General features: G+C 41.4%; 1 long non-coding RNA gene across 1 annotated transcript; it reads left to right on the top strand.

Annotated features, from left to right (window-relative positions):
- Nucleotides 1-19,283: 19,283 nt before the first annotated feature.
- LOC149873842 (uncharacterized) lies at nucleotides 19,284-54,949 on the top strand. The gene is made up of 3 exons (XR_016440054.1): nucleotides 19,284-19,326; nucleotides 54,321-54,445; nucleotides 54,841-54,949. It is a non-coding gene; the product is annotated as an uncharacterized LOC149873842 (long non-coding RNA).
- Nucleotides 54,950-72,089: the final 17,140 nt, after the last annotated feature.

Consider the following 72,089-nt stretch of genomic DNA (forward strand, 5'->3'; position numbering starts at 1 on the left):
CCCATTTTCATTCCATCAAGGTTTATCTTGGCCTGAATTTATGATGCTCACTGGTTTGGGAAATAAAAGGCTTAGCACTACATTGTGTTAGGTTAAAAAAAAGTTAAAGGTCTGTGGTTCAATTCAATTGCATAGGAGGGCATTTTGTATTTTTGTGCTACTGAAACTATATGGCTTTAAGACCTACTTCAGTATTCCCAGGGCTTGTGCATTGCTCATTAGGGATGGACTTAGCAGAGGACATAACTATGTACTGAAGTTCAGACCATGCCTAGCTATGGTGCGCACTCCTATTGCTGGTTGGTGAACATGATTAATCCAACAGACTACCTGGAAAATGTCACCTACACAGTGCTACCTTTACATGGGTAGCTGTGATCCTTATTGGCCCTCATCACTGTTTTGTCTGAAATCCTCAGAATATTCTATTGGAGTCATCCTCACAAAGTGCTTCTGAGGTAGGGAGGTTTTATTTAGGTTGGGAACTGAGGCACAGAGATGCTTAGGGCCAGCTTTTTTAAGAAATGTAGATGCTAAATACCTTGGGAAATTTGGCCTTCCGGGCATCTGCATTATCAGAGAACCATGCCACAGAGCAGTCTAGCTCATATCTCTTTCATGCACTGTGCAACAATAAAGGGATTCCACTTGAACCACAACCTGGGTCTTTATTTAAGCACACTGTATTCTTTGCTCATGCTTAAAGCCACATGGTATACATGTTTGGAGCTCTTGCAAAATTCTCCAACTACATGGAGCTCCCTGGTGTCACCCTCCAAACTGTCCCTTGCACAACTCCTATTCCAACTTGCAGATTGTGGCAGCAACCATGCCACACACCCTGAAACACAGAAGCCTCTACCAAGACAGCTCACTGGTGCATCTGGAGCACTGCCTTAAGGCAGTTACATGACCTCTGTTTCCAGGTGTAGTATGCAGTGTAGAAATGCTGTACTTCACCATGGCATTGTCCTTTGATGGTGTAGATAAGCCATGAGTTGCTTGCCCCAAATGATCCATAAAGTCTGTGGCAAACCAGGGACTGAACAAGATCCCCTCTGGTCCCAGGTTAGTCACATAATTCAAGAACTAAGTGCCACATAGCACAGCCCATAGATAATAGCACTGAACTGACAAAACAAATCCAGATGAATACAACATTTGGCAGGGTTGGCTTTGGTTACATGTTTGACAGTCTGGGGGGTGGGTAGGGACTGTCACTGCTCTAGCTGCATAATTTGAACAAAGGGCTAGGATACTGAAAGACATGTAACTGTGTTAGATGAACCACTCAGTAGTATTTAGTGAAACACCATTCAAAAATACCAGTCTCTAAACACAGGATCTAAATCTGCCCTGTTTTAGATTAGAGTAACACCCAAGTCCTGTTAATAATGTGGTTCATGCATCTACTACAGTCAAACGGCAACAAAAACAATAGGACTCCTGCCTTGCTTAGATCAAGATTGTTCAGAAGTTCCAGTAGGATCAGTGCCTCAATACAGAGTTAGACACTATGGTTCAGGTAGCTCTAAAATACTGTCATGTGAAAACTCAGAAGAAAAGAAAAATGAGCAGATAAAATAATTGGACTCTAGACCCCAGAAAACTGTATCTGGAAAATAATTTGTCCCCTCCATTCTGAGTTCTGATGTATACATACACAGGTCCTTTCTGACCCAGATTTACGCAGGCTTCAAAGGAGCATTTATAAGGGAACACTATAAAATCCAACTGGATCCTGAACCAGTACATATATATTGAATAGAGCACTTCCAAGGAGCGTAATTGTAAATTAACGCCTATGGCTCAGAAACAAAACAAACCAGAAAAACATTATAGTAGGTGAGATTTTAATGTATTACTCAAGGCTGGCAACATAATAGCCCACTAGAGGTCATTTTTTTCCACAGTGGGGTTAACACCATGCACCTATAAATTTCAATCCATACATCCTGTATTTTTTTTTACGATTAAAAATAGTGATGGGGTAACCTTCCACTTCACATGACCTTAGCCACCTTTCCACCTTTTCATCTTTCATCTGGGTGCCTTCCTCTCCTTCCTCCAAAGCAGCCTTCAGATTGTATGCTCAATAGGGCAGAGTAAGAGGACAACATTCTCAACTGGTACAAGCTGGCATAGCTCCACTGGAGGCAGACACTCTTTAAAGCTTCATAGCAATCAATGAATGTAGCTGAACACATAGGACTATGGAAGTATGTGGCTTGGCCGTGGAAAAGCTTGACACTGCTTCAGAGAGGCAGATGGGTACCTGAGATGAAGGAAAAGGCAAAGAACTAAATGTGAGCATATTGGCCACTGGAAATAAAGAACCAAAGGGAAAAGAGAACTGTAGAGAGTACAGTGGCTTGATGTGAACTAAAGCTTTCAGTCCTGGAGAGATGGGAGCAACCTCAGGGTAACTTTAGTAAACCAGGCTCAGTAGGGGAATGTACAACACACAGCACATAGTGCCTTAAACACAGGCTCACACATTACTGTACAGAGTACATTCAACAAGCTGCTTGGGGTCTGCTGGGTCCTGTCTCATTACTGCAGCAATCCAGTATTCTCTGAGTCTTACCCACTAATAAAAAGTAGTGCTGTAATGAACACAGTGAATCAGGCCCCATTTATTTTCCATATACCTTGGGATGTCTACATATGCTATTACTGTGCATGAATAAATTCTGAAACTTATTATTTCAGAGTTTCTTGCTCCCACATGCACTGTTTGAATGTGCACCCAGGAGCAATTAACTCTGGAGCAATAAGCTCCAGAGTTTATTCATGCACAGCACATGGAGCCAGGCTGGAGCAGCCCCAGGTGGCAGGTGGCCCCAGGGGTCAGCCTGCCAGCCCAGGGATGATCCCTCCGAAAACATATTGTGGAGGGGCTGGCTGGGGCACAAGGGAGCTTCAGTGTGGGGGCTAGATGGCAGGCAACCCCTGCACTGAAGCATCCTCATGCCCTAGCCAGCACCTCCAGCATCCACACATGTACTGCTGCAGAGTTTTTTACTATCCTGCTGCAGAGTAAATTAGTTTACTCCAACCTAATAGGGGCACAGGTGTAGGCACCAAGATGTTTACTGAGCAGCTAATTGGTTAACTGCACGTAAACATGTAGACAAACCCCTTACTAGCTAACTTTGTTTTGTATGAATGGCAGAACAATATCCACCTCTCTTTCTGAAGCACTTAACTCATTAGTTAATAAATAATAATTACTCTCTTAATACTTTTCGAAGTACTTCTCAGAGGTAGTCAGCACTGTTCACTGAAATCATTACCAGTTCTTTTGCAAAGTTGTTTGAGCTCTTATGTTTGTATAATACCTTGCACAATTGAGCCTTGATCTATCATTAGGTCTTAAATGATTCTTTAATACAAAGTAAGTTCCAACCTATTATCAGATGTGGACACATTTTCTATTGTAGATACAGCCATGAGCTATCAGCAGCATGGCCCTTTAGTAGCGATGATGTATGTGTCCAAGTTGTTTAGTAATGTTATAGCATCAACACAAAGTGTTTCTTATAGCACAGAACTAAGACACTGGCAGTTTTCAGTGTATAGCTAGTGCTGTACAAAACTCAGCAGTTTTGGTTTCCAAGCTTCACTCTGGAGTTTCCTTGGGTTTGAAAAAACCTAAATCACCCAAAGGAAAACTGATCCCAAGCTGCTAATAAACCCCAAACCATAAGCAGGGACCCTCTTTCCCAGGCATCTTCTTTCTCCTTTTTTTAGGGCTTTGTGCTTTGCTGGCTGCTTATCTTTCTCACATAGTACATTGCATGGAATATATCAACCTCTAGAATGAATTACTAATACATGAAGCAATCAGAGATTCAATCAACAGTAGCAGCTTTCCAAAGATGGTGCTTAATGTAGTGGGGTAAAGGGAAGGAAAAAGCCCCTTGATGATAGTGGTGAAGAAATGAGAATAGCTGGGTATGTCTACACATGCATTTATGCCACCTTAAATTTACAGTGCAATAAATTACTGCACTTTAAGTGGGAATAGGCCTGTGTCTATATGTGCAGGTGTTAAAGCGCATTGACACTGTGTATGGGCTGATTTGGGACTAGCGTTAGTCCCAAGTCAGTTCACACCCACAATGTTACTGCACCGTAAGGCATCTACATGTGCATTACTGTGCAGTAACTAATTGGGCGTAAATCTGATACCTGCATCATGCAGATATCAAATTTACGCTCAAGTTGGCATAAGTCACCGTATTTACTGTGCAGTACGGGCATGCACGTGTAGATGTATGCCCATGCTACACAGTAATTTTGGTTACCACACGGTAAATGTGCACATGTAGATGCACCCGCTGGTGGCTCCTAAAGGGCCTTAGTTCTGGAAGCTGTTACCTCCACTGCAGCATATAAAAATCCTGAGTCCAGACTTATGTAGTCTTGAGAGTGTAATAAGAAATATTGATCCCTTTTTTAAACAAAAATAGCTTCTCAAGGTAAGTTGTAAAGCTTTTCTCTGCTAACATGACTCTGAGAAACTTACTTTAAAAATAAATAAAGCTGAGAATTGCAGATAAATCACATGACTCCAGCAGCTGAGGCTTCAACAAGAAATGCTGGCTATTCTAAGAGGTATCAGTAATGTAGAAAGGGACCAGGCATCTACCAACCATGGAAACTGAAGTGTGGGTATGTCAAAGGGCAACAAAATATACAGGTAGAGCTTGACAGTACCCAGGTGGGCGACAGGAAGTGGGGGGAACATAGGGCCCCATTTTCAATCTTCCCTTTGTTTTTGTTTCATGACCTATGATTTGCATGGCTCAGTGGAGTGAGCAAAGGTCAGATGTCCAGCATGTGTGCGTCTGCCTGTGTCTCTGCTGTGTTGACCATTCTAAAATCATTTCAGCCAAAAATCTATGGCATAGTTCATCTGTGTGTGACTCATAGTGTCTATCCCATCCCACTTATTTAAGGACCCTCTAATCATGAGAAAATCAATGCTGTCTTTTTCAAAGAAAGCTGCACTTCATAACAGCAGCAGAGCTAACCACAAGCCTAACCAGTTCCTGATGCCGTGCTCTTTGAAAGTCAGGAACCCTGCAACCGCTCCTATCTGTCAGAAGGGGGCAGCAGCAGGCAACAGGTCTGGAACTGATGTCTGATCTCCTCTAGGTCTCTGTCCTTGAGCCAAAGTCATCCCACAGGGATATTTACACTTGGCTCTGGAGTCTTCATCTACCACACTCAGAGAGTTTTCAGTAACCTGAGATTCCAGGTCTTTGCCCGCTGGGTTTTTTTTTTTAATTTTACTTTTAACCAAGACATTTAATTAAGCAATACTAGGTTCAGAGCTTAAACGTGACTAAGGCCTACGATGCCCTGGGAAATGATGGAACATGAGATCAAGGCAGATACATTCTTACATATTTTGTCAGAAAAATCTGAGGCTGTGTGTGTGTGTGTGTGTGTGTGTGTGCATGCATGTGCATGCATGCACGCGAGTGCGTGTGTGTGTTTGCTGCTGCTGCTGCTGATTGTAACTCAGAGGGAAAAGCACTGGCAAGAACGGCTGCAGTGAAAAATGAATTTCATTTCTCTCTCTTTATGTATATAATAGCAAACAGAAGGAAATAATTGATTAGTGATGGAAAACCTGAATTAAAAATAAATTGGATCTTGACAAATTTTAGTCTGTTTGAGGGGTGCGTGTGCACACACACACACGCATACACACACATTCAGATATGTGGGTTCCAAATAGTTGTGTCCTCCACCCCTTTCCGCAAGCCTCAGATTCTTCTCATAAGGCCAAATCCATTGAAGTCACTGAAAAGACTCCTACTGACCTCAGTGGGCTTTGAGTCAGGTTTACAGATTTATGAGATTGCAGTGAAAGCGGTGAAACTGAAAAAGGAGGTTTTGAAGGGGCCAAGATTGGGGTGGCAGTGGGGACTTAGGACCAAAAGCTGGGATAGCCTCTGACAATGGTATTGGATACTCAGCATACTTAATGGAGATCTCCTTCCTATAAGTTTCCCTGCCAGCCACACAGTAACCTAAGGAGGGGTGGGTGACCAGGCCACCAGTCTCAGAGGCCCACAAAAAAGGGGTTCAAGAACAGCAGCTGCAGCTGCTACTGCCACTGGTGTAACTGGTTTAGCCACTGCCACCTCTACCACCCAAGCCACAGATCCTGTCTATTAAACGCCTGCTGCTGCATCCCGTTACTAATAAAGCAGGAATTCTTGATGCCCCCAGGAAGAGATGGTAGACCTTGTGGTAGGAAATGGGCAGTCAGATTCCAAAGAAGTGGGATTTGGGAGCCTGGGAGAGACGAAATGAAATCCACAGGAAAGAGCTGTTGCGTGAACACTGTAATATGTGGGAGTGAGATTCTCAGCAGGTGTTAATTGGCATTCTGCCACTGGAGTCAATGGAGCTCTACTGACATATACAGCTACATTGATTTATGCCTGCTGAGGCTATTCCCTTTGGATGTGGATGTCAAAATATTACCTAAATATCAAAGCTTCAGAATCCAGATAATTTTCCAGTTTGGGATATTATAAAATTTCTCCATCCCTGATGGACAGTTCAGCCAGAAATTAAGGGCTTGTGAAAGTAAACTATTAATGCCACGCTCAGGAGGAAACAGACTGGGAAAGGAGATTAAAAACCGGAGCCAAATACACCAATTTAAACTGAAACAGAAGGAAGTAGCTGATATGTGCCAGACAGGTGCTTGTGGGGACCTGCATTGTTAACTCAGAATTCATGAATAGTTCTATGATCCTGGTCTCAGTGCTCTCAGATCAGTTGAGATCTTCACAATCTATCGTTCTGCAGAGGGCATTAAATCTGGTTCAGACACGGGGCTAAATTCAGAAACACTTCCTAAAGCAGTATACGTTAAATTCCGATTTCCTTGTTCTCACTCCTACATGGGGAGAGCAAAGGTGAGGAAGTGACTGAGCGTACAGGTGTTCAAATCAGTCTGTGGAAATCTATCTGAACCTTTTATGTAGCTCTTCTGAATTTAACCTGTTTTCTCTAGCAAAAGACCTGGCCATAAGCCAGTTCACTGGAGTATAAATTGATAGAGGTCCACTAGACCTTAGTAACATCAGTTTGCATCAGCTCAAGATTTGGTGTCAAATCTACAGAGATGCTTGCGCAATACAAAACACCAGGCATAAGTTCTGAGATTTTTTTTTTAGTATAATTAATTGCATTTATTGTACAGCACTGGATCTCAGACGTGGCAGAAACCAAGATGAACATTCTGCAGCTTACCCTCATTTAAAGATCACAGTTATGTGAGAGATCAGAAAAAGTGTGCATATTCCCATAATTCAGTTTATAATTGTACCACAGTTTATAATTATACCTAGTTTGCACTCAGCTCTAGGATTTTGCCGTCATGAAAAGGCAGGTCACAAAAAGTAACCTTTCTGCTTCAGGTTCCGAAATCTCCCATTTCCTCTGTGAGTAATTCACAGAGACAGATCTGATGCCTCAGCTTCCTTCTGCAGCCGACAGAAATGCAATAAAAAAACCCACAATACTTTATTTTGTAAGGCATAACCATGAAAAACAAACTCCTCCACTATGTCAACTGTCTCTATATAAGCTGGACAACCTGTGTTTATTTTTTGCAAAATAACTATAATTTTTCCCACTCTGCCCTTTCAGCAAAGCTTTTCCAGGTTTCAGCATGAAGGAGTCTGTAAAAATATTGCTAGCAAAGATTTCTGGATGTTTAATGTATGAATCTCATTTATTAGATAATTTTTGCTATGAAGAGCTTCTGTGCTTAAAAAAGGTTGAGTTCTACCAGTTCAATGGACTCAATAGAGACTTCTATTTTTTTCTCCAGATCTGTTCATTGATATCCTTGAAACTTTTCTAGTAGGATATTAATATGGTAACAGGTAGAAGCCTCAGCATGCTACATATTGTAAGTATAGGTAATAAGACTCTCTATCCTAAAGAGGTTACATTCCAAGTAAAGAGAGTGATGGGAGGAATATTAACATGAAGTAATTTCCCTGAAGCTATCTAGCAGTGGTAATAAAACCCAGATTTCCTGACTTTTCATTTATTGACCTTTCCATTCAGGCACACTGCCATTGAGGACATGCCTTGGTTAGCTACCTTTTAAGGCATACAGGGTCACCCTAAGGGATCACCTTCAGCTAGGCCAAGCAAATGAACTACACCTTCCACTCTACATTAGGCTGCTGTACAGAAGAAGAGCCCTTCTAAGAATCCATCCAGTGCTGGTCTCCCTTTCTATGCTTGGTTCTGATAAGAAGCAGCAGAGAAAAGAAGTACAATATAGAATGGTTGGTAAGACTTCCTTTGGTTGCAACTTTCAGCCAAGATGGGTTCAGAACATGCTTTGAGGAAAACCCTGGGGGTTCAGACTAGGGGAAAGCTCAACTTCAGCTTCTTATGCTGGGGAAAACTTCCAAAGCTTCCTAGACTGATGCCAGAGGGTGATCTAAATGCACTGTAATGTGGATAGTCAGCATGTATAGACCAATGGATGGACCTGTGAGCATATCTTAATATAGACATTCCTGTCATGATCAGCCCTAGAGCTTCTCCACCTCTGCCTCTTGTCTAGGGGGAGAAGCAGAGTAGAAGTGTTTAAGTTTACCAGCCGGGTAATGCTAAATAAAGGCTGGGGTAATATTGTTACCTCTCAATTCTGTGTTCTTGGGGAACCCTGGCACAGTATACAGCCTGTCTGACTCACAAAGGACTCACTCCCTCCCCACCTCTGCCTGAACAAGAACTGATTAGAGGAAGGATTTACAAAAGACAATGAAAATCCATCAAGGGAGTTACCACTAGGACCATTGTGACAAGAGATTGGGACATGCTGAGTTTTGAGGCACTTGAGGGTCTCAGCTGAATGTGCTAATCGGGCCCAACCTGCTCAGACATACTGTATTAGTGTGTGTGTGTGTATGTGTGACTAATTGTATTTATTATTGTCCTGCTGAAATATGGGATGAACTAAGTTCAAGGCATATGGGCGTGTTAGCCTGTCAATGCTGAATAACCCAGCCTTGCTCAGGCGTGCCTTGTTAATCTGTGTGTGTATGTGCGTAAATGTGTTTGACTGATCTGGTGGTTGGAGGAGCCCAGCCCCATTGAACCTGAGTCCTGCAAGATAGCTCCACTGGGGGTGAGGACTTGCAGAAGGGAGAGATAGAGCTCCATATAGAAACGCAAGTAACACAAGCAGCACATTCATAGAATGACACAGACCCCAGAAACATGCCCCTAATAAATGAGCACACCCCAAAGTGATAGACAAATCTGGTAACAGTATTGTCAGGATCCATCTCTCCCTCTCCATGCATCAGTCAACAGAGTTGAACAGCTATGGAGGGAGTACATGCAGTGGGTTCATAGTCATAGAATCAGAGGACTGTAGGGCAGGAGGGGACCTCAGGATGTCACCTAGTCCAAACCCCTGCTCAAGGCAGGATCATCCCCATGATCATCCCCATATGAACCATCTCATACAAGTCCTTGTCTAATTTAGTTCTAAAACTACACAGTCAAACCTTTCACAAAATGGCAGGGATATTACTCAAAAAATTGCAAAAGCACCCTAGTCTGCCACAGGTAAAGCAAGGGGGTGAGGACTATCACCACTGTCTTGCCACTGCAAGGGTCCTGACTGTCTTGCCACTGTAAGGGTTGTTAACAACACTCAAGATATGCAAGGAAAAGGGCCTTGTCCCTTGCTAAAGAAGAAAGCAACCCTCTCAATAGGTCACAGCAATCTGACCATGGGCCAACATTTCTTCTGATTACAAATGTGGCAATTGATCCAACCCTGAGAGGTGAAATGAGACTCTCTAACCAGGAACCTGAAGGTTTTTGTCCCAGAAAGAACACTGGATAGCCCATTCAAAATTCCCAGCTGTAGCTGCAGCCAAACATCCAGTGTTTCTACAGAAAGTGAAAAAAACTCAACACCTGTAGCAACAGCAGGGAAGTGGGGAGCGGGGAGGGGAGGTAAGCAGAATTCCCTCCCGGCCCCATATAGCAACTAGCAAGCATGCCTAGAAGCATGGGAAAACCAAACACCCTCCGGGCTACTCTGCAACCTGGGGGTAGCAAGCATAACTGCACAAATCACACCCTCTAACTCAGAGGTGGGCCAAATACAGCCCATGGGCCAGATCTGGCCAACCAGGCCATTCTATCTGGCCTGCAAGGCCCCTAAAAATTTAGAAAATTAATATTTATCTGTTCCTGTCTGCCTGTCAAAGATGACAGGAGCCAGGAGCAGTAGGACCAAGGGGGAGCTGGCAGCAGGATGTGGCAGCCCAGCCCCACTCCACTGCAAGCCAGTTCCTTGCCTTCCTGCCCACGCACTGCTCCAGCACCATGTGGCTCCTGGCTGCATTGGCGGATCAGGGTGCACAGGGCTACTCCAGTAGCTGCTGTGTGTGTATTCATAGGGTGAGTACCACATGCACACCCCACCATACAAGTGCACCCCTCTTCGCACTGCCATACATGCAGACCCCCACCCCCACACCCCCTCACACATCCCAGCCATCCTCTCCCCACACACAAATCCCCACAAACCCCATACCCACCCACACCCCACATAACACACACATACCCACATGCTCCCTCACCCCACACTCACACCTATCCACCCCCAAAAACACACACATACCCGCCCACACACCCCACATACCCACAGTCCCCCACAAACCTATACCTACCTCTCTACAATATAGAAGGGAAGACTTCATTTTAAGCTATTATATACAATCACCTCTGTGTACACTACATCAACACATGTAAACCAGGACAAAATATTTTTTTTAAATCAAATTAATGAATGTTCTAGATGTTCGCTTTTTACAATATAATATGGTATTTTTCTGTTTCTGAGATGGCAAAACCCCTGCTGAAAGGAGAACTTCCGGGGGCAAGGGAAGAACTTCTGGTAGCAAAGGGCAGGGATTGGGGGCAGGACTTCCAGTCACAAGATGGTGACCAGAGGGCAGGGCTACCCGTGCGGCCCTCAACAGCTTGACAACACTTGGTAAGCAGCCCTCCAGCTGAAATAATTGCCTACCTCTGCTCTAACTGGAGAGCCAGAACTCCTGTTTCTGTATTCTCTCCATTAACTTATCACAGCTACTTCAATTTGCTTCTATAACAAAGCCAGTTGTGGAGCTCTACGTCATTCTCCTGCTGCTGATTATGGTCCTCTTCATAAATATGTTGCTGCTAGGAAGAAATAGTGCATACTGAAGACACAAGCTTCCCTGTGATCTCATTGGGTTGGTGTGACCCTGCATCCTACACAAGGCAGCATAAACTATTAAAGTCACAAGCTCTCATTTTAACCTAAAGAGTCTTCCAATTCATAAAACTTCCTCCATGCCTTTTTTCTGAAAGAAGCTTCTGGTGATTCATTTACAGAATTCTTGAGGGAAATGGAAAAATTGCTCAAACACTGCATGAAATTTGCATTTGAAATGTCATCCAGTTTAGTTGAATTTGACAAATTTCTCATCATCCAGCCAAATTCATCCCTGGTACAAATAAGGAAATCTCCACTGACTTAATTACTTCTCCTTCCACAGGAGTGGAACTTTGGGATTTTATGTACATTCCAATGATAATCATTTGTATTTTGCCCATCTTGCAAAAGAGAGGAGAGGGGAATTCTGTCTAGATGGAAAGGAGCATAAGGGGATCCCACTATGGAAACTGGTATCTCCAGCACTGAACAAACTGAGAATCACTTCTCTCAAAAGAATTCTACAATGGTTTTCTTGCCATGATTTTCCAGGTTGCTGAAAGGGTGAGGTACTAAGAGGCAGGGAAGATTTACTTAAAGTAGAAGCTATAACAAAACTATTTCTCCTTGGAAATAAACACAAAAACACGTGAAGTTTTCTGTTTGTTTGTTTGGTTTTTACTACCTACAGGAAATGTCTACACATGATGCTAAGTCAGCGTAGTGACGTGCTAAGGCAACATAGCGTTCATGAGTTTCTACATGTGACCAGCAGCTAAATCACTATAGCAGCACACTCCTCCACTACAGTGTACTGCTATGGCAAAGCAGCTGCTAAAACTAACTGTGTGCCACACATATGTTGCATTATGGGTGGTTACCGTGCTGTGCTGTAGTACTTCCAAAAGGAAATACTAAAGCATGGCACAGTACCAATGTTGCCATAGGGCAATTTGTAGACACACCCAAAGTAGCACTCTTTGTATGTGTCAAAACTTGTCACAAAGCTCCAGTGTTATATACTATGGTGGATTTGGTGTCAAAATCTAGCTAAGGTGATAACCATAGGCTGCTGAAAACTCTGTGGGTTTGATTCTATATCCCACCTGAGTTGGCTCAGCTATGTTAACTCCTCCTTTCGCAGGCTGTCAGGTCCTGTGCAAGATAAATCTGCTTTGAAACTTTTGCTGTAGTTGTACCAAAACCTCTGGTGGGTTTATATTAGGGGATGATAAGAATATTTGGAGCTCTACTTGTCATCATCTTGACCCTAACACTACCTTGACTCTTTTTTCCAGAAGTAGGCAATGAAGAATAGGGTTCTAATAGCTTTCCAACTGTAGTCATTCCCCTCTATGTTGGGAATTCTCCATGGAACTAGAGTTGAATCACATGGACTCAACTACATTTACCTCATTTCAAGCTTCAGCTGGACCTGCTGATGAAACGCCCATGGCAAACTTTGCGCCAAGAGAATATTCCAGCCTAATGGGTGTGATTCTGCTCCCAGTGAAACCAGTAGCAAATCAATGAGTCAGTTCAACATGAGCAAAATGGGACCTAGCACTTGAATTTTATTTCCCTGTTCTGCAACTCCCTGAGCTCCAGAATAGCATAAATAATCACTGCAAAACTGAACAACAACAAAAGAAAATGAAATAAAATAAAGAAGAATTTTCCCTCCAGGTTTCTATAGCATGAGAATTGCTTGGTCACAAGGCACATTATTAATAATAATAAAACAAGAAAGAAATGCTCACTAAGGAGTTCTGCCCTCACTATATTAGCATTCACCCTTTTCCACTGAATGATTAGAATGTGCTTTATACTGTATTCACATACCTAAGAATTAGTCTTTCTTACTACTGAACTTGGACATTCCCACAGAAATCTCTGAGTTCCCATGACGTATTGGTTGACATAAATATTAGGACATACATGCAAGTCTAAACTTTCATTAAGGGCCCATGGGTTTCGTTAACTTCATTTGAGATTGAAATCCAGGAAACATTGGCCTTTCTGTTCTTGTATATGGAAACTAAACAATATTGGACAATGTGTTTTTATATTTGTTCATATATCAATAAAATGTTTAGACTCAGCACAGAAGAAGAGAAGTGTGGCTTATACCAACTCTCTCATTCTGTGCCATAAAGGTATATTTACTTTCAGATAAGCAGGGATCCTGGTTTTCTCCTATTAAAAGAAATCTCCAATTTCCAGTTTAAAAAAGTAACTCAAAATCCACTTTTTCCCAGGATTAAAATGAAACATCACTAATATATATAATATCTATATATTAATGGTGCTCCATGGTAATCATGGAAAAATGTGGATTTTGGGTTACTTTTTTTTAAACTAAAAATTGGGGATTTTTTTTAAATTGGAGAAAACCAGGATCCCTGTAGAATAGTATATTCTGTAGAGCCGTTCTCAAATTGGAGTTTTCATCTGATGGGGAAATTCTACTATTAAACAATTTGCTTTCATCTTATCAAAACAAAAAGACGTCAGGTGATATTTTTTCATGGAACACTAAGTAATAAGAAAAATAAATAAATTTGGACATTTCCAATCATTTTGTTTTGCCATATTAGATGAAAAAGGAAGGGTTTCAATGTTCCTATAGAATTGTTTAATTTTGGTGTATTGAACTTTAAAATACCATTTTGTTACATCTTGGTTAGCTGCTAACCTGTGTCCTCCTGAGCTGCTGTGCAAGTTGTGGGAAGTATAGTTCTGAGGCCTTACACTCCCATTCTCCTCTATGGGCTTGGCTCCCTGATCAAACTACTTTTATCCATTATAAATAGAGGTTATGACTTCCATGATGCAAAAAAGACATTCAGTCAAATCAAAATGTTTCAGTTTAGGTCATTTGACCCCAAACTAAATTTTTTGTTTTGATTTCCGCAGCAGGACAATCAAAATATTTTGTAAAATCAAAATTCTACTGGGAGAAAATTTCAATTTTCACAAAATCTTAATCTTCTGTCAAAGAAGCCTCCTCTTTCACCAGCTTTGACACAAAATTCCCTACCTGCTGCTGTACTGAGTTTGATACAGTACCTACTAAAGTCAATGGAAAGGATCCCACTGCCTTCCAGTGGAATATATTCTTCAGGGGAGAATGTTGGAAGACATATGCCTATGTCTAAGTGCAGGTTTTGACTTAAAACTTCTTAAGGTAAACACAATTTTTTGTTGTTGTGTGTTTTATTTTTTTTAAATTGAATGAAAATAGTAAATAGGCTTAAGATGCGAATCTGAATAACTCATATTTTATTTCTGATAATAATCAGTTACTAGCATGCCCCACTAGGCTTAGTCCAAACCTACACTTTCAAAGTGTATTGACCAAAACTACATTGAATAATACCAGCTGAAGTTCTGGCTCTGAGTTTCTATAGTAAAGCTCCTAAATCTATTTCTAGGTATTTCAATAAGTAATTTGATTTTTAAAGTGGTTGTCAACAATGTTAGCCTCAAAACATTTGGGGAGTTTTAGCTGTACCTTCTCAAAACTGCTCAGAGCTGCTGAGTGTGACTGGGAATTATGTAAGAACAAGCTTTCTTGTGCCATTTCTGAGGTTTCCTGGGCTGGACATACTATCAGAACAGCTTTCCTTGCCTTATTCTGGTACTTCCGTTCTTGGCTTGAAGTAAACACTCAGCCTATGCTGGCTACTTGCTGAGCACCCCTCAGCTTCAGGCTTGAGCCACTGCAGTCATGTGGTTGCATTTCCTGAATAAAAAGTGAATGTCTGTTCATTTGCTTATTGGTTCAAATTTAGTAGCTGAGACTAACCTGCAAGACTGAATCAATTCAGCCTTGGGTTTTTTGACTGTCTGTACTTAGCCTTAAGGTCCTTTCCTGCCTTGTTTTCTATGATGTTAGTACAGTCCTGGTCAAGCACCCCTTATTGGACACTCACCAGGTTACTGAGTTTGAACTTACAGGCTGGTCTAACTTTTTAAAATCTCTCCTGGGTCTCAATAGGCTCCAGCAACTTTCTCGGACTTTTCCCTCTCTGGTGTACTTCCTTAGTGCTGACATGCTCCTACTATTGCTTTTCAGAACCCAGCTGCCTTTGACACCAACACCAACACTTAGCCCTTGAGACTTTCCAGGTGTTTTGCCTTACTCTTTATCATAGTCATGGGCTCTGTATTGCAGAGTTTACTTTTTTAGGGACAAAAAGCAAATTGAAAGTAACACTGGAAAAAAAAGACACATGACATGTGTAATACTTGTACTAAGGATGGCACAAAAACTGAAATGATAAATACTTACCATTTCCTGTCTCAGGTTCTGGATAAATTAAAGGGATGTAAAAGGGGCAGGGATTTACTAAATATTAGCTGTTCTTTGGTAATTATCTCTGTGTGTGTACTTATCTGGTGGTAGCAAAAACTAAACTGTGGTAACTTATCCCTTAAGAAAAGTGGGTTAAGATGCTCCAATTTAGTTTTCACTTACCATAGGGTAAAAGCAGACACTTACCATGGAACAGCGGACAATGCAGTAAGTCCCTACTCCCCTTTAACTCAATGTAATTTGTTCTTAATCTGTCAAGGGACAGCCAACCTGCAGTATGTGTGTGACAAGTAGCATTGGCAGTCTCTGTGTAACATGCGGCAGATTACGGATAGGACAGGCAGCACTGTGAAAGATAAGGTAGGAAGCAGAGCAGCAAATCAGGCAGGAGAAGGGGAACAGAGTGGAACTCAAAGAGGGCATAAGGCTAATTTGTAGCACATCTGCCACAAAGGTTGCCTACCCTTCTGATCTACTCACATATATGGGCTACGCCTTCCTCCTATTCCAAGCCTCAAACAAGTAAAAAGCACCATATTGCAAATACACCTGCCAGCTCTGGGTGTGGAGGGTAGAAAACTCCAGAAGAAGCAGAGGTGAAGTTTAGGAGGCAGGAGCAGAACTTTTCCACTGAGTGCTGGTTAAGGTGGTAGAACTGGTGGAGGAGATTGGTGGAGCCTGAGGGAATTGGGAATGGTTTATGTGGGACAGAATTAGTTTTTGGGCAAGGGAGAACAGATGTGTGGATCAGATCTTCAGCAGGGGTAGCCAATATCTCTTTATTTTTCACACTTGGAAGGGTCAGAGAATCTAATTTGTACATGCACATATGCAGGTCAAAGGAATTTAAAAATCAAAAGACAGACTACAAACACAATAGCATCTTGTTTGGGGGCCAGTTGCATGGTTTCTTCTTGGTGTTTGACCATTTTTTAATTTTTTTTATTTTACCATTTGAGGTTGGCAATGCCTATGAAGCAATATATAAGAGCTGATTAATTTTAATAAGGGACAGGAGTTTCAAAATTAGGATGCCAAAGCCAGTCTCCTAAATCCTTATTTCGGGTCTTAAATCAAGGACTGGATTTTTCATAAGACCAGAGCTCTCGGAAGCTTGCTTTGACTGCAGACTGGAAAATACCTTTCTATTAAAAAGAATTAAAATAGACTCTACAAGTATTCATAGATTTGAAGACCAAAAGGGGCCACTGCAGTCACTTAGGGTGACTTCCTAGGTGACTCAGACCAGGAGGCCAGCCTCATTCAGGTTTGCTACAAAGCATTGTCAACATAACTATGAGAGCTAGGAGTGAGAACACAATGCCCTCCATTTCTTTCCTTTCATGACATGGTTAAATTGGCACATCTTAATTTGGAGACAGCTCTGCTGGCATAATAAGACTTCTACTGGCTTAGTTTCTGCTATTTAAGGAAGTGGTGTCCCCCCCAGCATAGGCCATGATCCCAGTAAAGGCTTCAACTGCTCTATAATGTAGACAGGTCCTCAATAATTCCTCTTCCCAGCCCGCGTTGTTGTAATAGTAACCTCTTGCTAATGTTGCTCTGGACAAAAGGGAAATAAAACACCCCACTATCATCCAATAATCCTTTCCACACCAAGCTATTAGACATGAGGGATCCTGCTATGCTTTGCAGACATCAAGAGCAGGCAATCACCAACCTGACCTGAAACCCCAAACTATAACAATATTAGAGAGGTCAGATGTTTTCCCATGGGTGACTCTATACTTATCCATGGTCATAAGACTCTTCCCTTTGCCCTGCATTCTCCTGTGCTCCTCGGTAAATATGCTTCTATAGCTTTGCACAGATTATGGAAAAGAAGATTATGACAAATTTCTATTGCAAGGACCAGCAATCTATCTACAGAGCCTTTATTAAGTGCTTTGAGTTATATATCCCGTATGAACTTTGAAAGGGAATGAATTACAAAATAGGCAAGCAACTTCATTAATACTAACTGAAAAATACCAATTATTTTTCATGAAGAAAAAAAATTAGATTTAAGTAAAACTGCAAATATTTTTTCAGTTAAAGAAATAAAACTCAAAATCTTTTTTTTTTTTTTTCATTTTGGAAACAAAATTGACAAAAATGACCAAGAGAAACAAAACTCTTACTACGGTTTGACATTTCTTTTTGGTATTCATTTGATCTAACATTTAAATTTTGGTCAAAATGATGTTTCCACAGCAAACATCATTTCTATTAAAAAAACCTTAACAACCAGCAAAGGAAGCTGGACTTTGGATACCAAACGGCTGGAGGTGCCTGCTTGATCAAGCACCTCATCTGTGGAGAGAATGAGATGTCAACGAACCCCTGTGCTCTGTATTTCCCATGAACTATCTCAAATGGTGGTATGTTCAATGTGCTGGCTACAAGGGAACTTATTCCAGGCTGCTTAAATCTCCACACGTACTGTATAGGGAGCCCAGTCACCTAACCCAGGGTTCTGGATTCCATGCCATGTGCCTAAGAGATGACGTGGTGCCTTACTTTTATGCACCTAAGTCTTTTACTGGATCTAACCCAAGCTCAGGATTACTAAACAAGCTCCCCGCACACACTCTTGTAATTTATGTGCACATAATGTTCTAGGTTGTTTTGGCTTTTTTTTCCATTCCCAGATGAATTTGTTCATTGTGGTTTTTTGTTCTTAATAACTTGCAGGCAATTAATGTCCTAGACAAAAAAAAAAAAAAAAATGAATGCAAGAGAATTGGAGTGTGTATAGAAAAGGAAAAAAACCATTATGTTGTTCAAAACTATAGATTTCCCCCCCAAAAAAACTCAAGTTCCTTCAATTCTAAGTTCCTCTCTCTTTATGTTTGGACAAAGTTTGCATCATGCTTTTCAGATGTATTTTGTACTTAGAGTCTCATATGCCCAATTTTTTGATAGCTGTTCATTAGCCAAAGGGCAGCTACTCATTATATGGGGGAAACTGGACCCTCACCACTGACAAAAATGGAATGCATTGAATTCCATGAGGTGGGATTAGGGGTGGCTGCAATTCTGCTGCCTGGTAGGAAACCTCTTTTCTGGCAGCTTGCACATTTTTATTCAGTTGGATTCATAAAGATTTCTTCTATTATTTAAACCACTGAAATGGAGGTAGTTGCTTTACAAAACTGCTTAAGAGGCCCAAGAGGCTGTGGTACGAAAAAAAAAGGGAACTTGAAGAAAGTGCAAGTCTGGCAAGAGATTTGAAAACAACTCAAATAAAAATGAATATTACTCTTACTAAAGCTGTCTATTAAACTTTCAATTTACCAACTTAGTCCTTCATTAAGGCTAATGGACAAAAACATAATCTGTTCTTTATTTTTGTTCCTGTTTGGTGTATTCACAAGCAGTACTTATTGGATATCCCCATTGCTACACTAAAGTCTAAAGTAGTCCCAGCATAGGGCTCATTTTTTTATGTGTTACAAAGGGTGAAACCTTGGCCCCATTGAAGTTGATGGCAAACTTCCCAATGGCTTCAGTAGGATTTATACTGTTTCAGTATGTTCATTTCAATGATCATTTTCTTAAAATGTCCAAATGCTTCAGATTGTCCAAGTAGGAATCAATGCAAGCAGCCAAGCTGAGCAACTGCATAACTGATATATACATAGATTATATGAGCAAAGCCCCAAGAATAACGTCTGCACAAAGGTCCAGTATATATGACCACAATTTATACAAGGAACCTCTACAAGTAAGTGTGCTGTGTGTGATGAGTGTATATTTGTATATTCAATAAGAAAAGTTGATCCTTTGTAGCCCAGAATTTTAAAGACTGCTTTTGAAAATGTAACCTGTAAAGTCTGCTCACTACATAGCTTTGATCTCACAAATGCACGTGGGTAGCTTAGACAGTATTGCTAGCTCTGATGGTTTCATCTTATATTTGGCATTTTCCTTTAAAACCTGACTCCTGCAGTTTCTGTTCATTGGGCACATCTACATGTTCATTAACGCACTGTAACTATGGTGCATTAAATTTAGTACCTGTAATGACAGGTAATAATGTACCATAATCAGCACTAGGTGCATTAGCACAGATGAACTTTTTTTAGTGATGTTAATGAGCATTAAACTAAACCTACTGTGCATTACCACAAGCTTTGCCTGCTGTGCTAATGCACAATAGAATTAGTCTTTTGTGCTTTAAGCATCTTGTGTAGACATGCCCCTCATACTATGGAATAATTTGAAAGATTATAAACTTAAAACCTAGAAGGCCAAAAATATCATAATCACTTTGAGGTTCTTTTTATTTATCTCAAGATTTTAAGTCAATCTCATGATTTGGATGGGTCTGACTCATGAGTTTTTAATAGCCAGAGTTTCCAGTAGTGTTTCAGGACCATTGTTTCAACAGAGCTATTCACCTTTAATGTTCACAATGTGCTTAGGAGCTTTGATGAATTGTAGACAAACTCTTCTCTTCCTACTGGATAAAGATCAAGGGGAAACTCTATCTCCATGTCCTTCTAAATGAAGGGGCCCCTTTGTAATAAAAGTTATAGATCAATTGGTTTATACTATACACCACAGCAAGCATGGGGTTGTAATGTACTTACTTCATAAGATCTCCATCATGAAAAAGAACATGGTATATTTTAAGCCCAATTTTTGTCCACTATTCCCTGTAGAGAAGCAGGCAGGTACTTAGTCTGTAAGTAATTAACTTGTCACCTGTGTAAGAGCCTATCTATGCCTGATATATTATCTGCTTTATGATTTGTTTATCCACTTTCCACATGTTTGTAAGGTGCCCATTTAGAAAAGAAATGCCGCAGTTGCAAAATATATGAAGGCTTGAATGTTTCTAAATGTTGAATAGTGAACTGTGTGCTGGCCAACTTCCACAGCAGCAGGAGGGTGGAGTAGTAGTAAAGGATGAGACACATCCAGATGTCAAAAGGAATAAGGTAATGTTTGCCATAATGTACATTTTAAACAAACTAACCTTGACAATTAAGGAGCAGATCCTGCTAGTCCTCTGCAGTCCCAGTGAATGGAAAAGCCTTGTTAGGTCAGATCCTAAAGATAATTGAATTGAGTCAGATTCTATTTCATATATTAGGTGCATATGTAGATTTAAGTGCCTAAGTGCAATTCTATTCACAAGCCCTTAAAAAATATTTAATGCAAAAGACTTGCGGGCTCTTCTCCTCACTACTGTCTTGTGACATACTCTTAAGAATCAGAAGTAGGGATGTTGCAAATTCCACACAGATTCATTAATGGCTTCTTAGAGACTTGTATGGTTGGAATAGAAATGCACTTAGGTGCCTAAGTACTCTCACAGTGGGGGTACTTGGGTGAGTACTTACTTTACCCACCTGCTGAAATAAATTTTGGCCCATTTCCATTTTCTGTTATGAATATCTTGGTTTTCTACTGTCATAGTTACCACTGAATTGTACTTGTGGTTTGCGATTCTCATCATGACTCTGGATGCTTTACATTGAATGAAAGAGCTGGAGCTATATAAAAAACTCTGTACTTCACAAGAGAGAATTTATTTACCATGGGGTTTAGGTGCTAAAGTGGAATTTCATCATCCTCTCTGTGGACCCTTTTTCAAAGTCAAGAAAGAGATACATTCAGAGCAAGGTCAAAGCACATTGCCCAAGCTTATATGGCCTCTCAGAATTGTCTTATTTACACTAGAGGTTGCTTTCACTCTGGGGCACGCTCCAGAATCTGGAAGGCCCCAAAGTGAGTTAAAGGCATTTCAGTTTTGCACCTCTTCTCCTTGCCTCTTTGGGCAGATTTGTATAGAAATGGAACAAAATATGGTGCCTCTTGGATAGGGTGTGTCCTAGTGCAGGGGACATGCCTTTGGTGGTGGCACCTTGCTACAACAGATACAAACCCTTGGGGGTAGTGCTGGGTGGGCTTCAAGCAGATAGAGGCGTAGGACAATCACCCATTCTGTCCTGCCCTCAAATCTGTGGCACAAAAACCTGAGTTACATTTATAAAGAAATACTATCATGTCATCTAAGTGCATACTCACAAACATGCAAGCACCACATGGTGAATGGAGATGGGAGGTTTACCTTGTTGCTTCTGTGTTCAGAGGCCTCATGGCTTAGTAGATTGGGTCCTGAGCTAAGGCTTGGGAGACCTGGCTTCCATTCCCAACTTTACCATTGACCTCCTGGGAGAGTGTGGGCAAGTATATCCCTTTCCACTGTGCTTTTCTTGGCCTCCCATACATCTTAATTATTCAGACTGCACATTCTTGGGGCAGAATTCTCTCTTGCCACATCCTTGTACATCCACCACATCCTTTAATGACACCTGATACATATTTCCCCAGAGAACCCCAGTATCCACAACCAATATATGGGGGTTTAGTCATGAAACCCCTTTTTGTCACTGTCTCTTTTTTACAATTCTGATGAGCCAATCTGAAAATGACAGGGTTCACAAGCTCTGATTCTGCTCCTAGGTGTAAGTGTGCACCTATGGTGCTCAAGTCAGTAAGAGCTGGTTACTGTTACTGAGGTAGAAATTGGCCCACAGACTTTAAATCCTAATGTTAGTGAATGGCAAGGAAAAGCGATTTGATCATGACTCCTGAGTATACTAAACCAATGTGACAAGCTTGAGTTTAGTGAATTTGGGACCAGTTCAAATGCTATTAGGATAAATACAGTACTCCACATACATCACATACATCATGCCAGTGCTGTTCAATTCACACGCATCATTTGCTATGATAGTAAAAGAAGCTGCAATAAAGATTCATAAAAGAACTCTCTGTTTTACACTGGGAAAAAAAAATTAGATGATCTGGTTTCTACTACATGCTTCAGCTGATTCTTGTTCAGCCCAATAGATAATGCTCATAAATCACATTTTAGATTCTACGTTTTTGGGTATTGGAAGAAAAATAAACAATTAAGAATGTATGGCTTATACTCTATATGCAAGCAAGATTAAGATCTCAACCTGGATTGAGGACAGAGGCTCAATCAGTAGTCTTGACTATACCACATGTGGGCCAGACCCAGAACTGCAGACACACAGCATGTCCCACTTACTTCTACCAGCTCAGTGTACACCAAATCTTGGAGTGGCCTCAAGCACATGTTCAAAACCAGAAATGAATGTTGACTGCATTTGGACAGTGTTTGCTTTCTGAAGAACTTTTCAATTTTTCATAAGAAAACCAACAAATATGGTTGCACAAACAACCATTTGTGGGGTGGGGAGGGGGACTGATGAAAGAAAGACATTTTCCATAATAACCCTTCACACACACACACACACACACACACATACACACACTTTTGTGCCTTCCTCTAGTACATTAATATACCTTGCTGTCACCAAAGCCCATGTTTTCTGCAATGACAGTACTTCATAGTCTTGTCAAATCAAGATGGCATTTTGAGTTATCCTTTCCAGTAAGGTATAGCTGTGGACTGGAGTTTTTGCTGTGGTGCTCCATGAGGCATGACAGGCAAAATGCTTGCTGCCACCCCTTTTACAGAACTGTAGTGTATGTTCAGTTCTGTCCACGGGCAGCTCTGCTGGCCCATACAGGGAGCAGTGGGAAGTAGCTCCAATCCCTCACAAGATGTTAACAGTGGTGGTCACGATAATCTTGTGAAGGCCTTTATTTCTTGACTGCAATGACATCCACTGTGCCTGCGCCCATTTTCCCACAGCAAAGAGCCCCTGCCTCTTGTGTTCTCTGGCCCTTTGCAAATGAGTCCTCCCCTTCAAAGTTGTCTCCTCCCTCTCTCATGTGGATCTGCATTGCAAGTGGCTTTCCTCCTACTTTGAAAATATCCCCTCTGTCTTACAGTTCAACTCTCTCTCCCCCATACCCTTAGCTCCATTGCAAACTGTCCTTCTTTCCGTCAAGTGTCCCATCTGTGGAATCTTCTTCACTGAGGATTATCCAGCAGAGTCTGGATAGGCATCTGGGATAGTTTAGGAATAACGCATTTTGATCTGATAACCCTTAAGGTCCCTTCCAACCCCCTGACCATATGATCTTTGCCAAACTCTCTCAGATCCATGCAATACTGTCAGGAGTGTGGGAATATATGGCATTTGGGGCTGGGTTGGTTCAGAAACTGATCTTTCCCTTTATTTTAAAAAATGGATTTATTCAGGGATAGCATTGCTAAGTCTGATTATATAGATTTCATTAAGGCTAAGAGGCCAAGTGCTCTAATATATCTCCTGAATTGCCTTGCGTCTAAATGTCAGCTATATCAAAATACCCTTCACCCTTAAACATTCCAGTATGTACCTGTACCTCCTCTAGGTTGCTCTGTTAAAGGTAAAGTAGCATATTACACCCACAATCTAGGTTCTAGGCTTTCAATAATGTGCTTGCAGCATTTTTTGTTTGTTTTTTATGTTTCTGTGTCCCAAACATCATGTTACATCTCAACTTCCTGAAGTTACAAAACACAATTGTCTTAGGGGAAAATTGATTATTAGAGATAATAGGGCAGGGCCCTCAGCTGGTATAAACTGATGTAGTATCATTGAAGTCCATGGGGCCAAATTCCCCTTCACTGAAGTTATTGGGGCCAGATGCCCAGCTGGTGTAAATCAGAATATCCCCACTGAAATCAACAGGGCCATGTCCATTTTCATCAGACAGCATTCTGATACTTCATTAAATAACAACAAAGTTAGTTAAACTCAAGCTTGGGCTTGGGAGGAAATCAAGAATGATGCTATGGAAATAAATAGAGCTACACCAGAGTAGAAGAAACTGACCCGCTGGCTTTTGTTGGTTTGGGTCCTAACCTTTGCATTATTAAATATAATAATACTGAGCATTCCTCAAGGCCATTTGCTTTCAGGGAAAAATGTATCCTTGCTCTGTGGGCTTGGAATGACTCTGCCTTAAATCTAAAAAGCAAATCTCTCCTGATAAAGCACAGGATTGTAGGCAGGGAATGGAGACAGTCTAAATCCAGACTGTCCAATATAATACTTACATCAAATTTATTGTTGTTGTTATTGCTATTAGTAATAGTTGCACTCATCTGATAATTCATTATATTATATATAATGCTATGAATAACTGATGTGTTATGTTCAAAGTGATAATTCATTGATGATGGTAAAGATGCCGATACACAAAGAATGGTCATATTGTTACTATTATAATTATGGTGATATAAGTATATTATTGTAATTCAAATAATATGTTAAAAGTTGTATAATTATAGTATCAAGGTGTCCTTTTCCTGGACCAGGTCCCCTTTTTCCTAGGCCTGTACAAGCAGAGAACATAAAGGCCATGTTTTCACCACTAAAGGACCATGCTGGGGAGTGCTGCCCTGAAGTCTGGCATGCCTGTTACACATGTACTACACCCTGGCATGGATATAGTGCAACTATTCATAGTGTGGTGCTGGGTTCAGGCCAATACACTTACTCTCTGGGGAGCATTTATCAGTGGACATTCAGCATTGATCTACAGTAGCTATGTTGCATCTTTTCCAGGGCTGTAGTGTGCATGGAAATGCTTCTTAGCATAGCTGTTTGATCTGGATATACCACACCGAGATTTTTCAAAGGAGTTGATGTCACTGTGGCATCATCTCTGTGGACCAGAAGTCATATATCAGTCTCTGCAGCTGACCACTTGGCATCAACTCTCTTTACAACTTTTGTTACTCCTGTCAAGACCAAGTGATATCTATGGAACCTTAGCTGTCTAATAGGAGAGAGATGATAAAAATTTATGGTGATATATTGCCTCTAGGGTCCCTTGCACTTGAGCAGCCTGCACAGTGGCTTGTGTAGTACTGAAGAACCACCTCCCTTTATGCCGCCTATTGTGTGCTTGGCTCATCATGACCGCTTTACAAATATCTACTTACTCATCAGGCATTTAGTCCATAAGTCATGATCAGACACAGCTGGAGCACACCCATTCTTTGGTGTACATATGCTCTACTCTGCCCTGCTTCCCTTGAAGAGAAGAATTTCCATTAAACCCAATGGAAATTTGGGGTACAAGTCTGGCTGAAAAATGGCTTGAAACAAACATTGATTCCAATGCAGCTCAGTGTTCTGTTTCTATAGTGATATGAGTATAAAAATAATGATCAAGGGATCTTTGTATGAATCCTGGATCAGGAGAAAACTGTTATGAGAAGAACAGTACACGTAGAAATAAAAGGGCTGAATTCTCTGCTTATGAATTTCTTCTCTTCGAGCATGCACATACATGGATCAAAGCTATTGCTTTGTTGGTTTTCCTCACCTTGTCTGAAGAGTTTGCAAGCAGTCAAGCAAGACTTTTTTTGCCATGGGCCCCAAAGCCCTACACATTTCAGTGGCTACACTTCTATAACAGAAAGTATAATTTGTGTCAAGAGGTCAGAAGAAATGGTTAATCCAAACTGTAGCAAAATACACATATACTGATATATTTGAGCTTTTTCATCTTGAGCAAACAAGCTCAGTACAATCAAAAGGTATAATAAGCCAAAGAGCTCTTTGTAGAACAGGAAAGGAAAGTGGATTTCAGATGTGGACATAAGAATGACCCAGGGATATTTTATTTCCTAGAAAATTGCTCTCTTGCTAATGACATATGGACCATAGTTGAGATGGACAGGAACTGGCTGACAGTGTCCAGCAGACCTTGAAAGATTAAGCATATGTCACAGTAGAGCATCTGAGTTTTCCAAGAGATTTTTTTTTTGGAATCCACATAATCAAACTTTCCCTTGAACCACTGTATACATAGAAAAGAAGGCTGCACAGCAGCCTTCATCATTTGTGAACTGTATCTGTAAGGAAGATGCAAATTTAAATAACAGCATGATTTTTTTTTCTGCCTACAAGACACAAAGGGTGTTCACAGGAGATCTGGCTGCAAAGCACCTGAACTGAAGGAAGTGAAGGGTTTCTTTTAGACTAACAAAAGTGGATTTAACAGAAGTGGAAAGTATGTTGGAAGGATTGTTTTTTGTCATTTCCACCCATGGTCACTTCATAGCATATTACTTGAAACATTGGGCCATATGCAAGGAAAGAAGAGTTGCCACCATTTTGCCAAATGCATGTGTAACCTCTATGTGTGGCAGTGCACCTCCTGCAAAAAGGCGCTGTGGGTGGTCACCACTCACCACCCTGCCCAGTGCCAGCGGCATCTGCGGATAGTCCATGATCGACCCTGGCCACCACCACCGCTGCTGGTGGTGCCTGAGGGTGGTTGCCGCTTGCCACCCTGCCATGCAGGCGGTCCATGATCAGCCCTGGCTGCCGCCAACACTGCCAGTGGCGCCTGTGGGTGCTCACCACCCCGCCACCAACAGTGCTGATGGCATCTGCGGGAGCTTCCCACTCACCGCCACTGGGCTCCCGCCACCACAGTCATGCCCCCTAGCTACTGGGGGAATGCACCATTCGTGGTCATATCTCCTCTGGTTAGGGAAGTCATCTCTCTTTCTTCAGGTGCTCTGGTCCAGCACAATCTCTGTCCTATCTGACATAAATCTTAGGGGTGTGTGAAGCGGGCCCTATTTGATTTGGATTCAGATTCGGCCTGAGTCAGGGACAGTGATCGATTTGTTGATTTAAATCACTCTCCCTGATTTGATTTAGCCAAATCTGAATCTGAAGATTTGATGCTGATTTAGAGAATCAGCAATTTGGACATAGACACAGCTTTAATATTTTTTCTACATACCTCGAGGTACCAGGATGGCTTGTGATTGCTGCGATGCTGGAGTGCATGGAGTGTCCCACAGGAGTGGGGGGGAGGGGAGGACCCTCCATGTGCTTGGCAGCGAACCCGGAAATGGACCAGAAGTACTTCCAGTCCACTTCCAGGTCCACCAGGGGGTGTGCTGGAGGCCCCCCACCTTGCTCCCCCAACTCAGCAATTGGCCACAAGGGGACAATGGGTGCCCCCCAGACCCAGGAGGCATCAGTTGCCGAGCCAGGGGGGTGCAGCACAAGCCTCCCAGTACGCTTCCTGGAGGACCCAGAAGTGGACCAGAAATGCTTCTGGTCCACTTCCAGGTCTGCTGCCCAGTGCGCTGGGAAGCCCACTGCACTCCTGTGGGATGCTTCATTGAAGCATTCACGAGTTGCCTGGTACCTAGAGGTATATAGAAAAAACATTTAAAGCTATGTCTATATCCGAATCTCTGAATCTTTCTGAATCTCTCCAAGTTGATTGGGAGGGTTCTGATTTGATTTGGAGAGATTAAAGGGTCTCCTGATTCAATTTGATTCAGGTTCAGAGATTTGGCCACCAAATTGGGCCAGATCTCTGCTGAATGAAATCAGGGACTGAAGCTTTACACAGCTCCAATAAATCTTATTCAAGTTAACCATTATCCAGAGCCCTAGTTCTATATAACGTTGGGTAGGTAAATTGATTAACTGCATTGTCCAGGTAGAATGCTGTATAGTTAAATATTAAGTGTAAGCACATTCTAGACACCACAAACCATGTCTCCACCCTGATCCTTCTAACATTTCTATGTACAATCAAGATACACATGCTGGATTGGAACGGCTTCATGAAAGAACCCCTCAGAGCAGACAAGTGGTTGTCCAATGTTATTTCTTGGATTATGTAAGAAAGAAGGATGCAGGGGCATTTTATTTCTATTATTTGGTCAGCACTATATACTGGGTATATAGACTTCATCAAATCATATCTTCAGCTAATCTTAGAGTTACAATTAAAGACAGTATATCAGTGTTTCCTAGTGTTATACAAACCCTTCTATGGTGTTCTGAGAGCTCAGCAAGCTAAGATTGTTTTGTACTTCACCCCCACTTCAAGGCATACCTTGAAATTGGCCTCAGGTATGTAAGACTTAGACCTGTTGTCTTTTTATGGTTTTAAAGAAAATCTTCAAAACACAAAGCAGGTATAACCTTCAGAGAGTCTGAAGCAAAAGCTTTGATGTACGAGTCCCTTTTTATTTTAATCAGTGATAACTCAGACACTAAATAGAATATTTTACATTGTGAATTACTTTTCTGTTCATCAGAACAAATAAGGAAATAAAAGAAAGTACCATGTTGTTATGTTCTGAAGAAAAAATAATAATATAACTTAGATGTAATAAATAGATGTGGTCAGAACATTTCAGCCACCAAAAATATGTATTTAATTTTTTTCTTCCCAAATTGAATGAAAAATCAAATTACAAATTTTTTAGGAGGAACAAAAGATCAAAAACATTTCCAGTCGGGCATGTTAAATTAAGATATTTTCTAAATGGAAATAAAATAAAAATAGATCTTTTCAAAATAAAAAAAATAAATTAAAATTGAAATGTCATTGCTAAATGAAATGTTTCATTTTCAAACTTTGTTTGGGAAATTTTTTAAAATAGTTAAATTCAGCATTTTCAGATGAAAACGTTTTTTGTCAAGGAAGTTCTCATCCAATGCTACTGTTAAGAAATACCAGAATAGACTTCACGGGAAATGTTCTGTTTTAGCTTTAAATAATAAAATATATTATATTAAACTACTTTTACATGAAACACTGAATATACATAAATCTTTAAAATAAAAAGTAAAAAACTTATTTTAAAGTTCAATTTAAGTTAAATGCTAAAATAAGTGTAGATGCTTAACAGTGTCTACAAAGGCTTGAGAACTGGGATGCTATTACTTATATTTTCCATAAAAGAAGGATCACATTTTAAACTCTTGGAAAGTTTATGCTCCACAATATTTACATTAATTGACTAACCTTGGATATTTAATAATCTTCATTAGAATCTGGCCTGCAGATCAGTGACCCTAACTTTATGAAAAGAGCCATGGGACCCTTAATATTCAGGACATAGGCTTAACATGTCAGAGGACATTTCTCCATCAATGGAATGACATAAAACCAGAGTTGGGCAAATTATAGAGCATGAATGACATTCGTTTTTCCTGTCTTGGCTGGGTCACTTGCAAAACTGCTCTCAGTTTGTAAGGGCCTGGTCCAGTGGGAGATGAGGTAAGAAAACAGCTCTGATCCAGCAATTCCACATACTTAATTTCGAGCATAAAAGTCAAGACCAAAGTTCTGCCTGAGTTTACGTGGTCCACCAAGCTATCATGGAAAAGGCACACCAGTTTCTGTAGGCACATCAGTGGCCCATAGGGGAATGAGGTAGCTAGCATTCACATCTCACTGCCTGTGGCTTCAGCAACCCAAATGACCAGGTACCCATTTACAGTTGGAATCATTAGAGGCAGAGGCATAGCAAGGTCATTGAGCACCAAGTGGTAATGGGTGCCAGGATGAGGTGGAGAGAAGTCTTACCTGCTCAGGCGTTCGGTAAACGGAAGGCAGCTGTCACTACTGCCACTGCCACTGTTATTGCAGGAGCAGAAGCCGCATGGTGTGAGACCCCTGGGAGTCCATTCTGTTTGCTTTGCTCCACACACATCCCAGAAACTCTATTGGGCACAGGATTATGCCTACACTGGCAAAGTGGGACTGGGGAAAGTAGCACCTTTCTACTCATCCCACTCGCCCCTACTCCCCCAGACACACTGATGGGTATGGGAATGCTCCTATAGCCAAGCAGGAGCAGTGCTGTACTGCCCCAGCTGTGGCAAAGCCTCCTGAGGTGTAGGGAATGGTGCCTAATCACAGTCAGCACCTGGGGTTCGTACCCTTTTTACCCTGCCCTAGTTATGCTGCTGACTAAGGGTAGCCTTCTCAATGGGTTCACAACCCACTCTGAGCTCTGGGCTACTGCATCTATACCAGCAAGATAGCAAAGAGCATATCTACATGCTACACTGCAGTCACCCCTGTGATTGCAATGTAGGTAAAAAACTTAAGGCATTCAAAACCCAGGAGATTCCCCTCCCCTCAACAATATTATAATATCAAGGCTTGGATGTCCATTTTGAAGGAACTGCAGACTTTGAAAAGTCCCTAGGAAAAAAATATCCCAGATACTTAATTTTTACAGTGATTTAATGCAGATGCCATGTAAACCCAAACACGCTTTTGTTTGTTTGTGTATTTAGAACCGAGTTGCAGCAAAAAGCCACTGACCTAGGAGAAATCGTATTTCAGGAAAGTTAACACAGCAGGTCAGAATGCAAGTTTCACTAGTACCTCTCATGCAAAACATAGTTTTTATTTAACTTGAAAAATATGCCAATAACAGAAAGCATAATTCATTTTGTGTAAGTTATGGTTGGCTGTAAAATAGAATACAGAGATTTTTCCTACTCAAGCTGAAATGTTTTTCTTTTAATTCCTTGGTATTCTCTCTTCACCATTATAAACTCTAATTCATATCTTGGCTTTGGCTTTAAGATCTAGCTGTGCTTAGCAGAATGTGGTCCATTTTCAAAATTTTCAAGAATTTAAGTCACACATCTCCCAAAGTATTCCAAAAAATACCACATCAGTTCATTTTTTGCATTTATTACACTTATGGTTTGGGGACATGGGGGTGGAAATAGGAAGGTAAATAGCTAAGTAAATGGTTTTTTAGTGTTGTATATACTTTTAAATGTCCTTTTAAGGACCCATATTGTAAACTGAGATGGGCTCCAAGTTCAGGAGACTGCATATGTCATTTATTTTCTTTCAAGGTAGTTCATTTAGCCAATATAGTTCAGGCTGTGATTTAACCCTATGAGTATATATATGAGATTTAACCCTATTTAACCCTACGAGTAGAAATGGAACCGTATGTAATTAGATGTTGGGAAATGCAGACAAGTAGATTTGAAACTTGGTGGAGCCCATCTCTGGGGTGGAGCTATTAGATTTAGGGCTTTTGCATGAATAGAACTCAATTCTTCCCTTGTGTCCAACTCTGAGGGTGCTCAGAGGGAGTTACTCATACCGTTTAGGAGGGGAATTAAGTTCCAAAGGTGTTGCTACATATCTTGGTGGCAGCACACTATGCATGCCTCTCAGAAAACTCCTTCTTAGTGTGAAGATAATAGCCCATTACTTTAATGTTCTTTGTTATCCTTGCTACAGCACTGTCAGGTACAGAAGTACTATCCTCTTCATTTACAAACGAGGATGTACGGCTCAGATAAGATAAGCAACTCACCCAAATTCACACAAGAAGTCTATAGCAGAGCAGGGAATTGAACATTTGCTGTTTAAGTCCAAGGATAGGGTAATAACAACCAGGCCAGCCCTCTTTCCTAAAGAATCAGTGCAGAATTGTGGTTCTGATGAGTTAGGATGACATCGGTATCTGGCTACTACAGTGACAGATGTATTAGAAACAGATTACATCACAGAGAGGTTGAGATGTAAGGAGCTGTCAGGGGAAATATAAAAGTAAGCATGACCTAAATGAGAGAAAAGGGCATACGTAATTCAGAGTAATGAGGCAGTGACCAGGGAGGAAGGAGAGGATTACCTGGAGGATAATGATATACAGCAAGATCATTGTCTTGGGCTGAACTTCCATCTATTTAGGACACTTAGGGAGAAAATAGTGCTTCAAAGTCACTTTTTTCCTTAGTTCTAAAGCCAGCTAGGGGGTGGTTTGGGACACAGTGGGTGTGTCTACCTGTTCTCTTTAATGTGCAGTAGCCTATTTTACTGTGCATTAGAGTGTCATGGCAAAAACCATGCTAATACGCTGATGCACAGTAAAATTAGGCTACTGCACATTAAGCATCACGAAAAAAGTATGTGCTTTTGCTGCTGTGCATTAGGGCAGCCTAATATGCATTTCGTTAGTACCTCACATTAGATGTACTAAATTTAATGTGCAGTAGCAAAAGCACATTCATGAATGTGTGGATGCAGCCGTCATAACCCAGGATCATAGGAAAGCAGGGCTGCAAGGGACCTTACGGGATCTTCTAGTCCAACCTCCTGTTCAAGGCAGAATCACCCCTGACTAAACCATCCAGCCAAATGTCTGTCCTACCTGGTTTTGAAAATTTCCAAGGAGATTCCACAACTTTTCTAGACAGCCTGTTTCAATTTTTGACCACCCTCACGGTCAGGAAATTCCTCCTCATTTCCTCTGGACTAGATTTCCCCTGCTGCAATTTCAGGCCGTTGCTCCTAGCTTTGTCCCTCATGGCTAGAGAGAAAAGCATCCTCTCTGTAACTGTCCCTCAGGTATTTAAAGACTGTTATTAAATCCTCCCTCAGTCTTCTTCAAATTAAAAAACCCTAGTTCTTTCATCTTTTCCTTATAAATCCTACTTTCCAGGCCTCTAGTCATTTTTGTTCCTCTCTGCTGGACTCTTTATAACCTGTCCACATCCTCCTTGATGTGTGGGACCCAAACCTGGACACAGTACTCCAGGTGAGGCCTCACCAGTGCTAAATAGAGCACTTCTCTTGGTTTGCAAGTGACACTCCTGCTAATACAACCCAGTATACTTCTTTGCAACAAGAACACACTACTGGCTCATATTCAGCTGTAACCTCTCAGACCTTCTCAGCAGTACTGCAGTCTAGCCGGTTATTCCCCAATCTGCATTTGTGCATGCAATTATTCCTTTCCAAGTGCAGGACTTTGCACTTGTCTTTGTTGGATTTAATTTGCTTGATTCTTGACCCTTTTCCCAGTCTAGCCTGATTATTCTGCATCCTGGGCTTGCCCTCCAGAGTGTCTACAGCTCCATCAAACTTGGCATCATCTGCAAATTTGCTAAGCAGGCTCTTGATCCTATGATACCAATTTAGAGCAGCATAAGCACTAATAGAAATTATATAAACAATAGCAGTCCTGTAGCAGCCATTCTACCATCCAAGGATTACCACAGTGCAAGGTTCTCTGACCACAACATATCCCCATTGTAGGAGGCCAGAAGCTGGTAGCATAGAGACAGCAGTGCCAGCTTTATAGCCCCTGGGGATTCCCTCACAGCAAAGGTAACCAAGGGTGTCTCACTTTCAGCTCTTTTGCACAGAACTATGCAAAGGACACCTAAAACCTGAATAATTCACTTCTCAGTAAGTTTTCATACTAGGATCGGGTTCCTGGATTTAGTGGAATTAATCCAGATTTATAGCAAGGTAAGAAGACAGTAAGATTCAGATACTCCAGTGATGGGAATATATAAATATTGACAAGCATAAAAATCTAGTTAAGGTCTGTAGTGTAAAGTAGAGAGAGAGAGAGAGAGAGAGAGAGAGAGAGAGAGATGTGAAGTCATGCTGTGGACTGTAATCTGACCCCCTGCAAGGGCTGTATGACTTTATTATTGTCCTCCTTGTCATTTGTAGTTGTAGAGGATCAGGGCTTTATGATCACTCTATAAAATCTAATCCTGATTCTGAGTGTCTACTTGTGCTTAATTCTTCTAGAGGCTGGAACAAGGGAAATGGTCTAAGATGGAGGACAGTGAGATATCTGGGAACAGATGGAGAAGTGTAAGGTGGGGACTGGAACTGAAAGGAATATGTAACAAAAAAGGGTCTTATTAAACCAGGAGTACCTCTCTAGAAAACAATAGAGTTAGACCTGTGCTTAAACTCATTGAACTACAGAACTGACCCTCTGTCAAGTCTTCAGAACATCACTGAGCAATATCACCACAAGATATCTATTTAAAATCACTGTTTGTCCAGACTCAGACTTTTTGTCTGGTAGGAAATCTGAGTGTTTCAAAATTTCTGATTCTGAAACAGAATGAAAAAAAATACTTAAAATGATGTTTGAAATAGAATTAAAATAAATGGTTAAATTTTTATTTTTTGCATTTTGCAATGTGTGCATCTCAGTTGTTTTCAAAATCAAAATGTTTTACTTCAAAATTTTCTCCTTCCCCCCTCTCCACTGCCCCACCTGGAGCATTCCGTCAAATCTATAGGCAGACAAGATTCTTTGGCTAACTCTAATATCTTTTATTAGATCAACTGTTTAGAAAAACATTCTTTGCAAGCTTTCAGGTTTAAAAACCTTTCATCAGGCTGAGGAAGCATCTGCAGTTGGTGTGTGCTCTTCCTGGATGGACTGAGTAGTAAAAAAGCCAGAAGCTGGTATGCATGCAATAAAGCCAGTCAGTGGAAATGTAAATTGAGAAGTCAGTGGGTGAGAGACAGGCTAGGGGAAGGGGGATGAATGTAGCAGGTAAATAGTAGAGAGGTACCTGGGGAGTTGGATGCCAAGCAGGTTATAATCCAATGTCTATAATTTAGTCCATAATTTTTTGTATCCAGGAGGTTAATAAAGTGAAGTTCACAGGCTCATCTGTGAAAAGTGTTTTGTAAATTCCTTTTGAGGATCAGAACTGAGAGACTGGAGAGAAAGTGGTTTTCTTGTGAGGAATGTGCTGCCACTGGTAATTGAGTATTGTTGTCTTGAATAGATTTCCAGTGTGCATTCATTCTGGTGCACAATTGTTGTCTGGTCTCTCCTATGTATTTTCCATCAGGGCATTTGGTGCATTGGATGAGATATATTACATTTGTGGAGGTGCAGCTGTAAGATTCAGGAATGTTGATGGTTCTGTTATGGGGTGGTGGAGATATGTTGGCAGGTTTTGGATTTCTTGTCATGGCATGGTCTGGATCCATTCGATGTGCTTTGGGCCATAGGAAGTTTGGTTCTGGTGATGAGGTTAGCAAGATTAGGTGCTTGTTTGAAGGCTAGAATGGGTGGTTCTAGGAAGATCTCTTTAAGAATTGGGTCTCCTTTTAGTATGGGTTGCAAGTGTTTGAGGATTTTCCGTATAGGTTTGAAGAAGGGGTGGATTTTTCTTCTGTACTGTAGCAATTCTTCATGTGGTATCCAGGTGGCTCTTTCAAATGTGTGATCTCTCTGGAGGAGCGTCCTTGTTGCATGAAATTCTTTTAAATATTTCTGAGGTGGCACTCCCAGGTGTTCTCCTCAGTGCAAATTCAGTGGTATCTTTTTTTCAACTAGTTAGCTGGTCTATGTGGTAGTGTACCTTTGGTGCCTGCCACTTTAACGGCTGGCGCAGGCAGCCAACAGGTGCCTGATTAAGGTGGCCATTTTCAAACAAAGGTCAGGCAGGCAATGCCAGCAGTTGGCCACTTGCAACCAAGGGAGCAGCACCATCCTTCTCCCTTGCAGTGTGGAACATCCTGCAAGTAAGGGCAGGAGCTATGAGGATGGTTTGGAGGCTCCTGGTCCTGGGCATGACCTGAAACTGCACCCTGCCAGGGATGGGTAGCCTGGTGGGGTGGTTCGTGGTGAGAGAGCCCCCAAGAAATGCCAGCCCAGCTACCAAAGGCAAGGAGGGGAACCTTAAAACCCCATCCCCCATAAGCAGGTGGGTTACCCTGTAGTAGGGCCTCAGAAGGCGAACCTGTAGGAGAGTGAGCGTGAGCAGTTCAGACTTGACCCAAGGTACACTCAACTGTTCCATGCTGGGGCCAGGACTAGGATGGTCAAAGGGCCAGGGGCCCAGCATGAGGGATGCCCAGAGCTGGAGGCCTGGGGTTATGACTGGCCTTGGAGATGAGGTCAGGGCCTGTGTGGCCAAAGGTCCTGCGGTGGCCACACCTGAGAGGGAGAAGGGATCAGGGAGCTTGGCTGCCTGATGAAGGTGGAGTAGACTGCCTGATTAGGAGGGATCTAGTTGGGGTCCAGACTAGAGTATAATGGGGTCCAGGGTGGGCCTGGGCTCATTAAGCACATATGATGCAATCTGTGAGGCATGGACCATGGTGTAGGGATGGAATGGAGCCATGGATAGCACCCCCAGGCATTGGGGCATGTAATGGGAAGCCTCCCGCATTTACCACCAGTTTGTTCCAGAGAAGTCATGGCAGGCGAAACTGGGTGGATGGCCCCATAGACAGGTGGGCAGGCCGACTTGACACCCAGCTCTGAGTGTGCCCCCTGTCACAGTCTAATAAAAGATATCAGATTTACCCAAATAACCTTGTCTGCCTTTGTCCTTAGACCAACATGGCTACAACCTACACCCTTTCAAATATATAACATTGGGGTGGGGGAAGGGGGATGATTTTGCCAAAATACCTTTTTTTCCCCAATGAAAAATATGTTAAACAGAACTTTACAATAGGCTCTATATAGAATGAGTCAGTCTTCAGTTAATGTAAATTGAAGTTGCTCAATTAATATTTTGTTTGTTTGTTTGAACAGGTAAAATAGCCCCTTGTTACTTTCTTGCACATGAATTTTAGCTAACACAATTATTTTTATTCAACTTAGACTAATTCAGCTGAAAATATAAGGTAGAGCTTTTTGGCTTGTAAAATGTGAGCACTTTTTTGGAAGTTTTAAAGTCCCTTAAAGCTAAGAACCTCTCAAAGCTGTCTCAATGGCATACACTACACTTCAGCCTTTATTTCCTATACAGGTGGATGTGCTGAGCTAACTGAACTAAAGATGTACACTTGGGCCAGTCAATATTTGCATACATTTAAATTTGCATTTTTACCTTTAAATCATTATGTTTCACAACTGCTTAGAATGGCTCAAATGGGGAGAGAAAAAAGAAACAGAAAATCTGGTTTCATTTCCAAAGTTCTCAACAAAACCACACACACTGTGTCTATAGACTTAAACACATAGCTAACTCCTTTGTCAATACAAGGCACTGTTCCAACTGTACACTGCTTGGCCCACTATCAAAATGGCTTCATATTATTAGAAATCTCCAAGGATTACAATGTCAAAAACTTGGACGTTTACTGTACACATTAACAGGGCTTATTCCACAGACTCATAATAAATCTTTATAACCACATATGGCTGAGTTATAAATATCATCTGTGAAGAGCAATAAAAAATCCAGCATACAGAAAGGTGTCTTCATAGTTTTAAGTGTCTGATACTTTTCTAATGGATTCTGTCTTTTTTTTTTCAAGTCAAAACGCTGTGTTTCAGGTAGTAAAATGGGGCTCATTCAACAATATACTGAACTAAAAAACTAAAAAGCTGCTCAAAGAAATAGCTCAGCTCAGAGAACTCAGGACTTCAATAAACCTAAGTTCCCTTAATTATAGTTCTGTGACTGACCCTTACAGTTCTGAAAAACCATAAAACTCATAAGTTAGACATTCAGTGAAGAGGTAGGTTTGAAAGCTACAGAAAGCTTGTGTCTTTACTCCCGCATCTTGCTTTGTCATTACTGGTATGGTATACAGCAGCCATAATTTTTGTTATTGTATTACCAGGGCAAGCAAATCTAAATGTGTCCTTCTTTAAATATACTACACATAAAAAAAAGAGATTTGAACTTATACCCAAAGAAGAACAGGTGTACAGTGATCTGCAGGCACTTATAAAGAAAGGGATAGTTCTTGTATAAATCAGACTTTCTTTATGATTTAGAAGGGACCAATCATTTTCCAACTCTCTGGTTATTTTTTTCAAGTGGGTGACTTCAAGCAAATCCTTAAAGAAATGGTTGAACTAAATTGGGAAAATGTATGTAACAGAATAATGAAGGCAACACAAATGCCTTTGTTTTGATTTTCCAAAACATGGAAATAAATGCTTGCAAGGGAACAAATCACATGACTTGCTTTAAACCTGTAGGAGTCTGTTTTCCTCTCTCTTTCACTCTCTTATTTTTCCCAGCTGGCACGTTCTCCTCCCACCCCCGCTGACATACCTGTTTGGGCAGATGTTAACAGACGTGGGTACTTAATCTCTAGTGTAACAACTGAGTATAATATATTGGCATCACATGATCAAAAACACTCCCAAATCAGATCTTCAGCTGGCGTGAAACCAGCATAGTTCCAATGTACACCAGTTGAAAACCTGGTCCTGTTTTTCACAGTACCTGTGAGTAACCTTGACATAAGTGTTGCTGTTGTACACTTCAATAGCTGGACATTTTTTATTGATTGCATTCCTCAATAGCTGACATAACAAAGAACCATAAAAAAAGAAAAAGAATTATATAATGCAGGCATTACCTGTTTTCCACTGACCATATGAAGTTCAAATTTCACAGCATATATACAGTTTGTAAAGTAAATTGTTTGCCATGTAAAAATAAAATATAATGTCCTGTAGGCTCATTTTTAGAAAGCTTACATGTATTTACTTTCATGATACAGCTAGTGGGATTGGCAAGTATTTTCTATGGGAAAATTAAAAATAAATTTTAAATGTTGGTTTAGAAAACATTTCCAGGGAAATTTTCTGGAGTGTTTTTGGGAAATTTAAATATCTTTTATCAAAATTATATACAATTGCAAATAAAATGTATATATCTTTTAGAGGGAGAGGTAATTTTGTTGCTGTTGTTCAAAAATGTTTGTTAAAAATTTATAAATATATACATATAAATATATTATTACTCTTGTCCATCTCCCAGCCTTTGTATAATTTTCTTTTGTACAAACCATTATTAAAGAATTTTAGAAATCTAAATGAGTTAGTATTTCCTGGCTACTTTGCATTTTAATATTAGAATACCATATACTAAAATAGTATAACAATATAGCCAGCATTTTCTTCTCTCTGATATGAACAGTTGCCCCATACAGCCATGCAGTTAGGAATGTGCTGTGATAGGATTTATAGCTCACTAAGTTAGTTAGTATTCAGTTGAGAGTAGCTCTCATTTCAAATGATATCTGGCTATAAAAGAATATGATTGTTTTTTATTTTGCATTTTTGGTGGACTTTGAAAAAATATTGTCTCACAATCCTGGTGGACCAAATACTCATACCTACAGGCTATGAAGACACATTATGACTTTCTTTTATTCTGCCTTTACTTGGCAAAATGTAGTTATCTACCGCAAAGAACAGTAGAAAAACTGCAAGTAAAATGATACTTAATTATGAAAAATAGCAACCGTATTTATTCCTTAAATGTATTTTCCAAAGATATATCCATTCAAAAGAATTGTATATATTTTCAAAAACCATGACATACACCACACTATGTATTTAATCAAATTATGTGATATAGTAAATACATTCCACACATTATGAACATTTGCGTTAGTAGATAATTAGGCTGATGTCCTATAATTTATTCAGATACATTCTACAATTTAATACACAAAGTGCATAAACATGTATGTGTATTCCATTTAAATGGTTCCTTTACTTTAGTTTTTGTATTTATTTAGAGATATTATCTAAATATGGATTCATACAATCTAATGTACTGGGTATGAAGGGTTTAGTGTGTCAACTTGTCTTTGCTTTGATGAAGGAAGCTTGCTGGATTGTTTTTACCATTTTCTCTTTTCTCCCCCTCCCAAGTTAAAATAAGAAAATATTCGGCCTCAACACGCCAGCTTAAAACAACAAATGGCAGAGATGTTAAAAATAAGGCTGTATGCCTTGCTCTCCAGCACTGACGGGTGAAGCAGTAAAAGCTCACCCACGGTGCAGAAACTTTTTGCATTACCTAGGAATACGGAAGGTTGGGTTAGAGTAAAATTTCTTCCAGAACTCGGAATTTCCTGGCTTTTGCTGTTTTAAGCCATTCCCTTCAATGTTGAAATAACATAGTGTTTATGTAGTACAATGTGGATTTTGCTCAATGTCAAAGATAAATGAAATCTGAGGACCCAATCCAAAACCTATTGAAATCAAAGGGAATTTGCACCCATTTCAGTGGGCTTAGGATAAGGTGGTAAAGTGTCAAATTCCCATACTAGAATTTTAAGTATTTATTTCCAATCAGATGTTTTTATCTATTCATTAACTTATTTTTTCCAGAGTTAACAGATATTGGCATATCTTTTCAGAGTTCTACTAACCAAAAATCTTGGGTGTGCTTCTTCTATTGGAATTAAACAAACAAAATAAAAAGGATCTTTCACACTGGACTAGATTTTCAAATCATGCAGGACCAAACTTTCATGTTCTTAGACCACAAAACTGAGATGGGGTTTTCAGAACACTATAACTATAAGGGTACCTAAGAGGGGTCAGATTTCAGTGTTGTCAACTTTCATGATTTTCTTACAAGTCTTGCATTTTTTTCTTAAAGTCCCAGCTCCTGGAGTCAACTTGTTATGTTTCCATTATTTTTTTTAAAAAGAAAAAGAATAACACTTTTTATTTTCTGCCATAGAAAAAAACCCATGGGAAACAGAAACTTCAGCAGTTTAAAAAAACAAAAGGCAAAAAAAAAATATTTTTACAATATCTCCTTAAAAAAAACAATCTCATGAATTTGGGGGCTCCCACTTACAATTTTTTAATGCTTTGGGGTTTATAATATGGCGATTTTCTAAAGGGTTCAAAACCCATCACCTTCTATTGTAATACTCATGGTGGCAAATGTGGTGCAGTGTTTTGAAAAATCTTACCTTTAGATGGGCATGTAATTAGGAGCTGAGCTGTTTGAAAGATCCTACCTGTAATGTGCCTCCCTTTGTAATGTCAGTATGCTACGAAATAAATAAATAGCATCTTGTTGGTGGTTAGAATCCCAATTATAAACTAGGAACCTATTATGTTAGATGATGAACAATGGATGAGAGGGAAAAGGACACTTCTTGACTAATAACTAACTAACTGCGGTCCCAGAGTTAGAGCCCAGCCCTGTAGGTTGAATTTTTTTGGTGAAATTGAAGAAAAGAACTGAAAATTAAGAAGAACTTTTTTTGACTCCAGTTTGACCATGATGCTGCCACTTTAACAGTTAACAGTCTTCTATTCCTCAATCAGTGACATGATGGTGTCATTTGAAATACAGCAGCTTCTGCAGAGACTACATAACAATGTAACAGTTTTAGGAAAAAAATGAAATTTGAAGATGTAATAATAAATATGAGTGAGAGGATTTTTAGGTGTTCTGGCTGTGATTCAGCAAAACACTTGGCCACTGAAGTCAGTGGGAGTGAAATTTCTGCTTAAATATATAGCTGCATAAGGTGGGCCTCTGATAATACGGGCAGATAAATGAGACTCAGTGAATGCATGGGAAATTAATCTTTATTTAGAGGAAATCTAGAAGCCAAAGGAATGCTGCTTCCATCCCCAGCATGTTAATCAGAATGCGAAAGACCTAGGTTCAAGGGTGACAGAACTTTTGAGAGTCTATTCAGGCCTTTGCCTGTTTATGAAGACTAATGTTGATTGTAGTATTGCATTTTTGCCACGTTTAACTCATGACAGATCAAAATGCCCTCAGTTTGGCTAGAAAACAAAAGTTGCAAAATCAATGGTAAAGAAACAGAATCACTTCCAATATTTGTGGTGAAATGAAACACTGGTGAAGGAGACAGAGGTCACATTAGGCCCATTACTAAATAATGTAAGAAAAATTTTATCCACTTTGTCAATTTTTTTGTTGCCTTTTAAGGGATGAGGAATTGACCCCACATCAGGAGAATAAAAAGATTTCTCCTGAATGTAATGTAATTGTTGGGTTGTATTTTTTTTTAAAGGACAAAACTCATTTCTCTCTGCTTAAATTCAATTCTTTGATCTGTTAGCATAGAGCTGTGCCAAATTCCTAAAGATCATAGCTCTGCTGTTTGGCCCTTAGTCAGCAAAACACTGGAATATATGCTTAGTTTTCAGCAAGTGCTTACATCCTGTTCACGTCAGTGTTGCTTATTTTGTCAAATAAATCAATATCTGTACTACAAAGAAAAAGTCACAAATTTCTTAGCAACATTTTCTATCAATGTTTTTAGTTAGAACCCACTGAAAATGCCTAAAAGGGACAAGTTCCTATAAAAAGGGAGAAAAATGTTGTCTTTGAGAGAGCCTGGTGAGGTGCATGCTAAAGAGGGAGCTGATGAATAAACAAAATGACAAATGTCTTCTCAGCCATAATGTGGGGACGATAGTGACTACTTTCTCGTGGTAATTTCTGAGAGTAGCTATAAAGTGAAACTAGAAGTCAGTACTAAGGTAATCGGATGCCATATGAAAGAGAAAGAGAGCCATAACATTACTGAGAATTACAGGTGAGTCAGATGAAAAATACCTGTCACCTCCAATGAACACTGGAACTCTCCAAATACCAGTGCACTCATCAACAGAGAGAGTCAGCAGTGTGATGTCATTTTCCAAAATAGTATTTCCTCAGATATTCAGGGAATAATGTCATTTTACCAGCTAATCAGCACCTCATACTACCAGCTGATTCCCAGTAGTACTTCTACAAACATCTTTGTCTTCTTGGTAACAATTTTTATGTCAGGATGGTCATTTTATGCTGTCTAAGCCAGTTTATTATTTAATGAAAAAAAATGCAATTACTAGTCCACCTTAAAAGCATCTACTGTTATTATGATTATAATATCACACAGTATCGCACAGTCCCCAACTGAAGTAAGCATTTTACAAACACATAATAAAAGACTTCAGAGTATCACACTGAAGGACAGATAAAGGGCTGAAATGAAAACTGAGTTAAAGAGATGGGAAATGACTTGCTCAAAAGCCATACAGAAAGGCAATCACAGACCTGGGAATAGCACACAGGGTAAAATGTGTCAGGGCTGCAAATAGACCCAAGATTTCACCTTAGGTCTTTGGAGTCCTACACCAGTACCCTATCTACTGGCAGTGACTCTTTTATTAAGAAAGCACTTCATCCTTCAGGCGAAGCACCTACTAAAGTTAATGGGACTCTTTTTAATGTAAGACTGTAGGTTTGAGCGTGAATCTTAAGGCCATCACTATCAGGTTCATAAGTATTTGTCAAGACTGCTAAACCTTAGTTTAATAGTAGCCAGACTACTTGAGCCTTGTGAGGTTTGCATTAGGGCTTTCACTCAGTCTGAGGGTTTTTTATTATTATTTTTAATTCATTGCTGGAAGAAAAATGTGAGATCTGAGATCTGAACTGTTTCAGAGACATGATGATTGCCTGCACGTTGGGCTAAACTCAATCCAAAGTAATGCACCACCTGATCAGTGATCCCCAGTATGATTACCGGTCACTATACTGCATCTCACAGATGGCCATGTTTATCTCTGCACAATTTAGAAAAAATGTCTAGACCTTTTGGCAGCAAAGAAAATCTGCTAAATATGAGCAAAAGCCAGGTTGCCTGATTTTCAGACTTGATGAGTACCTATGGGTCCCAAGGGTTTCAATTGGATCTGCTGGGATTTAGTACTTTTGAAAATCAGGTACTTAACGTCTGCAGGTAGTGCCTGATCCAAAGTCCATTGCAGTCAAGACTTCTATTGAGTCTGGTGGTTTTTAGATTTGGCCCATAGCCCCAGCCTGTGGAGGTGTTAAGTGACCCATTCATCTCAGTAAAGGGTTGGTCCCAAATCCTAAAAGTATTGTAAATGTCAACACTGGTATTTATGTTACTGTTGATTAGTTTAGCAGAAGCCTACTCTGGAATTATGGGTTGAGCTTGGGAAGAGAGCATCAACCATTGTTCCCAATCTCTCTCTTATCCCCCAGCCTCCACACACAGGATACACAAAGTTCACATTGGAATCAGTGGGCGCATCTACACATGAATTAATGCACTTTTCCTAATGCGCATTAAATTCAGTACCTCCAATGTGAGGCAATGCGCAGTAGTGAAAGTGCATGCTTTTTTGGAGACACTTAATGCGCAAGTAGCCTAATTTACCACACATTCGCATATTTGCACCTTTTTTTACACAACACTTTATTTTGCAGTAAAATAGGCTACTGTGCATTAAAGCAGACATGCTGACTGAGAAGAATCTGATTGGGTAAGAGGTATGGTCATATGACCCAATACCTTCCAATCCTGAGCAACATTCGGACAAAAGATTTCTGCATATGAGACATTTCATCTTGCACATAGTGAACAAAGAGAGACAGTGAGCTGGTTTACACAGCCACCAAAGGCATGAATGCAGTACATGTAAACGTAGCTGAGCTAGCTTTATCCCAGCTAGCTACAAATGGCAACAGCATTGTGGCTATCACAGTATAAGTTTCAGCCACCGAACACATATGCAGGGCTGCAGGGGTACTTGTGCAATCTGAACTGAAGCTTGTGCAATCTGAACTGAGGCCTGTATCATCACAGATACAGGGATATTAGTATAAAAACCAGCAGAATTAAACAAAGATCTGATTTGGCTGATATCTATATGTACTGCCATCATACCTGATTGCAGCCTAGATACAGTCAGCAACTTTTTTGATCTCTTCTCTGTTTGAGGAGTTGTTCAACCACTTTGTGATTAAATGTGTAGATACATCTTGGGCTTCTTGTCATAATCTGAACACCAGCTGAGATTATGGAAAATATTTCTTCCAAGGAATGTCCTCCCTCTCTTCTATGATACAGGATTTTATAGGTGTATTATCAGACCACATACCTTCCTCCAAGACATTTGACAATGAATAGTGTTGGAGGAAAATTTCTACCTTAACCAACCATTCATTTCTTCCCATATGACAGTTCCTACAGACCATTTTCAACCAATAGCAGTGAGAGTTTCAATGCCACAGCAAAGCATTGTTCTTACACTTGTGAGGATGAATTTGAGGTCATTTTCTAATGAATGAAAGTTTCCAGGACATAGGAAATGAAGACGGGTAGAATTCCTCAAGTTCACCATTAGACACAGAAGGCAATGTAAAGGCAAAAAGATCCTTTCAAAAGAAGCCTAGCAAATGATCCTTGCAAAAAGGGTCATTAGCATAATGAGGTATTAGCACAGTTACAGATGCTTTAATTCACAGTACTAAATAAGTGTTATTGGCATAGTCAGGCTTACTACACATACCAACAGTAACCGACCACCCAAACTCAGATGTCTAGATCACAATATGAGCAGACTGAACTTGATTTTTTCCTGCATCAGGGCTCTATTTGGCAAGGGTGTTGGGGCCTCAGGGGGCCTGGTTATGGCTTCCTGCTCCAGAAGCAATTCTGACCTCAGCTGTGCTTACAAAAGTAGCTGGTAAAGCCTGTCACTGGCATAGGATCTTTAATGGAGGAGGATTGTTGTTTCAGAGCTCTGATATGCCTGCTCCCAGCGTAGACCTAGAAAGGAAGGTGGCAAATGCAGACCTAACTCCAACTTCCTTATAGCACAGAGCTCCTGTTCACTTGAGAAACTCCTGGCTGAGCATTTGCCCTCCTTTTGTACTGCCAGCACACGGTGCTGTAAGAAATTTAGACCTTTATTTATGAACCCTTCAGTCCAAAACTCCTTATCCACTGCTAGGATATGTCACCTGGGGTTTACTTCTAGTTAACTTTACCCCATTCCTCCATATTGTTTTCATGCTGTCTGAGTATTTAAGGGCTGGAGATGTAATTCAGTAAAAATATCTCTTACAGTTGTCTCAGCATCCCTTTGTCCTCCAAACAAAGAAGTTCTGGGTTTGTGCCATATAATAAAACTACGCTGAGTCCTGGATGTAGAAAGAAGTAAGTAGTGGAACTATACCCATAAAAGAACTATGTTTGACTCTACTGCTAGATCCTAGCTGTATGGGAATTAAAACTCCCATAATTTTGCAATAACCTGGCTATTGTAGCCAATAGTCCTACTTCGAAGCAATCATACAGCGCATCCAGATTAGTGCAGCCGTGCGGTATGTGGTGCCGCAAACACGTCTGCAGCACCACATACCGCACACTGAGGTGTTCTCTCAGCTGCAAGGGCATGTTGCCTGTGCATGCACTGCTCCATTTTTTTTTCCACAGGTGTTTTTGACCCCTGGATATCCAGTAGTACTTCTACATACTGCTGGAGTATTCAGCAGACTCAGTTAATTAATTAATCCAGTCTGCTCCAACATGTTCTAATTAGAATGCTCCAGCAGCATCTGAGCAGGCATTAAGCACATGTATAGGTGCCCCAGAGACTTAATTCTTGTTTTTGCACATAGTGGGCATATCTACACATGCAAATAGTGTGCCAGAATTTTCTTTGCAGAAAATTCAGGGGTATAAACTGTGCCCCCACATGCATGTTAACATGTATCCTTAAGGGGCAAATTTGCTCCTGACAGGAGCAGTTAACGCCACAGCTGCTCCTGCTCTGCTTTGCCTCCCCCCGCCCCCGCAGCAGCCTGGGGGATCTCTAGGCTCCCCTGGGTGCTAGCCAGGGGGCTAGATAGGGGGCACAGGGGCTAGTCCTGATCTCCACAGGGCAAGGTACAGCTCTCCTGGCATCTGGGACTGCTGCACCCCAGGCATGTGAAGATCAGGTCCAGAGACCCAATCTCCATGTGGCTGGGATGCAGCAGTCCTGACTACCAGGACAGCTCTCCCAGTCACATGTGGATAGGAATGGGTCCTGATCCCCACGTGGTGGGAAGACAGCTACCCCTGCAGACGACACAGCTCTCTCCCACATCAGGGTTTAGCAACACAGCAATGGGGCCTCTGCTTCCTGGGCTGACTGGGAGAACATTGCTCCTGGTTGGTGTTTACATGCATATTACTGTGAAGCATCTAATGCGCCCTTGAACTGGTACCTGTATTTCCTGGTACTAGCAAACGTTCCATTAGCCTAATTTACTGTGCAGTAAGGCCCATGCATGTGTAAATGGTGACACTTTACTGTGCATTAAATTAGATTAGTCTAATGCATAGTAAAGCATCTCGTGTAGATGTGCCCACTGGCCATGTCTAAAGGCATGCTTTACTGCAGAGTAAACTAATTAGCTGCAGAGTAAAGCATCACCATCTACATGTGTGATGCTAGTAGGCTGCAGTAAACTAATTGATGTCACTGTAAGATAGTACTGTAACAACCGGTGTAATTTACTGCAATTAGATGCATGTGTAGATGCTGACCACAAGCATAAATTATGCCCAGTCAGCCCAGCCAGCAGGGGCCAGACTCCTACCTGCCACCTAGCCACATGGCTCTGCACTTTCAGCACCCTCTTGCCCCATCCAGTCCCTCTACTGTCTGATGCTGCCACCCAGAGGCCAGGGCAGTCAGTGCAGGGCAGAAGCGGCCCTGGTGTAAACTCCTCTACCTTTGCTCAAATTGCTGCTGTCCTGGGCACACATGTAAACACTGCACCCAGGAGTAGTTTACTTTGGTTCAAACTTCTCAAGAGTTTATTGCTTTAAATTAAATGCATGTGTAGAAGCACCCACTTAATCATTTGAGCATCCATATACATGGAGCTTAGACAACTAATTTACTTTCTCTGATAGGAAAAGGTTCTTTATTGTTGGTCAGTTATACTTTTGCTTATAAACTTGGACTTCTCTTTCACTTTCGCATTTATTCATGCTGTGATCTTAAAGCAGATTATCTCCTGTCCCTGCTAAATACTTTAACCTCAGGAGAGCTTTTGAGGTGTTCTGTTTTAAGGTGCTAGTGAACAGGTACCACAGGAGCATACTTATGTTGTCTGTAAATTATGTCCACCTTGGGTGTTTTTCAAGCCTTTCGTTTAGTTTTTTAATGTTTGTTTCTAGACATTTATCTGTAAAACATACTGGAGTTTCACATCTGCTCCCCTGGTTTTCTTATACAGGCACAAATTAAAGATGATTTCTTTTACAAGGAATGGACTAAAAGTTTCAGTAAGATATTGAGAATTTTTGCCTTCAGATTCTTCAGAGCTCTCTTATGAGGAAATCTGAGTAAGTTATCCAAAGGTTAAGTTTTGTGATAACAATTAGCATTTTTCCCACCATTTTTTAGCAACTAGCATGGGAATTATTTTGGCCCTTCCACAGGTAACGTGTGTTTTATGAGGAACTTACTGGGCCCACCTACACGTGCCAATTTAAGGCGCATTAACCATTTTTAAGATGCATTACAGGTGCGGGTCTACACATGTATGCCCTTAATGCACCTTAAAAATGGTGATTTTAGGCTATTTGTGCCTAAATTTGATATCTGCAAGAGACTAACTTTAGTCCCAAGTCAGTCCGCACACTGTGATAACACGCACATGTGCATGCACATGTAGATGTGCACCTAAATTTGCACATTAGGGCAAATGAGCATTAAGTTTAAGTGCACATAAAAATGTGTAGATATGCCCATTCTTAACCTGTCTTTGTTCCAAAACAAATGGTACCACAAGGCACAGGTGTTAAATCAATTAAATGAAGTGATTCCAGAGCCTATGCGAAGAAGAATCACTGGCAGATTAATTCACAAAAATAAGAAAGCTATGCTTCAGGAGTGAAATAGCCAACAGCTGAATATTCTTATTAATGGGCTGTGTGTTGACCTGTCATGGAGACTATTACACATTGGCAAGAGAGGACTTTGTGCAGTTTATTAGTAGAGTGACTGTTAACCCAGTCATGTTTTGAATCATTTCCCATTTCCACTTTTAGCATGGAGGGGAAATTCCATAAACGTGTCTGTGTCCTTCTAAGCAGGAGGAGGCCCAGCCACTTCCATTCTTCCCTGTTCCTTCAGGTCTTGAGTGAGGCATTGTTTGAACATGGCATCTATTCTAGGAGAAGGAACATATGAACAATGTAATGCAAGGGGCCTCCTAGGCCTTCAAGTCCAGTTCCCTCACTTCCCAGGTAACCATTTGTGAAGTTCTTAAGAGCAAGCTATGCACATACTTGAATGAGATGATTTAGAGAGGGAGAGTCCTGCCATGAGTAGGAAGTTGGGCTAAATGACCTCTGGAGGCCCCTTCTAGCCTTACTTTTCTGTGATTCTATGATATACCAATGGATATACCAATTCAAAACTATATATGTAGCTAGAATACAGAGTACCAGAACATCAGGAGCATACTATAAGAGACTAGAGTACTACCATTGCTTTGCTACAGCAATGACAGAGTAGCAGTTGGTTATTAGGTATTTGAAGGATGCTAAGGAGAGGACCACACATCATAGTATGGAAGAAGATAGTATGAGGCATATCATACCCCACAGTCCTTGCCAATCTGCCTTAGGGGGATAACTCCTTCCTGAGCCCATATTTGACAGTCAGTATGACCCTGAACAGAAGAGCAGGGGGGCGTTGAGACTCAGTAGGGATGGGAGCGGATAGGTTGCAATGGTTTCTGACAGATCTATCAGGCTGAGTAGTGGGTTTTCCATAAAGAAGCAAACCTTCCCTGCCCTACCAAAACAGGTGGTATGTGGGGGTAGAGGTGTCTGTGAGGGGATGAACACAAATACCTCCTCCTCATGAGGTTTGCTCTGTGATGGCACTGATCTGGCCCTGAAATGAACAAAGCAATTAACCTTCTTATAGAAACTACCCTGTGTCTTTGTATGGCAGAGGTTAATGTGTGAGGCTTTATTGTTAACAGGATCTGAACAGCACCACAAAGCCAAAGGCAAAGGGTGGGTACAACTGGTAACTATTACACCAGAACCCAGTGACCCTACAGCCACATGGATTGCAACTGTGGTAAATGTCTGGGATTCTATGGGATGAAAGCAGTAAGGAGACATCTGTAATTCTGGCAACAGGAAGACCAAGGGAAGATTACCACCTGAAAACTCTCCTAAGTTTAAAGTACTTAGTAGGGACAGGAGATGATCTCCTCTAACTCTGGATAAGCCATTAAGTCTGTGAGGGATCAGGAAGGTATAACACAGCTACACTCATTGAAAGCACATGACACACTACTAAGCAATGCAAGTTTGAACAGGTATTCGTATATCAGATTACATTCAGAGAGCTAACAGGAGCTAACAGATACTTCCATAGCATGAGTTTATTTCCAGGTCAACACAGGTCATATCGTATGTCATGCCACAATGTCCAGTTCTTGTGATGAGCACAGTAAACTTACTTTGCAATAGTGTATGCTGGAATACCTCATAAGATAACTCAGAATGATCCAATGGCTAGGGCACAGGTCTAAGGCTCAGGTAGGCTGGAGTTTTTGTCCTGCCTCTGTTGTGTGACTGATGTAATCTAGTTGATGTAATCTAGTTGATGTAATCATTTTCCATTGGAAAATGTAGTATCTGTCAAAATCTAAACATTTCACAGGAATGTACCGCTTTCAATGAAATTTTGGATGGAAAAAATGTAATTATTTCTTTCAACTTATTATATTACTTCATTTTGTTAGACATTTCATAATAATTGCAATAGTTCATGTTATATTATTTACATTTACTATTTTGCATTGTATTATATATTTACTAAAACAAACTATTTTTACCTTCCCAAGACAAGTCTTCAACATTATCTAAGCTATACAATTTGATATTTTTGAAAAGAATTGTTTCAATGTTTCCAAAGTCACATTTTTTAGAGTTTCTACTTTAATAAGAACATAAAAATGTTGATGTTTTGTCACTTTTCAAACTGATTTTTATTTTCAAAATATTGACATTTCTCACAAGGCAACAATTCCAGCCTACTCTGCTTTATATGTATAGCAACTGACACAATGCAGCCCTAATTTCAGTGGGGGCTGCAAGATTACTAGTATTAAACATGTTATAATGTTAAGTTATCCTGTGGCAATGCCACATTTTGGTTGTGTCATATGGAAAAAGTATAACCATAAACTGTGGAACTTCAGTATGGGTGAATATGTAAGGGGGATAAGTTACCCTGAGGCAAATAACACTCAAACGGGCAGAATCATATCTGAGTCTGATGCTCTATTGCTTACTGAGGAGCAGATTTTCAAGTGGCTAGAATCAGTGTGACTTCATTTTAATTAGTGAATTTAATGGAATGGTGCCAGTATCTCAACAGTTGTAGATTTGACCTTCAGCCCTGGTTTTGGTGAAATACCAAATGAAGAAAAGAGAGATTCTGCCTGCAGGAAGACTTATAGATAAGGCCTGGAGAACAGATAAATACCAGGGCCTGACTCAGTAAGGAGAAGCTATATGAAAATGATTCTCAGGGCTGTGCATCAGGTCAGCAATGAGAATTCAAATATATGAATTCAAATATATTTGCTTCTCCAGTTCAGCCACTGTTACTATGAGTAATACTTTACTTAACAAGTGCTCCAATTGATTTCAGTGGGCATACCCCTCTGGGAGCAGGCACTACTTAATAGGAAAAGTTGATAGGATCCAACTCTAAATAAAAAATCAAGTTTAATAGCTTTGACATAAATAATTATTGCTCAGTCAGTATATCAAACACATTACTGTCAGTCAAAGAATAAATATTGGCTTCTCTGTCACATGCATGAATGATTGACCAAGGGCACTTTCTTAATGTACAATATTTAAAAAAACCTAAGCCAAAAATACAGAGACTACAACATCAATTTATACTGTAATTTCTTGTGATTTTGTTCAGTTGCAAACTACACATGGTGTTAAGTAGGTCAGAAGGAGAAGCAGCTGTTCTTTAATTATTGCTGAGATCGCTTTGTAAAGCAGTTTGGTATCCTTCCACTATTCAAATTTTCTGCCAGATTAAATCTGATATGAGTTTAGTAAAACAACGAAAAGAATTCCTCCACTCTAAGGACCAGCATAACGATTTCCTGAAGTAAGTTTGCAACATTCATAAATAATTTTAGTGCATTTTCTCTGAGTCTGAAATTCCCATACCAATTGTAGTGACAATCCCAGACCTTAAACCTGTGAATTTTGCTAAAACCAAATGAAGTCTGTTATTTACAGATATGACAATATATTTCTTTTTTAAGAATAAAATTGCAACATTTCAAATTGCTTCCTAATATAAGACAATGCAATAATGCAATAAACAGAGGTTTTCAATCAAAGTAATTCATACCAGAGTTTTTACTAGCTAAGTTCTACTACATATATATTCTGTCTACTTTGCATCATGCATCTGTTTATTCCACAAAATCTTTAAAACATTTTTCTAAGTATTACAGCATCAGTAGTAATGAAGAACCTAGAATATCTACCTTCCTCTTTTACTGGAAAACAAAAATACATGTCAGGTCTGGAAGATCTTAAATAAATGTACACATTTTTTTAGCCATTCTATTTTATTTGTTACAGCAATGCATAAAAATGTATTTTATTACCAAGCAATCTCTGAAACAGATACTTATAAATATATATAAAGAAATATAAAGCATGAGAGATATACATTAATATGAACAAATGCCAATATTAACTATGTCAGCTGAGATAAAAATCAAACAGCTAAAAACATTTGATTCACTTGACTCAGACTAAATAACGGAAGATGCCATTTCGAAAGCAGATAAAAAATCAGAAAGTGGTTATTTTAATGTTACTGCCACTTGAATGCAGATCTTAATCACATTTGACATTCAGAAGGTTCTGTATTAACACTTAAAACAACAATATAACTGTAATAAAGGCTTCAGAAATTTGACTTTCAGTAACTTACTCGTGAAACAAAACATGAGCTGTACTTTATGAAATCGGGAAGTCTGTGCTAATGAAGATCTCACTGAAAAAGACTTGTAAGCATATGGATCCCATTTGTATCTAGTGGTGAGAATATACAGGTCAGCCTACACTTTGGTGTCTGTCTATCCATCTGTTTTCACATTACTTGCAAATTATAGAATCCTCCAGACCCAAATGATCATAAATCTCTACTATGAACATGTACGCTTTTCCCATCTGTCATAAAACAATGAATTAAATTCATGCCTGTCAAAATACGCTGCTGAGAATTTGCCTGATTCTGGAGCAGCAGGAATACAAAGCACCATCTCATCGCTGTAATTTATGGCCTCCTTGGGAGACCTGGGTGATTAGGGGTTGGCCCACCAACACACAGAAAAACAGTAGGAACTCCAATAACTCCAAATGGAAATCTTGGGTCAAATTTATCAAACAAATCAGAGAGAAATCTATTTCTGTTTGGAGAAGGAGGAGATATATTACATGTTTAGTATACGAGTACAGCTTTGGAACATTTGGCTATTCGGTATTTGTGAGTTTTGGAATTTCTAGCTTAAATAGTATCACCAGAGGACATGTGATGTATTAGGCATGAGCACATTTTTAGCCAAATAAAATATACAACTGCAAGCAAAGAGGTTTTTCAATGTTAACAACAACATATTTGTGCAAATGATGTAACCGAAAATTTTCTAGGTAGGATTTTAAAAAAGCATCGTTCTTAGTACTGGAAAAATACATTGGAGGGAAATAAAATGTGTCAGAAATGGACAACAAAAACAGAGCTAAAAAATAAAAAAGTCAGACTGATAAGGTGCACAGCTGTTCTGCTCTTGTAGATTTATATTGCTGCTTGCTAGTTTGTATTTATATCACATCTGCTAAGATCAAATTTTTTAAAAGTGTTGGAGTGTTTTAGAACATTAATATAAAACACACTGATACTTGTGGCAATTCATAATGAAAATACTGGCAGCTGTCAGAGATGTGCTGAGAAATAAATGAAGATAATTGAGGGAATGGAAAACCAGACGTATGTGCTATGAGTTCATCTTGCTGCTTTGGCATTGGCCTCGCTTCATCAAGCCACCAGTATGTTTGACTGGTGTTCATCACAGTTGCCTGAGAGCATCTTAACCATTTAAAATGCAACCCCAGCTGTATTAAAAATGTTAAGTAGGACCATAGAGAGTGGAATGATAAGACTAAGTAATAGATCATATATCATAAGTCTCAGTAGCACCAGGCAGGATATTAGTATGCATATTTTAAAACTTGTGTGTTCTCTGGCAATGGTCAGGGTAAAATCTGCTCACTCCTGCCGTGGCCATTACAAGAACAAACTGCAGTAGAACTATTATAGTTCCATAATAAAGAAACCAGGATGCAGAAAGCTGCACAGAAGGGTAGTTTGAATCCTGGTTCTTTCTAGCAGTGGATGAAGGGTTGGTGGATGGAAAGAAGGACAGGTGCCTGACCTGCCACTACAGAATGCATGGATCAGTGAGGCAGAATGATGTGGTGACTGCAGTTTATGGGTGTAGTAGTGATCTTGGTTGGAAAACTTGCGTGCTCTCATCTATCCTTCTACAGTCCCTGCCTTTGTCTGAAAGCTGCTTACATGGATTGAGCCAACTTACTCAGATGAGGCCATGACACAATTCTTCTTTCCAAAAGAAATGAAGGATGAAGAGATAATGCAGAAAACTCTTGCTCTGGTGAGTAATCCCCACTCAGATAAGTAAGGAGTATTTGTATGAGTACGGCTGTACACACTTGACCCCGTATGCTGATAACAGATACCCAGGCATGTAGTGCTGAATATAATGTGAGACAGCACGTAACCATATATCTCAGACCCACAGGAAGCATGATGCCTTTAAAAACCATTCTGATGAACTGTATGGGCATCTCAAAAAAATGCAGAAGGTGTTTCTCATGATTAGCTGGATGAAAAGATGTGTGCATGTGGACACTCAGAGGAGACTGAGGAGGGTTTAACTCAGAGAGGAGATGAGTAATAATAATAACACATAGCTTTCGTATGGTATTTTGTATCAGTGCATCTCAAAGACCTTTTAAAGAGTTCATTATCATTCTTTCTGTTCTCCAGCTGGGGAAATGGAGGTACAAAGAAGGGAAGCAACTCATCCGAGGTTACCAGTAGGTCAGTGGTACAGAGAGGCCTAGAACTTACATCATCTGACGCCAGTACTCTAACCACTACACATATTGCTTCCCATGGAATAGACACAGTAGTGCATGGTATGCAGAAAGTCAGTGGGGAAAGTCTCCTAATCATCTTCTGAAGAAGCAAGAACAAGAGGACATGCAATTAAACTGCAAGACAACAAATTCAAAACTGGGGGAAAAAAAGAAATAGCTTTCTATGCAATTGATACTTAACCTGCAGAACTTGTTGCCACAAGTTGTTATCGAGGCAAAAAAGACTACTACGATTAAAAAGGGTTTTCCTGTTTACAGGGATGATGGGAACATTCCGATGAGAGCAAATAAAAGTGTTTTTATGGAACAGCTTAGTTCATATAAAAGGTATATTGATTTTCTTACTTCAGAGCATCAGCCTGTCAGAAACTGACAGGGATAAAAGAAACAACTTCACAAGTTTTTCCATAATTGTTCATTGTGAATTTCTTCCAAATTTCTACAGCGTCAGAGACTAGGTACTGAGAAAGACTATAGTTCTGTTGAAAAATAGCAGCCCTTTTACTATAGACAAGCTAGAGCTCAGTGGTTTGTGGGTAACATGTTGCCTGTGAAACTGCAGTGTTGCTCACACGAACGAGGCATTTTTTTCTTTCCACATACATATTACCTCAGCTTGACAGAGGGAGCAAAGTATGTTGTAGCCCACAATGAGTCACTTGCCCAGTATTGTTGCCTATGGTCTAGCAATGATTGGGGACCACCACTGTAGTTCAACAGAAGTTATGGACTTTATGCAGGACTGACTTGGTGAGGTTCTTTGGCCTCTGTTATTCAGGAAGTCAGATTAGATAATGGACTCTTTTGGCTTCAAAATTTGCGTCTTTTATCCCTAACTTTTTTGATTCATGGATGAAAAAAACAATGATATATTACTCTGTGATATCTCCACATACTGGCATCTCTGCAGACCTGATCCAAACTACACTGAAGTCTAGCACTGCCTTTAAAAGGCTTGGTAAGGGCTCTGCTGTTCAGCTGCAACCCCAAATTACCCCATTAAGTAATTTAATTGGAGTACCTTAGCTATAATTAAGGGTAGATGTATGCCTAACATCTGTGTGAATGTATCAAAAATGCTTTAAAATAACACCTGAGGATTGAAAAATAATTAACCTAATTGTACTCCATTAGCTCCTATAGGAAAAGTAACTTTTATAATCTAATGGCACTAGTTTATTGGTTCACACTCAATAAAATAAGTTGCTGTTAGTTTTATTGCAACTTCGGATTTTTTTAAAGAGGGAAAATGGTAGTTTTTTACATGACAGCATCCATTACCTGTCCAAACTGCACAGAATATGCACTGCAGCCTATTTAGAGTCTATGAGGGTTTATTAAATAAGAACACATGTTTGGAAGAGGAAAGTATGTGTTTTTGCCATTTCTACAAGGCTTCCCTGTTATTCCCAAAGGCACGGTTATATAAGCTACTGTACTTGCACCTCTGTGAAGTTGCAACATACAAGTTTGCTGGGCCATGCTAGTTAAAAGACACCAGAAGAAAGCTATGCATTTTAATTAATTCCAGATAGGACAGGTGGGAAAACAACTACATTTTCAAAAAGTTCCAAGCTCCCAGACATTCCAGCTGAATCATAATGGCTCAATACTTCTGAAAATCAAATACCGCAATATTAGAGCTGTGGAAGAAATGGGGGTGGGGGTTGTTTGGGTGTTTTTTAGGCAGGGAGGGGGGCGAATTGCATCTAGGCAAAATATTTGATCATTTAAAAATTAGCCCATCTGAAATCACAGTGAAAAGTTGAAATCTCAGAAAAATAAACTGAAGAACTAATGTCTGAAAAAGATTATTTGAGTAAATCAAGGGGGAGGGGCAGATATTTTGAAGCATTTTGTTTTGATTTCAAACACATGTAGTAATTGCAGTACTCTGTAGTAGTAAATGTACCAATTTCAATGCAAAAAGTGGAAAGCCAGATTTTTTTTAACTTGAATACTTCAGCAATCTCAAAGTTGTTTTTACATATTTTTTAAAAATGTTCAAGTTGAGAAATTGGCCATTTCCCTTGAAAAGTTTCAATGAATTGCCATTTTCTGCTGGAAAAAAATATTTTGTTGAACAATTCCCAGCCAATTCTACCATTTGCAGCTTTGGGAGTCTAACAATGTATCCAAGCCAGGGCACCTGCACCAAAGCAATGTTTCATGCATGTAACACAATGCCTCAGCTAGGTGGTCAGCGCTTGGGATTGAATTCAACACCTCTGGATCTGACTACACAAGCCTCTACTGCCTGAGCTAAAATACCCATGCCTGTTAGCTCAGGATGTGGAATCATTGAGCTCTCTATGTAGTCAAGCACCTCTACAAAGAGGAAGAGAGCTACAGTGAGTGACTGGAATTAACACAGGAAACAGAAATTAAAGTAGGTATCTGCACATGCCTCCTGAAATGTCCAAGTTCCCCAGCCAAAAATGAGACAGCTAAGTACACAGATCAAGTACTGCAATGGTTTAATACTTGTCCTTTACTGTGTATAACTTCATTAAACTTATACCATATGCCCCTGTCTCACTTTTTCTCTCCCATCCCATCTCCTCCCTAACCACATGTGCAGTTCTGATAGCTGCCTCTGTACCTTAAAGATTCACTAGACATAACTTCAGGTTGCCTACAGCCCAGCCAAGGGTAGATGCCTGTTCTTTTTATCTAACTTAACCACAGAGCTTCCTTTCATTCTATCCCTGTCAGCTAAGTGTTATGAGTAAAGCAAATCTGCATATGTCCTTTAAATCCAAAATGGAAGGGAAAGAAAAAGAGGTATCTTCCTCAGCCCTAAGCAGCCATTAGATGGGCTTGCATCAGCAGGCATGTTTGATGAAATGTAGACCCTATTTCTGTAGATGCCATCAAAACATGTAAGAGGAGGGGTTTGAAGTAATGTTTGAAAGACATGGTCAGCAAGCATATAATATTTAAGTTAGTAGAATGGTTTCCTTTTACTATCTATGTCCAAAGAAGATGATATCTGACTGGTGGTAGCCATTGGTGGTTGTGAAAAGCTAAAGAACAATACAAAACTGATTTTTCCATCAATGAAAAATGCATTTGCTATTCATTAGCACTTATGTGCATGAGGTGAGAGAGCAGACTGAACAGGCCAAACTGATCTCTAGAATGAATTCACTAGTTTTATTTGAATCAGACCATGAATGAATTTGGCCTCATAGACTTTGCAGCTAATTTGTGGGAATAAGCCACAGCCCTAAGAAGGAGCAAACATTGGCCATGCAAGGTTTACCAACAACTGCATCTGCAACACAAACCCCTTCAAGCTACTAGTGCAAATAAATGCTTGCAAGAGTGCCTCAATGGGAAAGATTCTCTTTGAGAGACAAGAGATGGATGGGGAGGAAGGAGTGAGACTGTTACAGAGGACAGTATAATCCATTCAAATACAATAAGAATTAGCAACAGCTGCAAGAATTTGGAGGTGGGGGGTGGGTATCAGAATATATGGAACCACAGTTCCTTTCAAACAGGAGGCATTCATTAAAGAAAGCATCTACAATCAAACAAATATGTCTCTGCAAAGTTTGCATTCCTGCTTTGTCTCTCTTGTTTACCAGGACCTCACCCCCACTACCTGTATATTATACCTACCAGCACACAGGCACACCTAATGGCTAAATAATGAACTACAAATATGTGTAGCATATTATACATGACTGCCACCAAAAGGGATGACAGCAAAGGGTGCTGATAGATGTGGAGGAGCTCTATGGTCTAACTCATGGTGCTTCACAGAAAACACAATGAGTTAGATGGACCCTTGTGACCTGGCACTGGGGATGGAGCTGGGCTGCATCAGCCCAGCTGCCTGAGCAACCAGGAGTTAATGAAGGCACTCCACTTTGGAGCATCTTCATCTGAACCCTCATATAATGAGGGTTAATTTGTCACGTGATCGGGGACTTTTAAAGTGCTCTGCAGCCATGCACTTCTGTTGGGGCATGTCTGTAAAGCACGTTCAAGGGGCCAACTGTGCAATGAATATAACTTCTGTGCCCAAAGTGCTCCCTTGCTTTTCACCAAATTGATCCTAGAGAGCTAGCTTAGGAGTATGACCACTGTGACAGGACCCGCCACAAATCCCTTTCACTCACCAGGTCTGTAAGGGGCTGAACTGGTACTCAGACTGGCATCCCACAGATTACTGTGAATCACCTACTTAGTCCTAGCTTCCACTGGATCCCTGAGGAGCTGTTGAACTACACAAAAAAGGCATTGCTGGGTAGACATGTTTTGAAATTGAAATTTTTGATTAAATTAATTCTGATCAAATTTAAAATTGGAAAAAGAAATGTCAATGACATTTCTGCAAGGCTCCTCCCCATTTTTCAGCTAAGGTGGTTGATGAATTTTTTGGAAGTTGACTGTTTTAAATGATGAAAGATACAACAACTTCTATTTCCATTAGGGCTGTGAGAAGCTTCGGGTGCTGATTCAATTCAGAGGAGATTCAGACCAGTTCGGTGGCTGAATCTCCAAATCCAAATTGAATCAGGGGACCAATAAAAAAAGTCCAAATCAATCTGAAGCTCTCCAAATCTCCGGGAAAGATTCAGAGAGCTTTGATGATTTGGGCAGGCCCTGCCTGATGCAGCAGGGAGCTGGACTTGGAGCTGGTAAGTAGGGGGCAGGGGAGGGGGAGCTGGAGGAAGGGGGAGGGACCATGGAGGACCCCTCCCAGGCCCCATCCCATGTGCTCCCCCAGCCCCCTCCATGGCTGCCCCGCCCAGACCCAGCTTCCAGTGCTTTAAAAAAAAGCCCTGATTCATCAGGTGCTGCTGGAGGGGGGCAATTCCTGCTGCCTTGACCCCCCAGCCCCCTGTATGGCTGTCCCACCTGTCCAAGCTCTGGCCCTTTAAGAAAAAAAGAACTAAAAAAACCCCACACTCACTAGCTCCTGCAGTGGCCTTGGAGCTTTGGGAGTCTCATGGAAGAGCCCCCACATGGCACAGGGCAGCTGTGCAGGGCACAGAGAAACACCCCCCCACCCCCCCCACTGCCAGGCAGGAACCAGTGAGTTGGGGGGGGGGGGTTCCTTAAAGGGCCAGAGCTGGGGTGGGTGGGGCATCCGTGGGTGGGGCTGGGACAGTGGGGAGGGTTGGAGGGCTTGTGGAGAGCCCCTCAGGCAGTGCGGGGGGACAGCAGGGATCACCTGCCTGCCCTCCAGCACCCAGTGAGTTAGGGGTTATTTTTTTTCAGTATCAGGAGTTGGGGCAGGGGTTGGATACATTTTGTTTTGTTAACATGCAAGCAATAAGAAGTGAAATAATTTCATAGATTTCATAGATTTCATAGACATCAGGGCTGGAAGGGACCTCGGGAGATCATCGAGTCTAGCCTCCTGCTGCTTGATTTCTTTGGCAACACCAGGTCATCTGAAACTCCAGCATGAGTCAATGGGAGTCTTGGTTGTGCAAGAACTGAAAAAGACTGAGCTGTAATAGATGTTCCAGTACAAGAGCTTCAGTATCCAAGCCTGATTCACGATATATTCTTAGATTATAAGGCCAGGAGCACCACTGTGATCATCTAGTCTACTTCCTACCCAGCACTGGCTATAGGATTTCCCTGAATTAATTCCTGTTTGAACTAGATCTTCAAATAATATCTGAACCTGAGTTAAATATTTCCAGTGGTGGACAATCTACCACAGGCCTTGGTAGCTTGTTCCAATGGTTAATTACCATTTCTAGAAAGAAGGTTTATTACATTAATTTAAACTTCTCCTCCTTTTCAACTCCCAGCCACTTAGATCTCATTATATACTTGTCTGCTGGAATGAAGAGCCCTCAGTTATTAAATTTCTGTTCCTTATGTGGGTACTTATGGACTGCAGTGAAACCATCTCTTAATCCTTTTTTGGAAAATCTAAATAGATGGAAAATTTCAATAGATCTAAACCTTTCAGTGTAAGCCATGTGTTCTCAGCCTTTAACTTTTCTTGGCATTCTCCTCTGACCCTTTTCCAGTTTGTCAATATACGTTCTGAACTGTGGATGCCACAATCAGACAGCGCATTCCAGTAGCATTGGTACCAACACCAAATACAGTGTTGGAAACATCATTATCTGATAGAATCCAATAGTCTTTCAGGTCTCTCTCTTCAGGAGACAGGGAAGAGTTGAAATGCTGGGGTCTTCACTTAATGACTGTATCCCATAGAGCTGTGTTATCTCACAGCTCTGAAGAAGCTGGAAGTCAGGGGCATATGCCAAGAAGAATATATTATCAATTTCTAGAGGTTTGAACATAGAGGGCATGGAAGGCAGCAGCCCTGTGACTTGCCTTCATGTTTCGATTAAAGCAGTCCTTCCTCTTTTCTGCACAGGACCTTTCTTTGATGCCTTATAGCATATGCAGCTGTATCAGCCCCTAGACTGTACTAAATCCCCTTTGTACCATTCTAGCTGCATATAGGGGACATAAAGCTATCCTAAACCAGCAGCTGAGGATTCCTTTGGTCTAAGGGACTCTTCAGCTAGTACTGAGCTCTTCACCTTGATTATCTCAGTATATGCTGGCATTGCAGACATCTTAGAGGTATGCCTAGGAAACAGGCAGAGTGCGGTGTACCACAGAACAGGAATGTAAATATCATTTTAAAAAATGATCGATTTAACTTCCTCTAATCATATCAATTAAACAGTCAACTGATAACACAACAGCTCAATGCAACTGCTGCTGGGAACTCGTTCCCAGACCCTAGCCCCATCAGACAACACAGTCCACGTCAAGCCAGGGGCTGAGAGAGTTTCTGCTGGGGCACCACGCGGCTTTCCTTCCCCCACTTCCCTGCTGGACTGTGCCCCACCCTGTGCTAAATGATAACCAGTAAGCTAACCAGTTATTGCTGGGCTTATCAGTTAAATGATTAATCTTTACCTTTCACATCCCTACTGCAGAACTTCAGCAAGTCAGCCTGCCCCACTGACAGCCTAAAGAGTTAGCTCCTGCGGTCTCTATCCCTGGCTCCTGCTGTTCACATGGAATCCAGGAAAGAAAGAGGGTAGATGCCAGCAGACAGATGTCTTGAGTGCCTACTGCTGGGCCTGACAGGAGGAAGCAAGACCTAGTGAGACCTCCACTTACTCCCTATGACATGCTGGAGCAGCTAGCCATGGATCTTGTGCCATATAATTAACTCTCTCAGCAAAAATGATCACCCCATAGAGTCAGGTGAGTAGAGCTAGAAGGCAGCTTCTGAAATGGTGCTCAAAATGGGTTCTAGTGGTTCTGGTGAGAGGCCATCGAGGCCTGGCTTAACTTAAATGTTCTTCTGCTGAAGTTGCTGCTTCTGGGATGACTAGCCAGAGAGAGAAGGCAGGGGAATTTTCTGGCAGAGCTGAGCTGGCTGTCAGAGAGCTGCTATTCACTGTTGTTCTCATCTCTTTAGTCCAGTGATGAAGAAAGCTTTGCATATTACTTTGTAAATTCGAATAAATATATTTAGGCCTTCTGGGCTTATCTAGCCTCCATTTCAAGTCCAGATTCTGCTGACTTTGCTCATTCTGTAGGGTACTGCGCTCCAGAATCAAAACCTACTGAGGTAAAAGTCTATAAAACCAGCCCCCAGAACTCATTCCTGCAGTTATTTTGAAAAATGCCTTTTATATTTACCCTTCTTACATTTAACCACGGCAAAGAACACTTGTAACTCAATGTAAGACACTTATAGTTTTTTGCTTCAGTCATGCAACTCAAGCATACAAACGAGCTCCAGGTTTTACATGCAGTTCATTCTTCATATTGCCTTTCTCGGCTTGTTTACGTTAGCTTAGCCGCCATCAAAACGATGTCTTAATTAAATCTGAAAAATGGACATTTGATTTTACTTTAAGTGATGATTTCATTCTGCCATGGATATAAATTCAAGTTATACAGAACAGACATACATACTATGCTGAACCCACTCCTGGATTACTTTTTTTTCTTTCATAATATATTATTAATTTTCAGATTTTCAACATGCTTATTTTCCCTGGGGTTTTTTTTTTTTAATCTTTCCGATTGAATTGAAATGATTATCCATACAAGATCTCTTTTCCTCTGTCTTTTCAATATGGACAATATTTTGTTGTCAGTATTTACTTCATGAGAACAAAAAAAAAAACAATTTAAAAGAAAATGTGCTGGAACTGAGACTACTCTTAAAGCCTACCACTTCAAAACTTTAGCTACTAAAGAACGTGAACTAAGTGCTCAGAAGACCTCTGTCTAATAATTAGGGACACTTACACACATGTGAGGAGCCTGCCGATGCACTGGAAATCCACTGGAGCACAAAAATTGATGCACTCTGGAAGCCTCATGCATCACATATATCAGCAATGCAGAGCATCGTGTATATCAGTGACACAATGCATCTTCATGCTGAGAAAATGGCAGCAGTGTGCTCTGTGTGATAAAGGCACCTTCCAGGCCTGATACTATTAAGACCTTGTCCTTATCTCTGAGCAAACTCCCACTTTGCTCCCCTGCCACACCTTGTTGGTAAATGAGTATGATGTCAGTTAGGTGGGAGGCTGCCCTTCATGCATTCCAAATGACCATGAGTGTTCAATACACGCTCCTACCACCCCTACACATGCCCCATGTCTCGCTGATGTCATGCTGTAAACTTAAACAGCTCTGGCTTACAGTTGGGTTGAACACAGCTCCCTGTAAGGCTGCTCACATACCACCCTACTTGGGCCTCTCTCTTACTGCACCCTTCACACGAGGGTCTCACACCCTCCACCCCCCTCTCACAAGGCCCTCTTACATGTTGCCTATCCAGGTCACACTCACACTGCCCTCCTCAAGAGAGATCCTCAAGCTTGTCCACTCATACTTCGGACAGCCCTGGCCCAGCCTTTTGGGCCTCCCGTGACCCTCATCTGGGCAGTGACTGCCAATTCCTCTGCATATTCTCTTCAGTCAGCCCTGGCCCATCCTTTTGGGTCCTATGTGCCCCTCATCTGGGTGGTGACCTCTGATTCACCCCACTCCAGGGTCTCTCAGACCTAGCCCATCACCCCCTTGGGCTAACACGCTGCCTTCCTACTGGGGCCCAGGGTTGAACACTCTCTTGGGACTCAGACGCTCCTCTCTCAGCTTAAGTGGCCACACTACTCAGTCCTGTCACTCTCAGGGCCCAAGGTCTTGCACTCCCTTGAGCTCAGGTGCTCCTCTTTGAGCATGCCTGGCCCACCTCCAGGGTCCAACACCCCATAGGACTCAGGCACTTCTCAATAAGCTTACCTGGCCCACTCTCCCCCTGGTAACCCACCTGAAGGTGAGGCTTGGGTTAAGGAGTCCCTCCTCGCCTTTCACTAGGGAGGTAACTGGCCTGACAGTTCCTGGAGGTGCCCATGCCAGGCCACCCTTCCCCTGCAGAGTGCAGTTTCAAATCATGCCAAGGCCCAGTGAGGCCTCCTCCTTCCCCATAGCCGCACCATTACCTCCGAAATATTCCTGGAGAAGGAGCTCCACCAGGCAATATTATTCCCAGCTCCCTGATCTCAAAAATGATCTACTTTTATAACAGAGCTGTCCCAAAATGGCTGCTCTCATTAGCCACCTGGCCACTCCCTCCTCCAACCCTTAAAGTGACAGACATCCTAAAGGGTGTTCTGTCACACTTTGAAATAAAACATGTTCGATGTGCTTTAGTTCAAAGCGCACCACACCATTTTCTCAGTGCGGGGATGCACTGTGCCACTGATATACATGATGGGCAGGTGCTTTTAATTAGTGCAACTCACTAATTAAAAGTGCTTAGTGCTGCATATGGAGCACGTGTAAAAATCCCCTAGGGGCCCAATCCAAAGTCTTTCCTTTTGAGTTGAAACTAGCCTCTCTTTGTACTTGGCCTCTGTCACCATGGCCTCCAAACACTTCACAAATATTCACTGAGAGTAAGAGAGGGAAATATTATCAGTATTTTTCAGGCAGGCAAATGAAGCACAGAGGGCCTTATCCAAATCCAGTGGAAAGTCTGTTATGGTCTTTGGATGACAGTGATTTGCTAAGAAACACATACAGCAGGTCAGAGGCAAAGCTGATGATCAAACTAAGGACTCCTCCACCTCCACCATAAGATCCTTACCCATAAGATCATTTTTAGTGTCCTAGATTTTTTTTGTTTACATTACATTATTTCTAATTTATGAGTAATTTTTCTTGTTTATTTAAGTGTTTTGCTGTGTCTGTCATGTAAACTCATGACATGCACTAAAAAAATGAGTCAATAATCCAGACAACTCAGCTCTCCTCAGGCACACACATAGCTGCTGTTTGCTATACACTTTGAATTTTAGGTTTCTAGGAAATCTGTCCACTGTGCCTCTGAAAGGATCTCTCCTCTAAATAGAGAACAGAGGCTGTTAAAATGTGGAAAATTAAGAAAATGCAGAACACATCATTAAATCATATACTCAGGAAGCTGTGGCAATCTTTCCTTCCACTCACATAAGGTCCACTATAAATGAAATATATATTTTAATTATTTCCAGTTTGGATACTCCCAATGTGCAACAGAGAACCTCAACTGTTCACTGTAGAATAAAAGGAAAATTGGGTGGTAAAAAGAAGAATGTTGCAGCTAATGTGGAACAGTTGCACATTATATTCTACATTGCCCAGAGCAAAACTCTTCCTTTTATTTTGGAGAAAACGCAATTGATTTCCCCCTGCAGTACAGCGCCTGTGCTCACATTCTGTTTACTCATGAACTCTGACAGGTCTACCCATAGCAGCTTCATGAACCAGCTGCTCTCCTAATAACCACTGGGGTTGTAATTCTTTTAAGTTGCAGGGCTAACATATAATGATCCACTGGCCTTTCATGATGTTAGGCAGGCAGAGAGAACTGTTGACATATTTTATTTTTTGCATAGCATTTCCAATTACAGCGAATAGAGGAACTATGAACTTTTATTCTGCACTGAGGCCTCCCCTCACCAGACATTCATCAGGTTGCATGTAGCATGCAAAGTCACTTAAATTCTGCCTCTCTAAAGAAACTTGGATGGATGCCTGCTGACCATTTCTCTTTGTCATTTCTGACGCAATGAGAATCAAGCTGTTGTCTTTAACGTGCAGTGGGAGCTACAGACTTACCAGTTAAACTGCTGTGATGGCTCACACCAGGGATGGAAAGATGTGAAACCACAGAGTAGTATGCAATATCACTTTCCAAACCTTCTAGCCAGTTTTTATTTTTAGTGGGGTGGGAAAGTTTCTTACAATAGTGTTTAATTTGCAATGTTTTTTGGTTTCTGTTTTTTGTTTTTAGCCTAACCTGTTGCTGCTCTAACTTCCTGACAAAGAATGGAGCTGCTGCATATTAAATGTTCCTTTAAGTCATTTGCTTTGAGTGTACTATGTAACTCAGAATGATATGTCAGATTTTGGCTTGCTAATCTCTCCAATCACAGAGAAATTAATACAGTGCTCTACAGCTCCAGAGCTACTTCGGGCTGTTGCTGTGCTACACATGCTAATCATGTGGAACTTCCTGGCAGCACTGGAGAATGGAACTCATCCTCCAGTTGAAAACAACCAGACCAAATTAGGACAATGAAAGTAAAACAAGATTCAGGGTATCATAACCGCTTGTGGTTTCTTTGTGAATAGATTGGGAGGAAGTTGCTGAACTAATGGGAGAGGGACTGCAGATTTATTTTCTTGTAGGAAAGAGATGAGAGATGGAAAAGGCAGGGGAACAGTGGCATAGCAGAGAGCAGTAGAGAGTGCATCACACCGATCTCAATGATATTTATTCCAAATGGATAAAAGTTAGTGCTGGAATCTTCTGTAAATATTTCTTTAAATATGATGGATTTTTTTCAGTGAAAATGTAAATCTTTTTCTGGTTTATGTGAAAGGATTTTCTGTTGTACCCACATTCTGTCTCCTTTTCCAAGCCCCGTTTTTTCTTTCTCATTTTGATGGGTTTTTTTCTTTTGCCTCTAGAAAAAGAGAGAAATGGAAAGGAGAAAAAAAGGGTGGAAAGGGATGAAAAAAGAGAAAAATGGGGTTGTTTAAACTTTGATTGTATTAAAAAGTTTCCCATTAAAATTTTCATTTAGGGAGAGTTCTTTTCCATCAAAAACATTGATGAGTTCTCTGTAAGATACTCAAAAAAGAAAAGAGAAACTTTGCTCAAATACTATCTGAATCTTTGTTGAGTGTTCGAGGACACGTGGCTATATGAATCCAAGTAGGTAAAAAAAAATCTGTCAAAGCTTTAGAGCTGTGCAAAACAGCACTGTTCTGTTTCGACTTCCATTTTGATGTTTTGACAGGACAGTGTATCTTTTCGAGTTTGTTTCATTATGAAATGGCTGTTCCATTTTGTTTTATTAAAACTGTTTCGCTGTTTCGACATTTCACCCATAGGCTATAATGGGGAAGCATGAAACTTTGTTATTTCTTGTCTGATTTGGATGAAACGTGTAGAGATGGTATCTCCTTCTGAGACCATGAAGTCTGCCAGGTTTCAAGGACATAGGTGCGGGGTTTCTGGGAAACTGCACCTCAGGCTGATGACAAGCAAAACTCATGTCACGTGTGTGTGTTAAGGCACAGCAGGGTGAAAACTGTAGGCATGGTAGCCCCTGCTGAGGCCATGAAGCCTACCAGGTTTCAAGGAGATAGGTGCAAGAGTTTCTGGGAAACTGCACCTCAGGCTGCTAACAAGGAAAACTCGTGACATGGGTGGCACTCTATGTCTAGGTGCAGCAGGGTGGAAACTGCAGGCATGATAGGCCCTGCTGAGGCCATGGAGCCTGCCAGCTTTCAAGGAGATAGGTGCAAGGATTTCTGGGAAACTGAATCTCAGGATGCTGACAAGCAAAACTCGTGACATGGGTGACACTGCATGTGTGTGTTAAGGTATGCCTCCACTGGTGCTGGGGCTTCTACGCGACACAACAGTGTGCTCCAATGAGGCTGCTTCCTCCCCTACAGCCTCAGTCCAGTCCACCACTTTAAATGACAACAGGCAATAACTTAGTAAGCAGCACAGTAGCACCAACAGCATCTCAGGCAGCCACATTGTCACAGACTAGAGCCTTTCTTTCCTTTCCTGCAAGAGTTTCTTCTCCAGCAGCTGGCAGAGAACTCTCCCTGCCAGCCCCAGCCCTGGGGCTTAGATGTGCCCAGGGCCCTATGTCCTTTCAGTCAGGTGTTAGGAGTGTTGGTCTAAAGACATGGCACTGGCAGACAAGGTCCTTTCCTTTGGGCCAAACTAATCTGGTATGTTTTAGCACACTAACTGAACAGTTAGTTACAGAAATGTGTTTTAGCAAACTTTCAGGTTGAAAAACTCTTTGTCAGGCTGAGGAAGCACCAGCACTTGGTCTATGCTGTTCCTGGATGGAACGACTAGTAAAGAAGCCAGAGGCTGGTGTGCAATGCAGGCAAGAAAGCCAGTCAGTGAAAATGGAAATGGAGATGTCAGGGGGTGAGGGACAGGCTGGAGGTGGGTGGGGAATGGGGATGTAGCAGCACAGGTAACAGTGGAGAGATACGTGGGAAGTCAGATATCCAGCAGGTTGTCGTGTGTCATAAATCCAACGTCTATGTTGAGTCCATGAGTTTCTGTACGTAGGAGGCTGATGAAGTGAAGTTCATAGGCCCAGCTCTGAAAAGTGGTTTGTAAATTCAAACAAGCACCAAAACTTGCTAACCTAATTTCATCACCAGAAGCCAACTTCCTACAGCTCAAAACACAAAACCTGCCAACAATCTCCAGTACCCCCAACAAACTGCACATTAAAATCTATCAAAGACAAGAATACCCAACTACCTGTAGGGGTACATTTCTCACAAAAAACCCACTGTCTCCAGTCTCTCAGGCCTGATCCTGAAAGGGAATCTACAAACCACTTTTCACAGCTGGGTCTATGAACTTCACTTCATAAGCCTCCTAGGTACAGAAATTCATGGACTCAATATAGACATTGGAATTCTGACACACTGTGACCTGCCAGACATCTGATTTCCCACGTATCTCTCCACTTTTACCTGAGCTGCTACATCTCCCTTCCCACCCCTACCCCAGCCTGTCCCTCACTCCCTGATGCCTCCATTTCTACTTTCACTGACTGGCTTTCTTGCCTGCATTGCATGCCAGGTTGGTGAACAGGACAGGCATTCATGGGCAACCGTGGCCAGATCTGGCCACATCTGGCTGCAGGTTGCCCAGTAGGCCAAAGGTGGCTCACACAGCGGTGGCTCCACGTCCTTGGCAAGATACACAGTCACCAAGGCCTGAGTGCTGTCTGCCCGATGGTGGGGTCTGGTGCCTCTGGACCCCACCACAGAAACCATGCCCTTGGCCCACATTGGCAGCACCTGTGGTGGAGGATGAGACTGACTGATGGCATGACAGCATGGGACAGTGGATCCCCCTCTTCTATATGCCCCTGCATCTGCCGTTCTGCCTTCCAGATTCTCTTCACCAGCACCTCTGTCCACTGATTTAGGGTTTGGCTGCTGCATATACTACCCTTCACCCTCAGGTCATACATGGCAGCCAGCACGTGGACCATACTGGACTGCAAGGGATCAAGCTGTTTCCTGATGCCCTCCTTCAGCTGCCTCAGCAGTGCTTGGACGTCTGGTGACAGTGGCTTGCCCCAGCCAGGAACATTGAACCCCTGGAAGCTCTTCATTTGTCTCTGAAGTTCCCTCACTACAGGGATCACTTGGCTAAGGAGGGCATTGCCAGTGCTGAGGGACTCGTTGACCTCGAGGAAGGGCTTGAGGACCACCAAGATCTGGAAGATGGTATCCCACTCAGCTCTGTTCAGGGGGCTGCTGATCCCAATCTCCCCAAGCAAGGCCATCTCATGGATGGTCTTCTGTTGCTCCACCAGCCTCTCAAGCATCAGGTATGTAGAATTTCACCGAGTCTCCACATCCTGCATGATTTTGTGCTGTGGGATGTTCATCTCTTTTTGTTTGTCCCACAGCATCTTGCCCCCTTGATGCTCCTGTATAAGTAGCCTGCCACCTTCCTGCATTTGGAAATGAGCTTGCTGGTGGTGCTGGTGCCCATCACTGGCAGCTCTGCCCCGCTCCAAGATGTCCCTGACAATGAGGTGGAATTTGTGTGCCACACAGCAGATGCCAGCAAAGTTGGCATCATGGATCACCTTGACCATATTGGTCTCATTGTCAGAGACCATGAACCCACAGGTGAGCTTGCCCTGCCCACCGAGCAACTCCTGCACCAAGTGGTTCATGGCCTGCATGATCTTGGTTGCCATGTGGGACTCATCCATCACCTCAGCTTGAAGGAGAGCCCACCAACGGCTTGACTGGTCACACCACTGCCCTGTGAGAGAGAGGTAGGCGTGATCTCCACCCCAGCTGCTCCATTCTGAGATGAAGTGTAAGGCCACCTGTAGACCTGCCTTGTGCAGCTCCTCCCTCAAGTACTCCCTGCATGTCTCATACAGGGAGGGCACCATCATCCTGCTGAAGGTGGTACATGCGGGCAATTGGTAGTATGGGGCCAGAACTACTATGAACCACCTGAACTCTGGCCACTCAACTAAGGAGAAGGACTGGCCATCGACAGCAAGCATCTCCTCAATGCTCTGGGTGATCTCTCTTATCCTTGCAATGTGCCCCCCTTTCTGTCCGCCTTTTCCCCACTGTTCCAGGGTGGCCTGCCTCTGCTTTGAGGGGACGGGGGCTTTGGAGAAGGAGGGGGACTTCCCTTTGGGCATATTCCCACTGGTGCCAGGCTGAGGATGAGCAAGGGCAAGGGGGTGGTGCCTGCAGAGATGCATCAGCATCCCTGTGGTGCTCATGTGTTTTGTTCCCTTGCCCTGGCTGGTTTTGGCTCAGCAGTGCAGGCAGATAGCATACATGGGATCATCTGCCAGCTCAAAATGCTCCCAGACCAGACTACCTGCTCACTTCTGGGGTGTGGGTGCATGTGTGGATGCTCCAATTTCCCCCTTGTCAGCAGGCAGAGGCACAACAATAAGAGAAGCAGACTCAGCTGAGTTGCTTGCCTCCGCAACATCTACCTTAGCCTTGTCTGAAGTGCTTTCTGGGGAAGGAGACCTGGCTCTTGGGGAAACTTGAGGGGTGTGGGGCACAAACTCAGCTGATTCCCCCTCCTGCCCCAGAATTTCCCTTGCTAGGGCACTCAGATCCAGGTCCAGCTCTCCTTCTGGCACTGGAAGGCTCAGCATGGGAAGTGAAATGGGGTGGAAAAGACTGTCATGCTGGTGCTGGTGCTGCAGCTTGTTGTCATAGTGATGGTAGGGGAGGTTATGGCTGGTGCTTTTGGAGGAGATGCAGTCTCAGACACAGGCAGTGGCACTGGCACTGCTCCCCTCTCCTTGCTGCCTGTGGAATCTTCATCCCTGCTAGTTGTAGGAAAGAAGCTGCATCTCAGTTTGGGGGGGCGGCAGGGACAGAACTTACACCTCTCCCTCTACCCGGTCTTCTGCTCCTCCCTGAAAGCTTGCCAGCTGCCTTTCCACAAGGCTTCATGGTGTGTTTCATAGTGTCTTGCTTTTATACAAATATATAAATGTATCCGCATTCCTATATAAATTCTGTAAGGTATGTAGTCTATGCCGCAAGGTATAAATGTTTAGAAATAAAATATAAACGCATCTCCCTTCCTATATAAATTAAATTCTATAGTGTAATATCCAATATAATTTAAAAATTGAAAAGAATAAATAAATGAATGTAATAATAAAATAAAAGGGTCTAGAAGAAAGAAAAAGGTATTCTGGAATCCCACTTGCTAGGCTGGCTAGCAAGTAGGAAATCATTCAAATCAGTGCTAGTAGTAGCCTTCATTTTCTAATCCTTCTGCACTGCTGGAAGACACAGCTCAGTAACTGTCAGACCCCAAGGCAGAAAGCAGGACAGTTCAAACAATGCTGCCTTTTATGCTATTTTTCCATCCGGCCCCCAGAGCACTGGGATTGGAAGGGACCTCAGAGAAGAATCAGTCAGTTACTGGCCAGCTACATAATCAATATGAGAGCAGCCCTTCCCCCACCTTTCCCCTCCATCTCCTTACTTTCTGTTTCCCTGCAGGAAAGCCCAGCTTGAGCTTCGAAACTCAAAATGTTTAAA

The sequence above is a fragment of the Crocodylus siamensis genome, chromosome 1, assembly GCF_052110815.1.
Source record: "Crocodylus siamensis isolate JL-2025a chromosome 1, ASM5211081v1, whole genome shotgun sequence".
In the NCBI taxonomy this organism is placed as follows: Eukaryota; Metazoa; Chordata; order Crocodylia; family Crocodylidae; genus Crocodylus; species Crocodylus siamensis.